The 72,089-nt window shown below is 39.5% G+C and overlaps 1 protein-coding gene and 1 pseudogene across 1 annotated transcript; one reads left to right on the top strand and one right to left on the bottom strand.

Annotated features, from left to right (window-relative positions):
* Nucleotides 1-17,734: 17,734 nt before the first annotated feature.
* Nucleotides 17,735-17,833, top strand: LOC132310684 (small nucleolar RNA R71; annotated as a pseudogene).
* Nucleotides 17,834-28,700: 10,867 nt separating this feature from the next.
* On the bottom strand, nucleotides 28,701-61,557 carry LOC132306074 (uncharacterized). The gene is made up of 4 exons (XM_059803277.1): nucleotides 61,119-61,557; nucleotides 29,938-31,459; nucleotides 29,656-29,822; nucleotides 28,701-29,141 (listed from the first exon to the last, which is right to left on the bottom strand). Exons 1-4 carry the CDS (start codon nucleotides 61,405-61,407, stop codon nucleotides 29,110-29,112), a joined length of 2,010 nt encoding a protein of 669 aa, XP_059659260.1. The 5' UTR covers nucleotides 61,408-61,557; the 3' UTR covers nucleotides 28,701-29,109.
* Nucleotides 61,558-72,089: the final 10,532 nt, after the last annotated feature.

The raw sequence follows: 72,089 nt of genomic DNA, 5'->3' as shown, positions 1-72,089 counted from the left end.
TTGGATAGACGATGAAAAATTAATCAAGTTCAAAAAAAAATTCACTTGAATCGGAGTCCGGACAAAGGAGAAAAGCCCAAAAGAATAATTGACGTCGCGGAGGCTCGACAAGGGGCCATGACAACCCCATGCGCAAGCCCATGCGCGCGCCCATGCACGCCGCGCGCGCGCTGGTGCACACATGGCTGACAGCAGCAGCCCATAAAGCTGCTGTGGGTTTGTTTTTCAGAAAAATCCGGAACAGAGGCTGAATTTGGAGGCCTAGCTGAATTTTTTTGCAAAAACACAAAGAAGAAACCCCCCTCAAAATTAAGTTTTCTACATGAATCACGTGAGAATTCAAAAAAACCGCAATGTAAAATGCCCAAAATTCCCTCCCAAGAAATCTGGCCCAGAGGGTCGAAAAAGCTGCTAAATAGAAAACTGAAAGCTGAATTTCGTACGTGATTTTCGATGCCAAGACGATATTTTCTGGAAAAACACAAAAAAGAAAACCCCTAAAATCATGTTTTCTATTCAACCATGTTGAAAGAAGGAAAAAAACTGAATTAAAAAGTCTAGAATACCCCTAGATCAGAATATGCAACAAAAACGCAAAATGAATTCGTAGGAGGCTCAAAACACAAACGATGAGGTTTTGCCCGGAAATAACTATGCACGCAAACGTAACTTACCTATTTAGACGCGCTACAATGGTCCATGGCGTAAAAATATAGCTGATGCAAAATTCGACCCCCCAACGGGCAAAAAGGCAAAAATGGACTTGGAATGGAAAACATGGAATCCAAAAATGTAAAATGCAGTCAAATGACCATTTGGCCCTTGGCCACACTTCATACAAGATTAATAAGACCCTATGAAAGAATGAGAATGGAATTCCCACACCCAATGCAACCATGGTGAAGAAATGACTTGCGATTTTTCAAGATTTTCACAATATTTCATGAAGTTAAAAAGTACATAGAATACAATACAATGGTCATTGGCCTCCGGCCACATCTCATACATACCAATACATTGAAAGAAGTGTACTTAAGTACACATTACATACATGGAATCAAATATACATATTTTGACATATAAGTCTACAAAATGACATTTCATGCTAACATTTGCATCAAATGGAAACTTGAAAGCTACACGACATCCAAGGAATGCTAGGCATCACGAACCAAGTCTTCGTACCTGAAATATACCCCAGTATCGTAGGGGTGAGTAACATAAAGCTACTCGTAGGAGATGAGCATGCATTGACCTAGCATTTTACAAATTTATCAACTTAAGGTGAAACATGTTAAAGGGGTTCATGCCACCTAACGTTTATGTCGAAATGAGACTCAGGGAGCATCCTAAGCTACCTTAGAGTGTTTCTAGCATAAATCACATCATCCATGCATTTGAACAACATAGGAACCTGTTATACAAAGCAACAAGAATCATGATATAAATACGTGAATGAAACAAATCAAAGTTGGAGTAATCCGATTAATACAACGAGTTTATAGTTACCACGGATCACATTATCAATGTAATTGAACAAAGTCTAGAGGAATCCATACAACATGACAAAGCATATTTGAATACAAGTTAATAAGAATTACATTATCCATGCAATTCAACAACAAAAGAGCATGTTACACAATGCAACAAGGTATAAGTTCTCAAAACCATCAACTTAGAATCTGAAGCACAAAATAACAGTAGTGGTTCATGCCACCCAACGTCTATGTTATAAATGGATCAATAGGATCAATCCTGAGCTTTATTAGAACGTCAAAACACGATTTTCATTATCGACGCAATTTAACCAACATTGGAACTTCCAATACAACGCATAAAGTACAATTTCACAAAGTTAACATCCTGTAACTTAAGATGAAACGACAAATAAGAAACAACAAGTTACAACATCATCTAGTTATCAACTTAAAAATGAAATACAAAATCAAACAAAGTGGATACTCGGACGTTACGCCGGATCAGACCGACAACATAGTTACTTTAGGGTTACTAGCCCATGAGTAACCTCCCTATGTGCGCACTAGACCATATAGAGGGACTATCCCCCGTACTAGAACCACGTCCTAGCCATAGTCAAACAACGACATCCCCAAGTTTTCAAAATCAACAAGTTGTGCAACAACGCATATATCAACAGCAATATACAAGATAATCAACTACCTATAAAGCACAACCAAATTTGGAAACCTATACAATACATACTCTAAATCCACAACTAATATGATATGATAAATGTCAAATCTTCAATGTACGATTCGTTGCACGCTATGCATGAAAGATGTTAAACACGAAGTGTGCAAATCATTACACAAAGCAACAATATATTCAATAAGGAAAACATATTATCAATATAAACATGATTGATAACTTGGAATTGAATGCGAAAACAAATAGTGGAAGACTTGGACATCAGTCAGATAAGACCGATATAGGGCTAATTTGGAGCTACTAACCCCCAGGTAGCCTACCCAACGCGCGAACTTTTCTGGGCTAATTCGGAGCTACTAACCTCCAAGTAGCCTACCCAACACGCGAACTTTTGACTTAGAGGACTCTTGTCCCCATACTAGAGCCAAACCCTAGCCATCATGCAATGTCCCAAGTGGTTCCAAAATAAATAAATAAGTTTACAACTTATATACGTATTAAACAGTACACGAAACTACCTCCATGCACAAATAGGCTGAAACCACAAAACGCATGCTCTAAATCCACAACTACTATAGGATGACAATGTTGAATCTTCAGAGCGCGATTCGTTACGCGCTATAATGACATCACATGTCGAATCTTTAGAGCGCGATTCGTTACGCGCTATAACAATATAATCCAATATTGAAACATAACTCATAAATCCATTATAAGTCAAAAGTCATACTTTAAACATACTATCAATGTCAAATACATGAGTTAATCAATAATACAATAGAAACGGAATTTAATCAATAAACTAATTAAATTCCCTAGGTTTCAAATCTCAATCAAATGGCCTCCAATTAATACATGATAAACAATATAGCATGGTCATTACATACACCACATCAAAACTCGATTAGGCCATAAGAACAATAAAGTGGAATTTAATTAAATATTGATAATCAAATCCCTAACTTCTAAAACAACATCAAATGGTTCCAAATTAACATATGCTAGAACATAAGTCATAGTTATCCCAAATATCAAGTTAAACACTTAATTAGACCAATGGAACCCTTAATTAGATTTTCATTAATCATTTTAATTAAAATCTCTAGATTTTCATACTTGTCCAAATGCTCTCAAATTAAAGTATGTTAAACAACATGCCAAGACATAATTTAAAAGCATATCACAAGTCAATTTTATGCTAGGTACGGCCATGGGATTTAATCTTTCACAAAAGATAAATCTTAAATAAAATATGCAATTCTTATTCAATTAATCCCAATTTAATATATGTTAACAAACATATTAAAACATGATTTTCTAGCATGCCACAATTCCATTCTAAGTTATACACATCCTTGAGAATTAAATTTCGTACACAGAAATAATTTATACTAATTTTCTAGAATCGATACAAGGCATGCAATTAAGTTGTATAATCATGCTAAACACTTAATACAACACACACAAAAGCCTAGAACATCCCCTACCTCAATTTGAGATGCAAATCTCAAAAGCCACTCCGAAATCGCTTCGAATCCGACGAAACTTCTAGGTTTTGTCCGGGACTACACCGTGCACATAACCCCCAAGGAAGCCCCATCAAAATCACAACTTGACTTCAAACCCAAACTCAAAGAATGGTCAGAAATGGGTTCTAATAAGGGTGAAAGAAGCGCGTAGTCAACATGAATACTAAACGCAAAGGCCCTTCTATGTTAGGACGAAGGAATGAAGCTCAAAAGAGGAGAGAGAAGGTGGCAGCCACCCTTGGGCTGCCATGGAAGCTTCAGGTCGTGCAAGAGAGTGGGGAAGATGAAAAAATAAAATATCTCACCCCCCTTTTATAGAAATCTCAAAAAGTGCCCCGAACGGGCCCCGCCGGGTCCGAAAAAGTGAAATTTGAGCAGACGCGCTCAAATGACAAAACTCTGTGAACAAAAAAGATTCAAAATGAGAAAATATGAATAATGAAAGAAACAGCGTCAAGAACCGAGTCTCGAGCAGAAAGTTATCCCCCAAACAAGTTTTGCGCTAACCGTGGCCAGAAACCCTGAAACTGGAAAACATTGACCAGAAGGAATTTCTAAGAGTACATGACTCGACGAAAAGTGAAAAAGAATCCCGTACTAGGATCCAGGCTCAAAACAAGGCATTTAGCAATAACTTTCATTAATTGCACAATGGCCCCTCTAAAAAGTGAAAACTGCACTAATGGCCCAGAATGAAAATATCTTCCAAAAATATTTTCTTAAAAACCCCTAAAATAAAATATCTTCAAAAGATATTTACGAAAAACACCCTAAGAAAAGAAAATAATTTCAAAGAACTTTGCATCCATGCCCCTATGGACACCGGGAGTAACCAGAGTACTTTCTTACAAAAGTAAAGATACGTATTTCATGGAAACCACTCAAGATGGAGATACATGAAGTCAAAAACCAACTTCGAACACAAGAAGTGTGGTTATGCCAACAAAGTGTTAAACAGAGAAAAGACAAAATAGGAAAAAGGATGAAAAGTGAATAGTGTCGAAAAAATGAAAAATGTGGAAACGACTCGGTCCTCAAAAGAAGTTGTCAATCCACAGAAAAGAGTCTCGGAAATCACTCTAGAGCACTCGAGACGACACTAAGCGAAGAGGAACTGAACTAAGAAAGGAAAGACAACGGAAATATATATATATATATATATATATATATATATATATATATATATCCGTGAAAATCCGGGTCATTACAACCTTCCCACCTTAAAGGGATTTCGTCCCCGAAATCCAGCCCCAACCAAAACAAAAAGGCGAAACCAGGATAACTACGGAGTACATCTCCGAGTATCCCACACAACGCGATACAAAAGCAATCCCAAAGCTGAAAGACAACGCACAGACCATTGTCATTCGCACCCATGTGCCAATGACAGCATAACCTCTCAAAAGGAAAGTGACTAAATGGCCACCCAACAAGTCGGTACTCACACACAGAACCCATGGTAAGACAAAGGAACAGAAGACAACAACCGTAAACATCCCTCTAGATGAACCATCATACCGATCCAAAAATGACCAACAAAAGATCTCCAAGATAACCACGTATCATATCAGGGTACCGAACAAGACGATACGGCAGTACGAATAGTGACCAGAACCTGCCCACGACGTACTCAAATGTATGGTAGCAATGACAGTGCCTAGTGCCCGCCCACACTTACTCGTCAGTAAAGTAGCATTGACGGCAACTAGTACTCGCCCATAACACACAACTTTGTACGATAGCATGGCAGTATAAGGCACTAATTCATAACCTACCCCCCACTAGGTCTACCCAAGAAACCTCTCGATACAAATGACATCAATGTCAAAAATGATCATTACCAAAAGCAGTACGGGGACCAACATTTTGTACCAGAGTTGAGATATGGTCCAAAGATGTTCGGCCGGACCATCCTGGCCAATCCCAAAACTCTGACAATAATGCTATAGGTACCGCTATGCTTAAGGCCTTAAATCATCAATACAACAAAACCAACATCTCTAATGTCTCAAAATGCCTCTATTAACAACATTAATCAGGAATCCAAAACCTGACAGATAAATCAACCCCACCATGAATCAAAACGAACCTCAATACAGGACATTTAATCGAAACTCCCACATATCTCCCTGAAATAGATCAACTACAAAATTACACCGAAATTAAACATCAGATCCACATCCTTATCATGGATAACTAAGTCCTCGAAAAACAAGTCCACCACGTGGCATACACATCAAAATTCTAACAACCATGGTCATAAAAACAGAGTTTCTCAAAACCGCGCTTGGCAATACTAGGCTAAATCAAAATTCCTCAATTTCATTCCATACCCAATCACTGGAATTACAATTCCTCAAAACGATGCCTAGCCATAACTAGGACGAGAAAACTTCATAAACAAGCCAAATCCAACTGTGATCCTTCAAAACCTCTCGTAAGGGTTAACCACATCCAAGTCTCCAAAATTGAAACAAGTCTCCAAAAAACATTCTCAAAAGAGCATCGAGCTCACCTCACAAATCAAAAAAAATCCTCAATAATATGGACACAAGTCCTCGTAAAATGATCTCACATAAATCAACCCACCCTGAGCACCATAACTCCGTCAACAAACACGGTAAAAACTCCCCAAGGGAAGACACGAAAGAAAAAAAACCACCAGTCCTAAGAAGGACAACACCACGACTCCACCTCTGAAACAGAAGACAACAAGGTCAAAGACTTCACCCCCTACTTGGAAGTAAGTCGACCAAAATCCACCAAACCCTCACCAAGGACTTAAGACAACCACGGTGACCCGCACGGACCAACCAACCCCAAAACTGTGCACGAGGGGACGAAGAGAAGAGACAACCAAGAAAAAGAGGAGGAACCCTATCCCCCCATGAGTGTTAACACAAAGAACACGAAAATGGAGCGTTCTTCCCACCTTAGGGAAGCAGACAGCTCAAAACAAAACAAATGTGAAAACTCCTCCACAAGGAATCTCACAATGGAACCATTACAAAACCCACATACGCACTAAGTGCGACCGGAGGAAACAAAAGGGAAAACTAAACATGAAAGTCATGCATATGACAAGGAATGCAACTACCAAGTAAGCAAATCTACTCACATAGATAAAATCAAAGGTATATGCAGCATGTCTCCACGTAACACAAAAGCATATTATTAAAGCATAGTAACAACATGGCATCTCTAAGCATGTAAATAAGGTATGCTAATGTCATACAACAAGAAAACAAATGTGGATAGACCTCCACCTACTCATGCATCGCAATAACATAAATCATACTACTAATATGGTAGTAAACGAAACTGTAGAAGATAAGATGATGCAACAATGAACCCTATAGACATCGTGTCCCAGAGTGTCTAGGTAAAAGGAAAACAAGTCCTAGCTATAATCTGACTCGAAACAGATGTGAGACCTTACCACAATGGTAAGACTCTAACAATCTAACTTCAAATCTAAAGGTGACACTACGAGTGACACTAATAGTGCAATGCTCTCACTACCCGAAACATTAATCAATCGACTTGATCCCAAAAGTGTCATCACACAAGAACTCCTCAAGGAAAATGGCAACTATAGCCATACCAATAACAACTAAATCAATCACCACGACTGATCCCCAAAACAACCATCATCATCACTGATCAAAGGACAATGCCTATCAAAACAAAACCAATACTGATTCCATCTAAACTGCGCTTGTAGCTAGCCAGCACGGCAGCATGACAGTGCCATGCACCCGCCCACAAACGTACCCGCCACGAAAATTGCAATCTTAGAGGAATCTTCCTAAACAACCAAGGATCCTAAGAGGTCCACAACTTCATCATGGCCCAAAACCAACAAATCCAGCACTACGGCTGCGCATAATGGCTCACCCATGAGAGCCTAAACAAAAGGTGACCATCCACCTATCCAAAGCCAACGCTAGGTCAACAACGACCTAAACTACCATGAAACCAAACTGACAATTGCTAACAACATCGAAGAAGAGTGCCTAAACAAAACCAAAACACACCAAATATTGCACTGAGTGCAAACTCACCAAATAACCTAACCTCGAGTCAAACATCCGTGACTAATCCCAAGTTCTATCAAATACGCAAAACAATATGCATATACAAATCTAACCTAGCATACATCATATGTCATGCTTCTTATACTAGAATAAAATCATGCTTTAACCAAACGATATACTACATATACCACCTAGGCACATAAACATGTTATCAAACCAAAACATATTATCATAAAGCATATAAACAAATAGAGCATGGCAACACAAGCATGATATGCACCCAAAACCCTTCATCCAAGGTATTTAAACCTAGGAGCTCTGATACCACTTGTGACGACCCAAGTTTTGTAAACCTGGTGCGTCAGTAATGACCAAAAGATAACCCGATAATGGATCCGAAATGCGGAAGCGAAAGGTGAAACAACGGTCTCTAGAGATACAATGCGTCTCTAAGACACTAATGTGACCCTCAATAAGGTCACAAAACCCAAAGGAAACAAATGCAGAAGTGTCGTTTCAAAAACGGACAAAAAGAACCTAGGAGCAAAATGGCCATTTTGCAAAAAGTGGATTCAGGTGCTATCGAGCACACCACTGGAAAGACAATGACAAATGAGTCAAGTTCAAAAAAAAATTTACTCAATTTGGAGTCCGGACGGGGGAGAAAGGTCAAAAACAAAAATGATGTCGTGGCGGCCCGACAAGGACAAATCACCAATAGCCAAAACCACAGTCACAATATAAAAATGATTGATAACTTGGAATTGAATGTGAAAACAAATAGTGGAAGACTTGGACATCAGTCGGATGAGACCGATATAGGGCTAATTTGGAGCTACTAACCCCCAGGTAGCTTACCCAACGCGCGAACTTTTCTGGGCTAATTTGGAGCTACTAACCCCCAAGTAGCCTACCCAACATGCGAACTTTTGGCTTAAAGGACTCTTGTCTCCATACTAGAGCCAAACTGTAGACATCATCATATGTCCCAAGTGGTTCCAAAATAAATAGATAAGTTTACAACTTATATACGTATTGAATAGTACACGAAACTAACTTCATGCATAAATAGGCTGAAACCACACAACGCATGCTCTAAATCCACAACTACTATAGGATGACAATGTCAAATCTTCAGAGTGCGATTCGTTACGCGCTATAATGACATCACATGTCGAATCTTCAGAGCGCGATTCGTTACGCACTATAACAATATAATCCAATATTGAAACATAACTCATAAATCCATTATAAGTCAAAAGTCATGCTTTAATCATACTATCAATGTCAAATACATGAGTTAATCAATAATACAATAGAAACGGAATTTAATCAATAAACTAATTAAATTCCCTAGGTTTCAAATCTCAATCAAATGGCCTCCAATTAATACATGATAAACAATATAGCATGGTCATTACATACACCACATCAAAACTCGATTAGGCCATAAGAACAATAAAGTGGAATTTAATTAAATCATGATAATCAAATCCCTAACTTCTAAAACAACATCAAATGGTTCCAAATTAACATATGCTAGAACATAAGTCATAGTTATCACAAATATCAAGTTAAACACATAATTAGGCCAATGGAACCCTTAATTAGATTTTCATTAATCATTTTAATTAAAATCTCTAGATTTTCATACTTGTTCAAATGCTCTCAAATTAAAGTATGTTAAATAACATGCCTAGACATAATTTAAAAGCATATCATAAGTCAATTTTATGCTAGGTACGGCCATGGGATTTAATCTTTCACAAAAGATAAATCTTAAATAAAATATGCAATTCTTATTCAATTAATCCCAATTTAATATATGTTAACAAACATATTAAAACATGATTTTCTAGCATGCCACAATTCCATTCTAAGTTATACACATCCTTGTGAATTAAATTTCGTACAAAGAAATAATTAATACTAATTTTCTAGAATCGATACAAGGCATGCAATTAAGTTGTATAATCATGCTAAACACTTAATACAACACACACAAAAGCCTAGAACATCCCCTACCTCAATTTGAGATGCAAATCTCAAAAGCCACTCCGAAACCGCTTCGAATCCGACGAAACTTCTAGGTTTTGTCCAGGACTACACCGTGCACATAACCCCCAAGGAAGCCCCATCAAAATCACAACTTAACCTCAAATCCAAACTCAAAGAATGGTCAAAAATGGGTTCTAATAAGGGTGAAAGAAGCGCGTAGTCAACACGAACACTAAACGCAAAGGCCCTTCTATGTTATGACGAAGGAATGAAGCTCAAAAGAGGAGAGAGAAAGTGACAGCCTCCCTTGGGCTGCCATGGAAGCTTCAGGTCGTGCAAGAGAGTGGGGAAGATGAAAAAATAAAATATCTCACCCCCCTTTTATAAAAATCTCAAAAAGTGCCCCGAACGGGCCCCGCCGGGTCCGAAAAAGTGAAATTTGAGCAGACGTGCTCAAATGACAAAACTCTATGAACGAAAAAGATTCAAAATGAGAAAATATGAACAACGGAAGAAACGCCGTCAAAAACTGAGTCCCAAACATAAAGTTATCCCCCAAACAAGTTTGGCGCTAACTGGGGCCAGAAACCCTGAAACTGGAAAACAATGACCAGAAGGAATTTCTAAGAGTACACGACTCAACGAAAAGTGAAAAAGAATCCTGTACAAGGATCCTGGCTCAAAACAAGGCATTTAGCAATAACTTTCATTAATTACACAATGGCCCCTCCAAAAAGTGAAAACTACACTAATGGCCCAGAATGAAAATATCTTCCAAAAATATTTTCTTAAAAACCCCTAAAATAAAATATTTTCAAAAGATATTTACGAAAAACACCCCAAGAAAAGAAAATAATTTCAAATAACTTTGCATCCATGCCCCTATGGACACCAAGAGCAACCAGAGTACTTTCTTGCAAAAGTAAAGATACGTATTTCGTGGAAACCACTCAAGATGGAGATACATGAAGTCAAAAACCAACTTCGAACACAAGAAGTGTGGTTATGCCAACAAAGTGTCAAACGGGGAAAAGACAAAATAGGAAAAAGGACGAAATAGGGAAAAGGACGAAAAGTGAATAGTGTCAAAAAAATGAAAAATGTGGAAACGACTCAGTCCTCAAAAGAAGTTGCCAATCCACAGAAAAGAGTCTCAGAAATCACTCCAGAGCACTCGAGACGACACTAAGCGAAGAGGAACTGAACTCAGAAAGGAAAGACAAGGGAAAAAAAATATATATATCCGTGAAAATCCGGGTCATTACATTATGCATTCAAACACCCCTACGGACTTACAAGCTCAAATCAACTAGGCTACAAATCAAGACAACAACCATCTAATCATTTCCCACTTCTTACCTTTTAGGAAAAGTCCTCACTTTTTATTGCTTTTGCAACTTCTTTCTTTTTTTCATTTTTTCTTTTTTTTTTTTTTAAATTCAATTTTTAACCTAGAGTTTGGGCCCTCCACCTTTCGGCGCGAGAAGTTCAATGCTTAATGAGGCTAGAATCCCGGCTACTTAGTGAAAAGGGGTTGTTATCCACCTTTATCAAGAATGAAAGCTTTCAATGCACTACTAGCCCAATTGGGATATAACCAATTCAATAATCAACAAAGCATGCACCCCACAAATGAATGCTAGTGTGCGCCGATGCTAGTGTAGAATCCTAGAGTGAATCTCAAAGCAATCACAAAATTAAGATGATGTGGACCACAAGTTCAAGCAAGATATCAATCTTTCGAAAAAATTTACTCCTAAATGGCATCCACAAGGTATATAAGGAGTATTGGACTCTCAAGTCAAGCAATTTTTAAATTTTAAGCAATATAGTCCTCAAAAGATCAAAATCATAGCTAGATATGGACCAATCATAGAAATATCCCTTAAATACACAAGTCATACTCAAAATTTTGAAATCTAAAGCTAACACTGTAAAGCACCATTCCCCCCAAACTTAAATGGCACAATGTCCTCAATGTGCAAAGAGATCAAAGGAAAGAGTATACCAGTGCAACTAAGCAAGAATGATTGGGACTGAAGTATCCAAAGTGGGTGGCATAGCCCCCCCAAACTTGGGATTAATTGTAGTCCTGAAAATTGGCACTTGGATAAACTTATTAGATAACAAAATGGGATAATCTGTGTACAGTGGACATGTAAGTGTAAATGGAATAAATAGATGAGAGAGGTATAAGGGTGGTCCTGAAAATTGGGTAGCACTCTCTCACTAAAGTCACTGTGATGCACCTGATGGAGTCAAACATACAGATATGAGAATATAATCATATGACATCCATAGCAAAAACAGATATATATAAAACAGATAAAGTGCATGTACAACGAAAATATCAAAGCTGACAGACCGGCTGTAAAAATAATAATGTACAGTGACAAAAGTAAAGTATCAATAGGAGAGAGGGATCATAAGATAGAAGGAACTGGGAGCTCAGAAGGATGAGGTAGGATGGGCAGGTCGGGCTCCGCGGATAACTCTAGATAGATCTCGGAACATGGTCGCGACATCCGTACGGAAGGCAGCAAAATCAGCTCTATAGGCTGTGAGATCAGCTTGGATGGCAACAACAGCATCCTCAAGAGTCTGCAGGTGTACTCCAAAGTCGGGGGTCAGATCTGGAGCCTCAGACATAGATGAATCAGAAGAAAGCTCCTGAGTCTACTCCTGCTCATGAATGGGTGACCTGGCTGGAGAGTCCTGGTCTGCGTCGTCTGTAGGGCGCTCTAAATCTATATCTAAATGCTCGACAGCTGGATCGACTGGTGCATCGTTCGCTGCAGGATCTGCTGCTACTACCTCTGCCTCTGCATGTGCCTCCTCCTCTTTTAACTCCGCTACAGCCACTACCGCGTGGTCTTGCAGGTGAGTAATGATGGATCGGTAGCTCTTGTCCCAGTCCTTCTTCAGGAAGTGACAGGAACCTCTCTCGGGATGCTCCCGAGGATGGATAGGGTAGCGCTGGTCTATAAAAATCTAGGTGATGAGGTGGCTGAAAGGAAGAGACTTAGCCCGTTCGGGCGTTTCCTTGCTAATGTACTCGTCATAAAGCTTCCTCACCACGCTTCAGATAAGCGCGGGAATGGACACCCAATGCCCGGTGTAGAAGGCGTAGAGGGCTGTCAAATAATCGCCCCTCCTCTGAATCTTGTGCCCCGCCATGTATATATTCTGATAGAGAACGGAATCGGTAAACCAAAGGTCATCTGAAAAGAATGTCCAGGTGGCGAAGGTCTCGCCACTGGCATGGTGACCTGTAAGAAAAACCACCATGTCGAAGTATGAAGGCCTGTATAGCCTCGGGTATGTGTTTTGAAGCTCTGGAGGACATCTGTGTGGGCAGCGGCAAGAGCGGGCTAGCGAGTCCACTATGATGGTGATCGGATGACCATCTACAGAAGTGACTAGCTCTGTTGTGGTACGCGGCGATGGTCGGAGGTTCTGGTAGAACAACCGTACCAGCCGCGGGTAGACCGGCTCTGTGATAGGGGCAAGAATAGTGGCCAGGCCCCTCTGAATGATGTCATGGTAAGCAGATCGGGTCAGCACCGATCTAGAGAAGAAGGCCGTGTCGAATACTAACTCATGGTCGATCGTCATATGCGCATATCGAGGCGCTGGCCTATCACGCTCCAGATGAGCTGGCTGAGCAGTCTGAGCTGGCTAAGGTGAATGCTCAACTCCAATATGTGGTGGCGATGGTAATGGTGTGAATGCAGGATGAGCCGTAGAGGTGAATGGTATGTGGTCATCCTCAGCCTCATGAGATGGTGACTGAGGTGGGGTAGCCTGTGCTGGCTCCTCTTGTGCATAAGAGGGCTCTGCTAGCTCCTCTATCCGTGGTCTAATGTATCAGTGGGGCCCGTGTTTCCTGTTGGCAACGGTCTTCCTCTTAACCATGGCCTGTAAAAAGAAAAAGAAAAACTTGCAATGGGAGTTAGTACCAGAGTAAGAAAGTTTAAGCACAATATAGAAACATGTATGTGAAGTAAAAAGACAAAACAGATATGACATGAATCTATGCAAGTGGCAGGATATGAAACATGCTAAACAACATAAGTATGAAATGCATCCAATGTGGAATATCACAGGCATTGGGCATATATGAGATAGCATGAACGTAAGATATGATGAATGAAGTGTGTGTGTGAGATCTGAGAAGTTCGATCCATCACAAAAAGAAGTGAGATCGATCACAAAAGTTGGATCGATCGAAAATAAGTGAGATCGATCTCACAACTTCGATCGATCGGAGACATGAGTTCGATCGATCTTTCAAGATCGATTTGAGATACAAATTCGATCGATCGAACTGTGCGACGATGAAAACTCAAAGGTCACAGATCTGTGACTTTGGAAGCACGGGGCCCACACGAACGTGTTCGTAGGCCCTTTAACACAACAAATCATCCAATCCCATCACCCAATCATGGCTCATACTCCCAAATTGAATCAAGTCATCAAAAATATATACACATATATACACGTATATATATATATATAGACACAAATGCTTCAAGCTTCAACAATGGAGGATTTTGTCATGTATATAGCATGTATTCAACATATAAAGCATGTATGCACAAGATTGAAGCTTAAATCATGAGGGACATTCTCGGATCTTACCTCAAATGATGAGAGAAGTGGAAGAGTGAAGATGAATCCGAGAAGGGAGAGAGAGATTGATGCTTAGATGCTCGTCGGAAAGTTCACCGGAGGTGGGAGAGGTGATGGCACAATGGCGACGGAGAAGGGGGTTAGGGTTTGCAGAGAGGGTGAGATTGATCTAAGCTATCAATCTAGAAAACCCTCGATTTTATTTTTAAAAACATTCCCAACAGAGTTCGATCGATTGAACTTCAACTGAGATCGATCGAACTTTGATGAACTCTCTTCAAAGTATTTTTGGATTTTTGAAATTTTTGAAAATTGCAAAATTAAAATTAAAAATTGGAATAAAAATTAAAAATTGGAAAATAAAGTAAAATAAAATAAAATATATATATTTTTTTTCCATTGAATAAACAATAACAATTAAAAACTACATAAATTAAAATATTTTTGAATTTTGGAAAAATTTTTGAAAAATAAAATAAAATAGAAATGAAAATATTTTTGGATTTTTGAAATTTGAAAAGTCAAAGCAAAGTCAAAATAATGAAATGAAGAACTGAGATCGATCGAGACAAGAGTTCGATCGATCAGACATAGAGCAAAAATATGCAGGTTTTTGGCTCAGAAAATTGGCTTAGTGTTGGAACTTGAAGATCGATCGAACTTGGAAGTTGGATCGATCGAAAAACTTTCAGATCGATCCTGGAATGTTTCGATCAATGAGACAGAGAGGTGAAATATGCAGGTTGATGCAGGCTCAAAATTTTTCTAAGTGTTGAATCATAAGATCGATTGAACTTGGAAGTTGGATCGATCGAAGGTCTCTTGATCGATCTAAGAATCGGTTCGAACGATGGGACAGAGAGGTGATTTGGATGCAGGTTTCTGCAGGTCGAAAATTTTTCTAAGTGTTGGATGCAAAATGGAGTTCGATCGATCGAACTCAGGTTTGAGATCGATCGAACTATGGAGAATGCTCAATAATGACATGAAAGCTCATGCAATCCTCACCAAAGTTCCTTTCAATGCATATGAACCAAAAACAAGTATCTAGACTTTGTAAGAAATGAAATGAAAGATAGAAATGGGGGAGGAATAGGGTTTTGACACCCTACGACATGTCGTTGCTAGTCTTTAACGTCTCTACCAAGACATTGGGCTCTTTTAGCTCGGATCAAAGATCTTATAATGCATCCCCTCCTTGTTGGGGTGATAGATGCTTTAAACTCTACCCAACAAATGGTTCTTTGAAGAACTTGTTGGATTAAGCTCAAAAGAAACCTTTGGTCCCTTGTCTATGCAATTACAACTTTTGGGCTTCCATGCCCTTTCAAAGCAATAATTTGAAATAAGATTTTGAGAATGCAAGGTTAAAGATGATCTTTTGGAAGTTTTAGTCTTACACAAAAGCTCATTTCCTTGACATTGAAGATCATGACATTTATCTACAACATTAACCTCTCCTTCATATTTGTCAAATGAATTGGGCGTGGGATTAAAGATATTCAACTTCACCTTCATGTGGCCAAATGAGATCTTCATTATCCCATCCTACAATTGATGTTGGCATTAGTGGTTGCCAAGAAAGGACGGCCAAGGATAACAGGAATTTGGCTCTTAGGATTGGGGACCGGTTCTGTGTCTATGACAACGAAATCAACTGAGAAGAAGAATTTATCAATCTTAATCAAAACATCCTTAATTATACCCTTAGGCTTCTTAATGGATCGGTCGGCAAGTTGCAAAACTACCGACGTCGGTTTCAATTCACCTAGGCCCAATTTGACATAAACCGAGTATGGAAGAAGGTTAACACTTGCTCATAAGTCAAGAAGCGCCCGATTAATGATATGATCACCAATAATGCATGATGTAGTGGGTGAACCGGGGTCCTTGAACTTTGGAAGAGTGTTATGTTGCAAAATTGAGCTTACTTGCTCGGTCAAAACCACTTTTCTTGGTGCTTGGCTCTTGTTCTTCCGCTTTTGGGTGCACAAGTCTTTCAAGAATTTGGCATAAGCCGGAATTTGCTTGATTGCATCTAATAGTGGAAGATTAACTTTCACTTGCCTAAACATTTCCATAATTTCATTGGTTTTTGCCTTTTGCTTGTCTTTTGAAATAGATCCTTTTAAGGCATCCAAAAATGGAACTTTTGGTTCAAACAGTTTTTCAGAATTTTCTTTTGAACTCTCTTCAACACAAGAATTTTTCAAATTATTGTGTTCCAAATCATTTTTGAACAAAACCTTTTCAACATCATTTTTCAAAATTTCTTTTTCAAACACATTTTTCAAAACTTTCTCATTTACAAGGTCATGTATATGCAATGAAGGAGGAATGGGATGTGAAACGGGACGGGTGACAACTTGAGGTTACACCGGTTCACTCTCTTCATTGGACATTCCAACTTGATTGTCCACAATCATACCACTCCGCAAGGTAGTCACCGCATTAACATGTTCAATGGTGTGGCCTTCCGATGAGGAATGGGTTTCCACAACACATTGTTGCTTAGGTGGGGCATTTATAGACATCTTTCCCTTCTCTCTTGCATTGAGAGTGCTTGTCATTTGCCCTACTTAGGTTTCTAGCTTCGCAATAGATTGAGAGTGAGAATGAAGCAATTGAGTGTTAGCCTCTAAAATGCCCAAAGCATTCAAAACTTTTTCTTCAAAAGCGGGACTTCTAGTATTTCCTTGGGAATAAGATTGGTTGGGAAAATAAGACTTAGCAAATTGATTCCCTTGTGATTGATAAGGTCTATAACCTTGGGATCCTTGGTTTTGTAGTGGAGGTGGAATGTACTTCCCTTGAAAACCGCCTTGGGAAGGGTTTGAGCCCTCTCATTGGTTTTTCCAAGAGAAATTCGGATAATTCCTCTAACTTGGATTATACTGAGTACCATAAGGATTGTTCCCTTGGTTCACAAAAGCTGCATTGACTTGTTCATTAGGTTTATTTTGCACTTGTCCGTGAGGACAATGAGAAGTACAATGAAGAACACTAGAACAAGTCATACATGTTTCATTTGATGCACGATGAGAATGGTCAGGGAATGAAGATACTTGGTTCGCCGAGTTTTGGTTAATCAAAAATTGATCAAACCTTTAAGATAAAGACTTCATTTTGGTGCCTATTTCATTTGAATGGTCGACTTGATGTAAGCCAACACTCTTCCTACCTTGTGAATTCCTATCATTCTTAGATGATAGTGTTCTATGCAAAGAATTTTCACTCATGCTCTCATCAAGACGCCACACGTCATCCTCATGCCTATCAATGTATGAGCCACCCATGGAAGCATCAACCATACCCTTATAGTTGTCCGATAAGCTTTCAAAGAAGTATTGAACTAATTGCCATTTGGGCATGTCATGATGTGGACACTTCCTAAGCAATTCATTGAAGCGTTCCCATGCCTCATGAAACGTTTCTCCATCCCCATGTGAAAATTCTCGAATTGAGGTTCTCATGGCATTGGTCTTAGAAACCGGATAGTACTTCTTCAAGAACTCTTGTTGTATTTCTGCCCAAGAAGTGATTGAAAAAGGCCTAAGACTTTGCCTTGTCTTTTAAGGTGAATGGAAAAAGTTTGAGTCTTAAAACTTCTTCCGGCATGTCCGTATATTTTACGGTGGAGCATACTTCAAGAAATTCATCCAAATGCTTGTAAGGTTCTTCACTTGGAAGTCCAAGATAGTTAGGAAGCATTTGAATGGTTTGTGGCTTAATTTCATAATGATGTGCTCTAAATAGAGGCAATTAGATGCATGTATGTGCATTATACTCGTGAAGCACATAATGGTCTCTTAAAGCAAGAGGTGGATTAGCTACTTGAGGTGCAACATGAACACCTTGGTTTTGAATTCCTTGATTGATGATGGGAGGTTGTGGAGCATACATTGGCCTTGGCATTCCATATAGAACTTGGCTTTGTTGTGGTGGTTGGTGAATGAATGGCCTAGGCATGCCTAATGGTACTTGTCTGTTCTCATTGTGCACATTGGGATAAAGGTTACCTTGTTGGTCTATGTGACCAAGGTCCTCAACGTGATCATTATTATGGTCATCCAATGATAGATTGGTTCTATTTGAACTTCCTCTTTCCCTAGGATTTTAAACGATGGATTCAAGATGCAAATCAAGAGGGACAAGAGTTGGTCTCAATGAACGACGTTCATGCATGCACAATGCAAAACACAACAAACACAAAGAATGACAAACATTATGCCTTCACAACAATGCAATTAAACTTCTTCCATAAACACTTAATTCATACTCCCATGCTTTAGCAACAATGAAAAGAAGAGTAAATTGCCTCCACGCGGGCTCACGATTTATCTAAGAAATTAAAAATTAGCCTCCACGCTGGCTGACGATTTAACTAAGGGATTGAGTAAAGAAAGTCTGACAAAGGCCCTTTAGCACTTCAACTCCAAATTTAAAGCTTAGCTTAGCAAAAAAAATTTAAATTTTTAGACTTTTACTTTCTTTGCGTGCTTGAATACTCCTTTGCTTGCTTCCTCTCCAACAATGCACCTAGTTAAGTAAGAACAACACAATAAGTATCCAAAAAGAAAAATAAAAGTAAAGTAAAGACACGATCAAAAGAGTACTAATCCTAATCAATTCCACAAATCCGACGTTGCCTAATCAAATCAATCAATCAATCCCCGGCAACGGCGCCAAAAACTGATGTGGTCCTTGAAGAGTGTGTGCATTATAAGGTGAGGGCCAAGAGTTTTACATTTATAGAAGCCACTACTACCTTTCACTATAAATATAGCTAGGGCGAGTAGGGATCGTCCCAAGGGATTGTGAGGATCGAACAAGGTCGTGGAATCGTTATTAGGGCTAGTAGGTCGAGTGATCAAATAATTAGTTGGTTGGTTAATTAGATAACAACTAAATTAAACTAAGTGATAACAAAAAAATGCAATTAAGAGTAAGTAAGAGAGAGAGAGATCTTGGGGTTTAGAGATCACCACCAAGCAATGCATTTCTATACCATTAACAAGTGATTAATTAGGGCAAATGGTGTGTTGCAATATTGGTGTGTGTGTGTGTTTGGTTGATTCAACAAGCAAGGATGACTAGTTAAGCATGTATTATCTAAACATCATATGAAAGGCACAATATATCTAAGCAATGAAACATATATTGTCTAAACAACATGTGAAAGACACAATAGATCAAAACAAGTCATTAATCCTTTCATTAAGCTCACAATCCAAATACAACACAAGGATAGAGACATATGCTACTTGCATTCAAAAGCTTGGATCATTAAACAACAAGTATAGATTGTCTTCCCATTTAACACTACACTACAACTACACTACATCTACACTACTAGCATGAAAATAAACTAGGGGAGAGGCACAATCCATCAAGAAATAAGTATGAACCATCAAGAGAATCACAAGAGCATCCATTTAAGCACTATGTTTTGACAATCATGGTGAGACAATTACTTGACATTTTTCAATATTTTCATAATATTTCATGAAGTTAAAAATACATAAGATACAATATACATGTCTTTGGCCTCCGGCCTTATCTTATACATGTCAAATACATTGCATAGAGTGTCCTTATGTACACTTTACATATATGGAATCAAAGAATACGTGTTTTATACAAAATGCTATGAATTGGTATTTCATGCTAACATTTGCATGAAATAGAAACTGACATGCTAGAAGTCATCCCACTGAACAGTAAGCATCACGAACCAAGTCTTCGTACCTGATCAAATGCCCTAGTAACTTCAGGGTGAGTAAACAAGTTTACTCGTAGAGAATGAGCATGCATCGACTCGATTTCTTTAGAGATTTTTAGGACTAACATGATATAATTCAAAAGGGATCATGCCACCTAACGTTTATGTCAAAGATTAGACTCAGGGATCATCCTAAGCTACCATGGAGTACAAGCAACAAGAATCATGATATATATACATATGTAAAACAAGTCAAAGTTGGGATAATCCAAGAATATGGCAAAGAGGTTACTTGAACATAGATTAATATGAATTGCATTATCAATACAATTAAGCAAGGCTTGGAATAATTCCATACAACACGACAAAAGGATACTAGAACATAGATTAACATGAATTGCATTATCAATACAATTAACATGATTGGAGCATTCCAATTAACACGAAAGGGTTAATACACGAAATCAAGAATAATGCATAATATCTATGCGATTAAACAAGGATGGAACATTCCATGAAACACGAAAGGAGTTATACATGAATCAAGAATAAGGCATAATATCTATGCAATGAAACAAGAAAGGAACATTCCATGAAACACGAAAAAAAATTAAATGTTCAAGGAATGCAACACTTGAAATTTAAAGAGTGAAATCAAACAATGTGGAAACTTGGATATCGCCCGGATTAAAACCGTACTCTTGGGATCACTTTAGGGCTATTAACCCAATGGTACCTTCCCCTAGTCTTGGGATCACTTTAGGGCTATCAACCCAGGGTACCTTCCCCTATTCTTGGGATCACTTTAAGGCTATCAACCCAAGGGTACCTTCCCCTGTTCTTGGGATCACTTTAGAGTTATCAACCCAAGGGTACCTTCCTTTGTTCTTAGGATCACTTTAGGGTTATCAACCCAAGGGTACCTTCCCCTGTTCTTGGGATCACTTTAGGGTTATCAACCCAAGGGTACCTTCCCCTATTCTTGATTGATATCCCAAGTCCCAAAATCAACAAGTTGTGTAAGCCAAGATTGTATTAAAATACAAGAAATGCATTAACCACGTTTCATGCACAACTAAGATTTTGGAACACACAAGTCATGCCCTAAGTTCATCAACTATAATGGCATGTGAAATGTCAAGAAAACATAGTATGCATCTATATAGATTAGAACCAAGATATATAGCATAAAAAATCCATTGAAGTACATATACCACAAGTATAAGACACATGATTCAATTACGTATTTAACAACACATGAGTAACTTAAATCATTCTAAGACAACCATGCTAGTTCATTAACTACCTTAATAAGATCAAGATACAAGGGGTCTAGATACATGATGAAAAGCTAAAAGCTTCATGAAATACAAGTCCAACATCAAGTTACAAGTTCATTTCATACGAGACACGACCATGTGATTTAAATTCCATACAAAGGAAATAAACAAATGTAAGTCTCAAAACTTATTCGATTATTTTCAATTGATACATGTGAAGGAACTTGTCAAGAAAAGCATGAATTCCAATTTAGAAACTTAATCAAGACCAAGAAGCTATTGAATGGATTTTAATTATTCCATTTAATTAAAATCTCTAGGTTTTGAAATTCATCTAAATGATCTCAAATTAATATATGTTATACAACATGTCAAGATTTGATTTAAGGACACGATACGAATACATTCCGTGCAATGAACGGCCATGAGTATTAAACTTTACTACTAGAAAAATAATAAATGAAAAGTTTCAAAACTTAATCAATTATTCTAGATTTAATATATATGAAACTACATGACATGCATATCAAGAATATCAAGTCAAAATTCCAATGGAGTGAATAATACACTCGGAGCAATTTAATTAATCAAATTAATTAAATATTACTAGATTTCAAAACATCTCTGATTACTCTCAAATTCACCTATGTTGAAGAGCATGCTAGGGCGTAATATAATATGCTAACACACATTGATTTCAAACTAGTTAAGGCCACATGACTTAATCTTTTACCTAAGATAAATATTAAATAAAATCTTCGTTACGTGTCTAAATGATCTAGATTTAATATATGTCAATGATCATGTCAAGGGGTAATTTAATATCATGCTACATATTTAAACAAAGATATGAACAACCGGGAAAATTAAATCTTACACAAAGAAATAATTAATTAAAAATTCTAGATTTGACATCCAAGCATGTAAACAAGTAGTACAAGCATCCATAGCATGTAATATAGCAAGAATATAATCTATAACACCCCCTACCTCGATTTGAGATGAAAACCTCAAAGGCCCACCGAAATAAAAGTGCTCCAAATCTGACGATACCGAAGGGTTTTGTCGGGGACAACACGGTGAACAAGAATCCCCAAGAAGCTCCATGAAAATCCAAACTTGAACTTGAAACCCAAACTCAAATGTGGTTAGAAATGGATTCCAATAAGGGTGAAAGGGGCGCGTTGTCAAGACAAGCATTAAACGTTAAGGTCGAAGAGTTTTCACTCGAGGGAAGTGGCCGGAAAAAGAAGAAGAAGCATGGCAGCCCCTTGGCAACCATGGCTGCCGGCCAAGAGAGAGGAGAGAGAGAAGAAAATCTGACTTTTCTTCTTAAGACCCTCTATTTATAGAAAAACCCTAAAAGTGTCCCGAAAAGGCCCCGCTAGGTTTGGAAAAGTGGATTTTGAGCAAACGCGCTCAAATGGTAAAACTCTGTGAATGAAAAAAGATTCTAAATGAGAAAACATGAACAACGGAAGAAACGGCGTCGAAAACCGAGTACCGAGCAGAAAGATATGCTCTGAACAAGTTCGGCGGCAACCGGGGTCAGAAAATCTGAAACTGGAGAAAAATGACCAGAACGGAATTCTAAGAGTACACGACTCGACAAAATACGAAAATGAATCCCGTACGAGGATCCAGGCTCCAGACGAGATATTTTGCAATAACTTTCATTAATTGCACAATGGCCCCTCTAAAAAGGGTTAACTACACTAATGCCCCAGAATGAAAATATCTTCCAAAAATATTTTCTTAGATACCCCTGAAATAAAATATCTTCAAAAGATATTTATGAAAAACACCCCAAAAAAAGAAAATAATTTCAAAGAACTATGCATCCATGCTCCTATGGACACTGGAAGCAACCCGAGTACTTTCTCGCAAAAATAAGGATACGTATTTCGAGAAAACTACTGAAGATGAAGGTACGTGAAGTCAAAAACTAACTCCGAGTACGAAAAGTGAGGTTTTGCCAAACAAGTGACAAACGGAGATAAGACAGAATAGGGAAAATGACGAAATAGCGTATAGTGTCCGAAAAGTGAAAATGCAGAAATGACTCGGTCCTCAAAGGAAGTTGTCAATCCATGGAAAAGAGTCTCAGAAATCATTTCCAAGCACTAGAGACAACACTAAGCGACAAGAAATAGAGTTCAGAAAGGAAAATTAAACGAAAAAAATTCATTCGTAAAATTTCAGGAAAAAAGAAAAGGGAGGTAAATGACCAGGTCGTTACATCAAATGAGTCCTAGTGGAGGTGCTTGTGCACACTTTGCACCACCCAATTTGAAAATGAACCCTTAAAGGCTCGAATTTTCCTATTTTAGCCCAAAAATGCAAAATATGAAACAAGAATGTAAAACATAAAACAAAATGGTGTTTGGCCCTTGGCCACACCTCATACATGGTAAATGAATGCCAAATGATGAATTTCATACACAATGTACGCTCTGGTACAAAAATGACATATTAAAACCCTAATTTTCATACTTTTCTCATTAAAGGCAAAATTCAACATTATGGGTATTCATGGATTTCAAATGAAGTTTGGCCCTTGACCACATATCCTATACATGAAATAAGTGTCAAAAAGTGTGCTTAGGCACACATTACAAGTCCAAGGCAAAAATGACATTTTTGTCTTAACTATGCATGACAACTTTAAAAGGTAAAAATCAAATATGTTAACGCTTACATGTGAACAATAATGCATTTAAATGAACTTCGATCCAATGACATGATCTAGGGATATTGTGCATCCCAAACTAAGGCATCCATACCTGAAAAATCACCCGATAACTTTGGGATGAATAAACAAGTTACTCGTAAGGAATGAGGATGCAAAGACCTAACGTTTTACAAAGTTATTATATTAACTTGAAACCATTCAAAAGGATTATGCCACCTAACGTCTATGTCATAAGCGAGACTCAAGAATCATCCTAAGCTACTTTAAAGCATTCTGATCATAAACTACAACATTTATGCAATTAAACAATATAGAAGCATACTATACAACGCAACTAGATATAGATCATCGAAGTTATCAACTTGAAATCTAAAATACGAAATCAACTAAAATGGCTCATGTCACCTAACGTCTATGTTCCAAATAAGTCTAAGGAATCATCCTAGGCTACATTAGAACAATAAAACACAAATCACAATATTGATGCAATTCAACTAACATTGGAACTTCCAATACAATGCATTAAGCATGATTTCTCAAAGTTAACATCTTGAAACTTAAAATGGGAAATCAAATAAGGAACAAAAAGTTATAACATCATCTAGTTATCAACTTGAAATGAAATGCGAAATCAAACAAGGTGGATACTCGGACATCACGCCAGATCAGACCAATAACGTGGTTACTTTAGGATTACTACCCACGGGTAACTTCCCTATGTGTGCACTAAACTATAGGGGGACAATCCCCCGTACTAGAACCATGCCCCAGCCTTAGTCAAACAACGACATCCTAAGTTTCCAAAATCAACAAGTTGTACAACAACGTATGTATCAATATGTATATACAAGATAATCAATTATCTACCATGCACAACCAAATTTGGAAGCACACACAATACATGCTATAAGTCCACAACTACTATGGCATAAAATATATTAAATACAAAGTGTGCAACTCATTACACAAGACAACAATATATTCAATAAAGGAAACAAGTTCTCCTGAATATAAATATAACAACTATGTTATCCAATGCTCAATACGTAACTAAGTGAATATACAGCAAGTCCAAGTTCATGATTTAAACATAGAAACAACTAGAATTTAATTAAATAAAAATAATTAAATTCTCTAGATTTCAAATCAATTCCAAATAACCTCAAATTAATATATGTTAAATAATATAGCATGGTCATTACATATTTCAAATCAAAAGTACAAAATGAGCAAGGTATCATCACGTAGAATTTAATTAATTTGAATTAATTAAATCTCTAAATCTCAAAAGTTATTCAAATGATCCCAAATTAATATATAATAAGGATTAAGTCATGGTCATGCTATATATCAAGTTTAAAATCGAATACAAAAAAGGTACAATTAAGTAGAATTTAAATCAAATTAAATTTATTAAATTTTTAGATTTGAAAACTCATTTAAATTATCCCAATTAATATACAACAAAGATCAAGTCATGGCTATGCCATATACCAAGTCTAAAGTGAGTTATAGGCAAGCTACAATTAATCATTAATTTCTTAAATTAATAAAAGACATGCATACAACTTATATATCACTACAAAAGCAATTAATTCACTTAGATAATAAACTAGAACACCCACAACCTCACTAGAGAAGTGTCTCTCTAGAATCCAAGGCAAGCAAGCTCAAAATGGTAAACCCTTCTAGGGTTATGTAGAGGAAGGTGATGCAAGGTTTTGTATTCCAAGCTTCATGGTCAAAGGTGAGTGGAAGGGCCTCAAAAGTCAATTTCAAAGCCTAAGCATCGAGCTCCTCTAATGGTGGCTAGGATTTGTGGAGAGGAAGATGAAGAGGAAATGATATGATAAGGTGTGAGTGGAGGAGTTAGAAACCCTCCACTTACTATGTGATCCTACACCATGGTCAACACACACTACTCTTGGTCAATTGAACAAAAACCCTTCTTTAATAACATAATCCCAAAGTAGGTCCCTCCTCTAAATATCTTGCAAACTTAATTGCAAAGTGGTCCTCAAAACAAAAATAATTACTTTATTTAATAACACTAAAACCCTAAAAATCAAAAATGTTTCTAAAAAATCATGCATTCATGCCCTTTTACGAAAAATTAAGCAACTAGCATACTTTTCTATAAAAGTAAAAATACACATAGCATGGAATTTAAATGTCGTGGATGCATGCAAAACCGGAATCAAATCCGAACACGAAAAGTGAGGTTATGCCAACAAAGTGACAAACGGGAAAAAGACGAAAAATGAATAGCGTCCAAAAAGTGAAAATGTGGAAATGACTCGGTCCTTAAGGGAAGTTGTCAATCCAAAGGAAAGAGTCTCGGAAACCATTTCCGAGCACTCAAGACGACAATAAGTGACGAGAAACCAAACGCAAAAAAGAAAAGACAACAGAAAAAAAAAAATTATCCGTAAAATTTGAGGAAAAAGGAAATAAAGGAAAATGACCAGGTCATTACATGCATGACCAACAATGTGTTACTTGAATCATATAACGACATGATAACAAAATATTACAACAATAAGAATTCAGTTTCAACACCACAGTGGAACATTATGTCATGGAAATTTTCTTAATATTATAACATGCTTTCTTGAAGAAATAGTTCTCATAAAATTTACCTCATATCATGCATAACATTCACATGTAACATGTTCAACTTTAACACGTAAGTTCATTCACCACACCTAACACATAAGCACCTTTAGCAATTTCATTAAAACATACACACTTTAGCATGTTTTCCTCTACATACAAAGCTTGCAATCACATTGATAAAATTCAGTAAAAATACAATTTTCCAAGTATACACATCACCACATAAGAAATTTTCAATTTTCAATTTTCATAATGTTACAATATGCTCACATGAAGCTATAATCACACATAAACGTGTCATGTCTATCAAGTCACCTTCAATCTTTGCATTTAAACATGTATTAATTAAGCATGTAGTTCCACCCATCCCATATAATACATAATCATCTTGGACATGCTCAGCAAGTAACAATTTACAAGTATTGCGTCAACACATAAAGAATATATAATTTTTATTTCCTGGAGTAGTCTGCACTAAAGAGGTTATAACTCTCTCCACAAATGGAATCTGTGGCTGGGGTTGGTACCATTGGAAGGATGACTTCGAGCCGGTCAGTTTAGACTCAAGAATGACCCAATTTGAGTCTAAAATTAAGAAGTTATAGTCATTTGAAGTTAAGGTCGCAATACAGAAAATCTGCAAAAACAGGGCTCGAGCCGGATGTTTTGGGCTAGAGCTCTGGAAGCAAAATTCCAAAAATCTGCAGGCAAGGCTCGAGCCGGAGGTTTTGGGCTCGAGCCCTGGGCTCACAGTTTCAGTTTTAAGCATACTTTTTCAACAAAAATCAATAGAAATGATTTCATAAAAGTAAAGGGGGTGAGGTTTAGACAATCCTACCTCAAAGAAGCTCAAACCCTTGAGACAAACACCTCAAAACCACCGAAGGAATGGATCAAAACCACCAAATAAGGAAGAAGTGAAAAGCAAGCTCTTCCTTTGAAGCACAATCAAAACCCCCTCTTTTAAAGAAAAATCTGTAAATCAGTGGTGAAGGAGGGTCTCTAATTTCTACATCAATGAAGAAGCTCACTCTTTTGGAAACATTTTTCATTCTCAAAGCAACTTCAAACTCTCACAAGAAGGTCACAAAAATGGAGCTTAAATAAAAGACAATGGAGGAGGAAGGGAGAGAACAAGTGGAATGTTTGTTTGTCAAGCCTACAAGACACATGCACAAAACCATGCCAAAGGACAAATACATCATTCCTTCATCCCTAAATTCCTCCCATGTCCTTACCATGACAAAGACCATATCCCTCATGAAATGTACAATGACCTATAATAACAATAATCATACTCAGCAATAAAATAAATAAACACAAATGCAAAAAATGCCTGAAAAAAATCAGAAAAGTGAGAAACCTCATAGTCTACCCTCCTTAAGAGATTTCGTCCTCGAAATCTACTCTCCTTAAACGGAAAGGCGTCGTGCCTTCTACAATTATAGAACTTGCCAAGGAAACTCTTAACTAGTGACACAACACAAACTGCGGAGTCCATAGAGTCGCACAAAATGATTACAAAGACTACTTACTGCAAGATCGCCAGGGACCCCAAAATGCAATGTAACCTCAAGTGAAGTAGGAGTGTCTAACTAATGAGTTCCATTGTCCATTTTTCCAAATAAAGGCTCCCATCAATTTTATTAAAAATATTTGAAAAATAAAAAATGGATACAACTAGTAGACTACAATATTTTCTTAAATATAATTCTTTTTATAAAAATATTAACAAACATGGTAAGTCCCTCGCAAAGCTTCACAACAATTCTTTAGAAATGTCAATTAACAAAGAGCAGCTCTCCTCTAGTAGTAGTACAGTATAAATAGAGCAAGGTTAAGTCCCTCGCTACCAAGCATCAAATTCATGCAAGAAAATTAACTCCACAAATTCAAATATATGAAAAGGTAGATTCTTTAATGTCCTTGAACTTATCCTGATACAAATATACATAATTCCCAGTACCAAAATAACCTGAACACACAACTTGGTAAAGTAATAGAACTACTAGCACACAGAAACCATTAAGGAAAATACTTTTCCTGAAAACAAGTTTTTGAATACAAAAGATTCAAACTTCAAAATGTTGGGACAAAGCTTCATTTGCATAGCAGGTTTACATATATCTTCCATGCTCACTAATGTATAGCAAGGTACTATTAATATTTTGTACTTTATTGATCTTGACCACACAAAAACAGTACCCTTCCAGCTCAATCTTGCTGTCATCAACATAAAAGAAGGCTGTCATGGTTACAACATAGTTGCTTCAATCTTTTCCTGCAGACTAGCACCACCATGTAGAATAAATGGACATAACAGAAGCCTTAGTTCAGCATCATCAGACAAATCTCCACAGCTCGTAAACATTACAAATCAGCAACAAAAACATGATGGCTGCATTTTCAGACTGTATATACCTGGAACTAGTCCTTAGAAACATAACTTGCTAGTGAATGTATATGCTGAAAAAAAACACAGATCGTCAACTGTCCCTGCCAATGCACTTCTCTGGTATTCCACAGAGTAAAAGCTACGTTTAGGGCCTATCCCCACCTACCAATACAAAGAACTGAAACATCTAATGGATAACTCGTGGCAGATAGAAACCACATACGCAGATATGCCCTAGATTTGCAATACTGACCTAGGGTGCAGAAAACAGCTTAGACCAGTTCTCCACTCAAAGAAAATAGTGTGATCTTGCCCCAAACAAATGTTCCTCTTCCTTTGCTTACCCACACGTATCCCCAAGTACACAAAAAAGAAAAACAATACACTATCCCTAATTGATTTGCATCTAAAACTTACCTTCTTGAATAGATGTAACACACTGTAATTATAGTATTTTCAACAAGTGACCCACATTCCTTTAACTTTCCCCAAAATCTAATGAACTAACATCATATTATGCAGCCGTAACCAACTTTGGGCCACTTCATCACCATGATTGATTGAATCAAGCACCTATCCCCATACCTGTCTCAGTATTAGTTTCTGCCAGGGTAATAGTAATTGGTTGCCATCCCGACTGATGATGTATAATCCACCTCTTCACAGTGATTATCATGTTTAAGACCTGGAGTGCATTGCCCAAAGCGAGCTCTCTTAAGCATGCATTTTTCAGAATCAAAGCTGCTTCATACCTATATAGCAGATAGAATAACATAAGAAGTGGTTTGCAGCCAACATAAAGTTCCAGAAAATGAAAATAGCCAAAATAAAAAATAAAAAAATAAACAATAACAAAAGAAAATAGACCTGCATTTAGAAGCCATTATTGCTGAACGTCCAGCAGCAGAAGACAGAAATTTCTGAATTCCATTCCATGTTGGCTTCGGGTACTGATTAGGATTACCCCCAAGGAGGTTCACACACTTCCATACTTTCTCATTTTTACCAAGATACAGCTGCACCGCACCTAAGTTTTGTTTAACTATCATATGTTGCTCAATTGCACAATCCAGGGCCTTCCTCACTTCAATATTGCGGTGTTTTGAATCACCATAATGAATGCAATCGGTTATGTTTGCTTCAGTAGGCAAAATCTTTTCAACTCTTAAGGAATTTAGGGCAAGTAAGATAACCCCTATAAGGCCTTGAATATATGGTTGTGGACATCCTTGAGTTCCCCAGAAACCATTACCAGAAACAGGATTAGCAACCATTGAGGATGGCAAAGGGACTGGAAACTCAGGACCACGAGGATACCTATTGTTCATAGTATCATGGTAAAATGGCTGGCCCGGCTGCAGAATATCACTTTTCTGTGGTATATTTTTGTAGGTTAAGTTTGGGGACTCAAATCTTTGATTAAAATTTGGAATATTCTGAGAATAGTTGGGGTATTCGGACATGGTAAGCCTACCAATATCAGACATATTTGCAAGTGGGGCGGACGAAAATCTAAAACCATCAGATTTAGGAGGCATAGGATGGAAAATTTTGTTACGTGAATTTGGTTCAAACCAGTTGTCTGTTGCAAAAGTCAGTCGAGGTTGAGGAAATTGATTTTTTGAAATTTCCGCAAAATTACTGCGATTGTTCCCTGAAGATTCAAGATTGCTAGAAAATAAATTGAGGGCTGGTCGAGGTTGAGGAAATTGATTTTTTGAAATTTCCGCAAAATTACTGCAATTGTTCCCTGAAGACTCAAGATTGACAGAAAATAAATTGGGGGCAGACCTACTTTCAGAGATGACAGGCTTGCTAGCACCAAAAAATTCGTGAGGAGCTTTCTTAAAAATCTTTCCTGGTGCATTATCTGGCAGCTGAGAGCAGTCATCATTCTTAATTCCTTGGATCTCAACTGGGCCACTTGAAGCTGTTTTGCTGGGCTGAGTTGGGTCTTTCAAAATGTATTTCCCTTTATATTTACTTTCACCAACTCTTCCAGGATTACTGAACTTCTGATTTACCAAGTAAAGACTTCCGGAGTTGGAATATGCAGGTTGATCAATTTGATCAGGGTTGGAAGAAGGGTTCCGCAACATTTCATTATTTGTACTAATAGAAAGTTGTGATGATTCAGCACAGGTAAGCGGGGATCCTCCAGCAACTAGGCTCATCCACAGCCATACACTCTTTGCGGCCGCAATGAGAGCGGTAGATGCTTTTAGTGGTTGAGCTAGAAGGATATTATATCTCCTCATGCGCAACTGATGGAGTGCATTAGAGAAATCCCTATCACCAGAAATCAGTAAATAATTTGCAGGGGCAGGATTGTCCACAGCCCAGAACAGCATATCAACTAAAATTTTCTTATCGCTTGCATCTTTAACCCCTGCTCAGAAATTCAACATGTCAACAAAGATAATCCAAATCCGGACACATTGTTTTCTCTCGTTTTTGTGTAATTGGACATTGGGGGAAATAGAAATGGAGTGTGCTCTAGAAAGCCAAACAACCAAGAAAATACAAAGCATGGCTGAGGGAGAGACAGAATAAAGAATAGAAACCCACTTAAGAGAGCTAAAGAGCACTGAAAACCTTATAAAAATGACTGACAGACTTCTCAACAAATTAAACCAGAGAGAAAGTGTGAGATGCAAGACAGCTATGTAAGAATAACAGTAGACACTTGGATCTTAAAGAATTTGTAGATTCTGCCACCGAACTATGTACAGGCTTATTAAAGGAAATAAGCATGCAAACAACATCAAAGCAGCTGACATAATTTAGTTATGTCCGATTGCAAAAGCAAATAAGCATGCAAACATCAAAGGAGTCGTTTCCTACAACTTTTTAAAAATGAATATTCAAATAAAGGCCGGCCATATAATAGTGAATTATGGTCACCATAGACAGATGGTGTAAATTCAATCTTAATCCAAGAACAAAAATAAATAGAGGAAGAGGGATCACAAAAACAAGCACCTGCATTCCATTATTTCAAACTGCTTTTGTATGATTCTGTTTCTTCAGGTTTAAAATTTTTGCATATCAATAAAAAAATATTATGCATATACTGTTGAGCAGAAATTTCATTAGTTGCTTAAGGTTATTATGTGATCGAAGTGTAACTCTAAAATTGAAAATTAAATTGTAATATTGTGTAAAACACTTACTAGACCAATCATATTTTATGGACAGAATATTGAATTAAGATACAACATATTTAAATGAGCGTGCACGGAATGAAAATGTAGTAAAGACTAAATGGAAAGAAAACATAATATTAGAAATGAACACATTAGCCAGATGGTTAAAGTAGCATACATTGGAAATAGAAAGATAGCCTATCAATTAATAGTAATTCGACTATGATCAATGAAAACTATTAACTACATCACTGAAAAAGATAATCACTAATAGTACCACGTAATGATCCGTCACCGCATTAGATATTAAAAATTATTTATAATATGGTCTACTGGAGAAAAAAAAAAAAAAAACATACAAAATGTCTAATCGTGGTCTACAACAAAAGGCGACGAAGATGAATAGCAGCAATGAACATGATGAGAATCTCTCAAGATCAATCACTTATTTACGATTTACGAAATGATAAAGTGAGACATTAGTGAACATAGAGATCTAGGTTGGAATGTCTTACTAACTAGTTGTACACTCCCATGACCTAGGTTTGATCTTTAAATGGCTCAAATTAATGTTTTAGACACAAAAAAAAAAAAGAAATGAGAGAAAAGAAAAGAAATGATCTAAAAAGATGACAATTATCTCATTGCAAAAGGCAACTTTTTTCTTCCTTACAATTAAGGCTATTTTGGTATTTTGAAGTTTCATTAAATGTCTATCCTCTCTCTTCAAATCCTGATAGTAAATATACAATTTGAGGAGTTCATTAATCCCTCATTTTTCTTTTTTTCTCCATCCAATTCCATCAGTCCAAGCAAAGCCAAAGCTCATCAATCGATCAAAAAATTGGTGGATTGATCAAATTTTTGCCAAGAAATTTGTTGGAAAAGCAATGAGATTCGGGTGAAATGTTGATCACTCAAAACTACTCCAGTGCACTTCAACTAATAGGTTGATCATTCAACCTTTCAGGATAAAATGCTTGAAGGTCACTGGAACAAGTTTATTCAATTGATCAATCAATTGAGATTAAACTTATTTGGGAACCGTCCGAAGACAGAATATTAATTGGTTTAACTCTTCTATTTCAGATATAACTCGTATTGGCATAAATATGGGGTTGTAGTCAGTCTAGGGTATCTTTTTAACCTCTAAATATTAGTTATTGATTTTTTAACCTCTAAATATTCGTTATTGATTTTATGTAAGCTTTGAGAATCAATGCAGGGTTTTCATAAGACTCATATTACATATGAGAGAGAATTAAAGCAACAGTACATCAAAAATTATTCTCCAACCGAGTGATTTTGCAAATAACACAAATCTGTACAACCATTGAGAGCAAACTTGGGGGTCATCAAGCTTGTTGATTGGCAGTAGCATAGTCCAAGGAGGATCATTTAGTGTGAGTCTGGGTAAAGATGAAACTAGGGGATTCTTGGGTTAGTTGGTAACCTTTTTTTTTCCTTTTTAAGTAAGATTTCATAAAAGACGCTCAAGAGGGGGGCGCTCCCAAAGGAACACAAAAGACACCTAAGGAGACACAAAATTCAAGCTATTAACTAAGTCCAAAAGATGCCCCAAAGATTTACAATTTGTCCCATTCACCCAAAAGAATAAAGTAGAAAGAATGTTGTATTTGAGAGACCAAATAGGGGGATCCTCTCCATCAAAGGATCTTCTATTACTTTCACCCCTCTCCAAGCTTCTAATATGTCAACCATGGACATAGGAAATACCCAAACCACGCCAAATTTAACCAAGAACATAGACCACACATCCCTCGCCACCAGGCAATGAAGAAGGAGGTGGTTCAGTGACTCTTCCATCTTCTTGCACATGCAACACCACTCCACGACTATATGTCGTCTCCTTTTAAGGTAGTCGAGAGTAAGAATGCTTCCGACAACAGTTGTCCAAGTGAAAAAAGCCACCTTCAAGGGGACTTTCGTTCTCCAAATTGCCTTCCAAGGGAAGTTTAGCCTGGGGTCTCCTCCAAGCTCTTGCAGAAGGACCTAACCCCAAAAATCCCTCCAGGGGTACCCATCCACACCATCTCATCCATAACCCTCAACCTCCACCACCTGGGTGTAGAGGAGCGCAAAGAACTCATAAACCTCTGACAGTTCCCAATCATGCACCTCTCCTCGAAACAAAACATCCCAAGTCGTCTGCCCATTATCAAGCCAATAATGGTCAGCCACCATAGCATGCATATTTGTCAAGATCCTCAAAAAGCCGAGGGAACCTTCGAGCCAATAGTCCTCCCAAAACCTGACGTGCCTCCCACTCCTTACTCTGAACCGAATTCGTTTGGAGAACTCATCCCAACCCTCCTGGATAAGCTTCCAAATACCCACACTCGCTGGAGACTGCACCTCCCTAGACAACCAGCCTCCATCCCCCTCCCCGCATCGACAAGCAATGACCCTCCTCCATAATCTGGATCTCTCGCTTCCAAATCTCCAAAGCCATTTGCCCAGCAAAGCCTTGTTGAATAGGCAGAACCTTCGAATCCCCAAACCTCCCTTTTTGACAGGAACCAAGTGGTATTTAAATTCACCATCCATACCACCCCACAAAAACTTCTTCTGAATCTCATCTAATCTTTGAACCCGGGAAAAGGGACATGAAGTAGGCAGGAAGATTCTCTACATTGAATTGTTCATGCCTGGACCAAGTAACCTATGGTTTTTTCCTTTACAGGGTTTTCTATGCAAAAGTTATCTTTATTTTACATTATTTTTACCATTCTATGTGTTTCAATATTTGTCATCGAGACACATGGATAACTAATTAAACTGAAAATTGGACAACAATTAACTGAAATTTGACTTTTAAAAAAAAACAATTAACTGAAATTTGAAAAGCTAGTTATTTGGAAAAAGTATCCATAAAACCTGCTCACTCCCCTGAACCCCTCTAAGTCTAGTTTGAACTGTTTGTATTCAGAAATATCAGAGCCTTCAGTGTTAATCCATTCCTCCAGGATATGTGATTGTTGGAAAATAAGGATTTATCAAAAGTCCAGACATTTTGTGTGTGGGTATGTGACGGGGTCTGTAATAGCATATGCTCGAATTATAGCTGAGAGTTGAACGATCAATCACCAATTGTCCGCAAAATAAAATTACCACTTGGGGTTTGTGGGAGGAATGCCTTCAGCTGAAATAACACCTTCCGGGGTCACATGAAGCATGTAAGGAGTTGGTCGTGTTGATGGAAAGAACAATTTTGATTAGAGGGGGAAAAAAAAGTCCCAGTTGGACAAAAACGGTTTTTTTAAGCAAACTAAATGGTACTGTTTTATTAGGGCTGATAGTATGAAAATCTACTTTGTTATTCAAATTTCAAAGTTGTATAATTTTTTTTTTTTTTTTTGGATAAATAAAAGAATATTATTAAAAGACGCTCAAGAGGGGAGCGAAACCCAAGGAAAACAAAAGAGCACAAAGGACTCAAGCCTTCATAGAGGCCAAAAAATCAACAATTTCCCCCAACGATCTATGATCTCTCCCTGAAACCCAACAAAAAAGAGTTGAAATAATCGAGAATTTAAGCACCGAAATCGACATCGCCTTTCCTTCAAAGTATCTCCTATTCCTTTCAAGCCAAATACACCACCACCACACACAAAGCGGCGTAGCTCTCCACGCATCCTGCCTGAGAGCCCCCACATGGCAACCTCTCCACATCTCAATCAACTCTCTAGTAGATCCTGGCATAACCTAATAAAACCCAAATAAGCCAAGCATCAAATCCCAACACTCTCTAGCCAAAGAGCAATGAATAAGAAGGTGATCCACAGATTCCTCATCCCGAAGACACATATAACAACGATTGACCACCACCTGGCTTCTCCTTCTCAAATTATCTTGGGTTAAGATCCTACCCAGAACCGAAGTCCACACAAAGAAAGCCACTTTGAGAGGAGCCTTAGAACGCCAAACAGACTTCCAAGGAAAACGAACTCCAGGATCAAAAGAGAGGCACTTGAAGAAAGACCTCACCTCAAAACGCCCCTTGGAGTTTGCGACCCAATACCAACAATCCAAATCCTCCACCACAATCCTCTGGCGATATAACAACTCCAAGAGACGAATTGCCTCATCAATCTCCCAATCCTGAAAGGAACGCCTGAATCGAACATCCCAAACCAGTCTCCCATTATCAAGATGATAACAGTTAACCACCAAGGCCTCCGAAGCAATCCTGTAAAGCTGAGGAAAGGCAAGAGCAAGAGGAGCATCACCACACCACACATCCTCCCAAAAACAAATCCTCCTCCCATCTCTAAGACGAAACCGAATGTGCTTGGAAAAATCATCCCAACCCTTCCGAATAAATTTCCAAACTCCCACCCCCCGAGGATTTCTAACTTCCAATGAGCTCCACCCTCCTCTCATCTCTCCAAAACGACAAGCCACAACCCTCCTCAAAAGCCAATGTCTCTCCACACCAAACCTCCACAACCATTTTCCAAGAAGGGCCTTATTGAAGGGCACCAATGTACGAAGACCCAGCCCACCATTCCGAATAGGCCTGCATACCTGATCCCATCTCACCAAATGGAACTTAAACTCTTCACCTCTGCCCCCCCACAGAAAATTACACTGCAACCTGTCAATCCTCTCCGCAACTGAAGATGGAATCTGAAAGAGAGAGATAAAATAAGTGGGAAGGCTAGAGAGGATACTCTTAATCAGAATAACCCTGCCGCCCTTGGAAAGATACTGCTTCCAACCTGCCAACCTTCTCTCAAATCTATCCACAACTGGATCCCAAATCCCCACACACCTCGAAGGAGCTCCTAGAGGCAAACCTAAGTAAGAAATGGGAAAAGCACCAGTGCGACATCCAAGGATGTCAGCAAAAGTCTCAATCTCAGGAACCTCCCCAACTAGCACCAAAACGCTCTTGCCCACATTCACCTTAAGGCCGGAGACGACTTAGAACCAGATCAAGACACATCTCAGATATCTAATCTGGGACACATTCGCATCACAAAGAACCAGAGTGTCATCAGCAAACATCAAATGAGAGATCTCCAACTGAGAAGCAGCATCCCTGCCTACCCGAAAGCCTCTCACAAGACCCAAATCAGCAGCCCTTCGCATCAATCTACTAAGGGCCTCCATCACAAGCAAGAACAAGAAGGGGGAGAGAGGATCCCCCTGTCTCAAGCCCCTTGAGCTAGAGAAAAAACCGGTAGGAGCACCATTAATAAGGACCGAAAAGCGAGCACTGGAAATACAAAACTGAATCCATCTCCTCCACCTAACACCGAACCCCATCCTCTCCATCAAGTACAGAAGAAAGCTCCAACTCACATGGTCATATGCTTTCTCAATGTCCAACTTACAAAGAACACCCGGGACCCCACTACGCAATCTGTGGTCCACACTCTCACTAGCAATAAGAACTGAATCCAAAATCTGACGACCTCCTACAAAAGCATTTTGAGAGTTCGAAATGATACCATCCAAAACTTTCCTCAATCTAAAAGCGAGCACTTTGGCAATCAACTTGTAGATACAACCCACCAAACTAATAGGGCGAAAATCCCTCACATCCAATGCCCCCCCCCCCCCCCCCCCCCCCCCCCTTTTTTCGGAATGAAAGCAATGAACGTGGCATTCAAGCTTTTTTCAAAAAATCCCCGAGAATGGAAAGCATGGAAAGTGCCCATCACCTCTCCTTTAACCACCTCCCAGCAATCAAGAAGAAACCTCATGGTGAAACCATCTGGACCTGAGGCCTTATCCCCATTGTAGCTCTTCAAAGCAATCAACACTTTCTCCTCAAAAAAAGGCACCTCCAAACCCAAGCACTCCTCAGAAATAGAGGCAAACTGCAACCCTTCAAGCAAAGGTCTCCACTCAACAGTCTCAAAGAACAACTTCTCAAAGAACTCTGAAATTCCTTTGCAGATGTCCTCCTTACAAAGAGTAACCCCCTCAACCCGAATCCTCCCTATGTGATTTCCTCTTCTATGAGCATTGGCCAATCTGTGGAAGAATTTCGTGTTTCTATCCCCCTCCTTGAGCCATAAGGCTCGAGATTTTTGCCTCCACGAGATCTCCTCCATGATAGCAATCTCAGAAAACTCGGCCTTGCACTCTGCCCTCCTAAGCTTCAAAGCTTCCACCAAATCCCCTTGACCCTCCATACGGTCAATAGCCGCAATCTCTGTAAGAACCCGATTTTTTCTCCATTCCAGATTTCCAAAGACCTCTTTATTCCAAGTCTTAAGATTCTCCTTTAAAAGACGCAATTTGCCTACAAGTAGATGACTAGGGGTACCCACCACACCATACCCCTCCCACCAAAGACGAACCCGCTCAAGAAAGCCCTCAGCCCGCAACCACATATTCTCAAATCTGAAAGGAGATCGTCTACTGCACAACCCGCCACAATCCAACAACAACGGAACATGGTCAGAGATAGGACGAGGCAACGATGCTTGAACAACTTCCGAGAACCTCTCCTCCCACTCCCCCCGACACAAGGAATCTGTCAATCCGGGAAAGGGTAGGAGGGGAACGGCCACTGGACCAAGTAAACGGCCCTCCAACCAAAGGCAAATCAACCAACCCGAATTCATCAATAAACTCCGAGAAAGCCACCATATCAGACATCCACCTACCACCCGTCGACCTCTCAAAAGGAGAGCGAACCACATTGAAGTCCCCACCAATACACCAAGGCAAACACCATCGACTTCTAATCTCCCCCAACTCCTCCCAAAGCAAGTGGTGCACACCATCCTCCGAAGGACCATAAACACCCGAAAAGACCCAATTAAAACCATCCTCAACCAAAGCAAGAACACAAGAAACAGAGAAGCGCCCCACCTGAGCCTCCACTTTAGACACCTCTTTGTTATCCCACATGATCAAGATGCCCCCCGAGGAACCAATAGCATCCAAAGCAATCCACTCCACAAATCTCCCACCCCAAAGACTCCTCACAATCCTATCAGACATCGAAGAAAGTTTAGTCTCTTGGAGACACACCACATGACCCCGACCTTTACGAATAACCGACTTCACCACTTTCCTCCTAACCAGATCATTGAGACCCCGGACATTCCATGAAAGAATTTGTAACTTCATAGGGAAACACTTTAGAAAGCAAACCCTCCCTTCCTTCCACCACCTCTCCCTCCTGATCTGGACCCCCTATTTCTCCTTTCATACGTGATAAAATCATTGGGGCTTTGCAACACTGTCTCCCCTCTCTCCTCCTGCAACCTCATCTCACCACCTGCTTTTTCCTGAAAATGAGAATTGAGGACATCATTAAACAAACACAGTGCCTCATCCACTCTACCCTCAAAAGAAACCCCCAGCAAAGGACCCACTTCCAATCCCTTCTCCCTTACCCACTCCTCCTCAAGATCATTCACTCCACCAACATTCGAGTTGCTAACCCAATTACCCCCAGGCGGAACAACGGCCAAAGGAACAGCCAAATTCACTGCTTATTCCAAGTCTTCCCATGGAAGCATGCTCGAGTCACCATCCAGAGAAGAACCTGCAGCTCCCTCCCAATCATCAAGAATAGAAGAGGAATGCGAGCAAAACTGTGAAACAGGCTCCTCCTCTGTCAAAACTCCTCCTGAAGCACCAAGAAAGCCTTTCGACACCAAATGGTCCCGTATCTCCTTCAACAGAAAGGCAGCCGTATCATCATCAAGCTTCACCTTCACATCCCGACCAACACAAACTGTAACTCCCTCGCATGAACCTTCACCTCGCCGAGAGAAACCATGTCTAAACCCAGAATCACCATCCTGTCTGTCCACAAGAACGGAGTCCCTCTCACCCTCCAATTCTTTAGAGAACGAAGCAGAAGCTGTCCCACCCTTCACCCGTTCCAAAGACATTGTCGACTCCCCCAAAAAAGGAGAAGAAGAAGAAGAAGAGAAACACAGTTTAATAGGAGAAGAACCAAAAGGAACTGACAACATACCCGATTCAAAACCGGATTGCGAAGATACCACCCATTTTTGCATATTCTTTCGTGACCATTTCTTACGAAAAGCGGGAAGGATCACCTTTTTCTTTGGCAACCGACGTCTCAGGACCGGAACCTTCACTCGCCGATCAACATTCGATCTCGTTTTCATCGACCCAGCAACACAAGGAACTCTATCATCACGCAAGGAGGGTAAGGGCTCAAACCTGTTAGACACCAGCCCAGATCCATAACTCGGCCCACCTTTTAATCCCGCAGACCCGTCAACATTAACTTCTTTAGAAGACTGGACGCTCGGCCCACCAACCACAGCACAAGGAACATGCACATCACATTCAGATCCCAAAGAAACAAAACTAGGCCTCTTAGAAACTGAAATAGGCCTTTCAGGCCCAACTAGCGGCCCAACAGACTTAGGCCCACCATTGTAAGAGATAGTAGCCTCGACACCAAGCCTTCCAACAAGCCCAACTGAATGGGAAGCCAAATTTGAAGTGAAATTTGAATTGACCGTGGGGACAGCTGGTCTCCATTGGGAATGGACAAATCCTGAGCGCCAACCATGTGGACGCTCTGAAAACCTCTCTCTCCCACATGCCTGATGTGCGGGGAAGCCACCTCTTCGTCTTGATTGATCCCGTTGCTGCACAAAAGTCCGACGACCAAATCCGGCGACACCTCCGCCCCACTGCATCATTCGAAGCCCACCATTCCGACGGCGATTCTGCAAAAAAGGAAGCCCTTCCTTCCGCTTCTGATTGAAGATCCGTTTAAAGCACTCCGAATTACGAATCCAAAGTGTGTCCCTCCATTCTTTCCATACCTGGAATTCTGCCATTCCTTTTTTCCCCATAGATTCCCACCGCAGCCATTCTTTCTCCTTAAGCAAGTGCGAACCATCACCCCCTTCCAAGCTATCTGTCGTTGGAACAAGCTCGGGAGGCTTCTCCTCCCAAATAAACACCTTATAGCAAAACTGATCATCGTTAATGAACACTAACGGAGGGCAAACCCGACCATCAGCGACTGTAATACGAACTCTTTCAGCGTCCAAAGCTTCATCAGCTTCCACCCAAATAAACCCACCACAAAGATCACCAACTGTCACAAACAAAGCATGACACCAGAGATGGAGAGGAAGACTGTACAGCGTCACCTTCTTCAGCCCCTTCTCTTTCAACACTTCCGAGCACCCAACCCTAAAGCTCCAAGCCTCCAAACAAAGAGATGCCGTACCCCAGTCACGGCGACCCCCTTTAAGAACACGAGAGGCTTCCGTCGATGAGGGAAACCGGAAAAGCAACAAAGAATCCGGCAGAGTTGAGACCGTCATTCCTGCGGAGATCTTCCAAGTACGCTCGGCCCAAGCTGCAATCTGAGCCCCGTCACCTACTTCCTTATCAAATTTCCCAACCAGACACGATCGAAGATCTTCTCTTCTTCTTCATACCGAATCATCATCCAGGAAAATCGATGGGCCTCTATACGGATTTGCAGATCTAGCAGATCCACCTTGGAACAACCGAGGCAATCTAGCTACCTCCAAGAAAGATCGTATGACTCACATGAAATCCTATTTTTCACTGGTAGTTTTGCTACAAAAGTTTGGAAAAAAAAGTTGTATAAATTTTAACATAGAGTTTCATAATGGGCTTTTCAAGCTTGCCCATTCCCTAACATTTTTTTCAAATAAATTGTACAAGCAAAGCATGGTTGAGCTAGGCTAGTAGGCTTTGTTGTACTCGTAGTTTAGCTTTAGAAATTAGGAATAAGATCACAGGAAGTCACAATATTCATTCTAAATGTATAAATATAGCTTTGAATATTTAAAGCTAGAATTATTTAATATAGAGAATTTTCGTGCATTTCATTCTATTTATTTACAGATGCTTGTTGGTTGAGATTGTGATTAACACGTCTATCAGATTGGAACAGTTTAAAAAAAAAATATGACAGTACTTCGAGATAAGGCAAGTTGGAACTGTTAGCTAAGATATATAAATTAATTCTCGCAAAATTTTAAACTTCTTGAATTATGTATTATTTTTAATGAATTACGCAGTTCAACCTACTGCTGCAAATTTTCAACATACACCATTCAGGTTTATGAATGTGACAATTTATCTATTGTTTCAGTTCTGACAAACATTGGAAAATGACGATACTAATATTTATGAAGTCTATTGTAAGGAAAAGTTGTGTTTTACATAAATTTGTGTGAGATTATATTTGATATTTTGATGTGAATTTTGTATTGCAGTTGTTTTTATTATCGTGAACACAAAGAACCTAGTGTTGTGCTAGTGGAAGGTCAGATACCACTTCGTTGTGACGAATCACAAATCAGGTCTCGAATGAATATGTGATAAGATGCACCAAGAACAGAATTGCAATATAGTGCTTGTTGATGATACATCTTATTGGATCAGAACTTGTTGAATACTGACAAACACTCTCCCCTTCTCTCTCACATGATCACCCCAATCGTATCACTAGACTCTCACTGCTCATAGGCCTGATTGTTTCAAGATAGCCCCGATCGCTGCAAGTTCACCACTTCACCCTGATCATGTCACTGACGAAAAGACCACGCATCTAGTCTCAATGTCGCCTCCTCCCAATCTCTTTTCCCCTCCGCCAAAACCCTCATTGCTTCCTGGTGCTATGCTGGCCGGAACAACAACTAGGGCTGCAAATGAGCCGAGGTGTTCATGAACAGCTCGGGCTCGGCTCGGGCTCGTTCATTAAGTGAACGAGCCGAGCTCGAGCCCAATTTTTAGGCTTGCTTAGTAAACGAGCCGAGCCCTAACAACGTTAGGCTCGGCTCGCATGGGCTCGTATAAGGCTCGTTTAGGCTCGTTTGGGCTCATGAACAAAGCTCGTTTATTAGCCATTTATAAGTTTTTGATCCAGCCCATATGTGTGAGTCCATTCAATTATACATGGTAAGCCCATTTGAAAACCATTAATATTATCTAAGCCCAAACAAAAATGGCCCATATTCATTTTAAAAACCCAACCCATTTATGTTACCAAACAAACCATATTTTCTAGTTCATTCTTTACCACAGAATAAGCATCGGCGGCCACTCTCATCTTCCCCATTCACTTCTTTTCTTCTCTGCAACCATTCTTCCTTCACTGGCCGCCCTTCAATATTTCATATTATGAAGACAACAATGGAAGAGTAATGAAAATAATTGCTAGCTGTAAATGATTTCAGACAACCTAAAGGTATGTATGTGCATATATATATATATATATATATATTTGATAAGTAAGAGTTAGGGTTCATAAAATTCACTTTTCAAACACCATCACCGCCTCGATCTCAACCTCCAGGCCCCGATGAGGAAGTGGTCGATACCTCGTGTACCGTTTCTCTCATGCATTCTCTTTCTCTTTCCAGATTGAGGTACCTTAGGGCTTTCTCTCCCTACTGGCATACATGTGTTCCATATATGGACTTGTATTAGAGTAAAGTTCACATTCTGATTCTTAAGATTGATGTGCTTATTGACGCAAATTGATAGATATATAGCTCCACAAATTGATATATATATGATATAATTGTGTTATATATACTTGTAAATATGTTTGCTGGATATCTATAGGTGTTGTGTATCTCTGTGTGCGCTGTATCTACAGATGAGCCCGAACCGAGCCGAGCCCGAGCTCGTCGATTTTCTGACAAGCCGAGCTTGAGCTTGGCTATTCTAGGCTCGCCCGAGCCCGAGCCGAGCCCGAGCACCTCCCTGATTGTGGCGAGCCGAGCCCGAGCATGCCAAAGCTCGGCTCGGCTCGGCTCCGCTCATTTGCAGCCCTAACAACAACAAAGAGTCCAGCAGAGGAGACACACCAACACCACACGCCACTTTCCAAACCTTCAACGCCCAAATTCCAATATGTCCTAGAGAGCCCACCTCTCTGCCGAATTTTCCCACAGGGCATGTTTGAAGCACCACCCTTCTCCAAATGTCCTGATCTTCAATCTTGAAGTTATGCCCTCTCATGGACAGCAAAATTCTGACGTCCTTGTCGGTGGGAAGCCACGGCAACCTTGCAACCTCTAGAAAAGAGCACTCTTACACCTCACCTCAATATTAATTAACCATCTTGGGCTTTAGAATAATGAACTTTCGAGGTTCGAGCCATAACATAAAGCCCTAAGAATGGAAAGGCAAAAACTAAATGGTCTTGCAATTCTATATTATTATGGTATTGTTAGCTCAGTACCATAATAAAATGACCCTCTCAGAGTTCAAACTCCACATGAGGATCCATTGGTAATTAGGTTGATGGTATCAAAATACCTAGTCAAAAAAGTTCTAATAGATCCAGGAAGTAGTGCCAACATCATAACAAAGGTGGCATTCGAACAATTGATTATAGACCCAAAGCAGGTCCGACCCACAGGGAACCCTCTGGTGGGGTTTGATGGAAAGAGGGTGGAGCTCATTGGAGTTGTGGAACTACTAGTTTGAGCCGCACGAAGAAATCTGAAAGAAATTTTTTTTGTAGTGGATGTTCACCCTTCTTATAACCTCTTAATAGGGCGAGGGTAGATCCACCGAGTCCAACGCGTCCCATCCACTTTGCACTAAGTCATGAGGTGTCTAAGTCCAGAAGGGAATAAGGCAATCGATATCCATGGGACCAGGTGGCGGCCAAGGAATGTTACGTGGTGACACTCAAATCCAGCAAGAAGGGCAAGGCGGTTGCTTACCCTGTAAGCCCAAAATAGCAATTACCGAGCTCTACGCCTGGCAGAGAGAAGGTTAAGCCCGAGGCAGAGGTGCCGATCCTCACGAACAAACTGCAAGAAGATGTGCATATCAACCCCCTCATGCCTGCGAAGACAACGAGGATAGGATCAATGCAAAGTGTAGAGGAGAAACTACAGCTAATTGAAACTCTTGACCAAAAACTCAAACATATTTGCTTGGAGGCACTTAGACATGCTAGGAGTCGACCCATCCCTTTCCTGTCATTGCCTGAACGTTGATCCAAACTTCAAACCTGTCCGTTAGAGGCTAAGGAGGTTCGCACCAGAGTGGAAAACGATTATAGCAGAAGAGGTTGACAAATTGCCAGAAGCATGATTCATAAGAGAAGTGCATTACCCCTAATGGCTATCTAACGTAGTTGTCGTACAGAAGAAGAACGATAAATGGAGGGTCTGCATTGATTTCACAAATTTGAACAAAGCATGCCCCAAAGACAGTTTCCCCCTCCCAAAGATTGATCAAATGGAGGATGCAACCACTGGGTATGAGCGTTTGACTTTCTTAGATGCATATTCAGGTTACAATCAGACCCCATGCACCCAAACGACGAGGAAAAGACTTCCTTCGTGATGGAACGGGGAACCTATTGTTACAAGGTGATGCCATTCGGTCTAAAGAATGCGGGGGCCACATACTAGAGGTTAATTAACACGGTTTTTAAGGACCAGATGGGAAAAACAGTGGAGGCCTACATTGATGATATGGTGGTAAAAAGCAAGAGAAACGAAGATCACATCGCGCACTTGCAAGAGGTGTTCGGCACACTCTAGAGGCACGTCATGAGATTAAATCCATCCAAATGTTCATTCGGGGTTGGCTCTGGGCAATTTTTGGGTCATATTGTCAATAGCCAAGGCATCGAAGTGAGCCCTGCATAGGCCAAGGCACTAATACAAAGCGAGGAACCAAAGACCCTTAAGGATGTCCAGACTCTCACAGGAAGAATAGCGCTTTCAACAAATTCATCTCGAGGTTATTAAACAAATGCAAACCATTCTTTGATACAATCAAAACTAATGGGAGGCAGACTTGGGGGATTGAGCAACAGCAAGCTTTATCCAAATTGAAAGAATACATACAGTGATCGCTGATCCTATCAACCTCAACTCAGCACGAACGTTTGTATCTTTATCTTGCAATATTCAAATCCGCAACAAGTGTCGCCTTAATCAGAGAGAGAGCGGAGGCAGTATCCCATATTTCACAAGCAAAACAATGGCAGACACCGAGAAAAGATATTCAAAGGCAAAGCAAGTGATACTGGCATTGGTGCATGCCAAATGGAAGCTCCGACACTATTTTGAATCCCATCCAATCGTTGTCCCTACGACTTATCCAATCAAAATCATTGTGCACAAGCCTGACCTGTCAGGTCGAATAACGAAATGGGCGATCGAATTAAGTTCCTTCAACATTATATACGAGCCCCGGACGGCCGTAAAAGGCCAAGCGGTGGTGGATTTCCTACTGGAATGTGATGCAAAAGATGTAGAAGAGGTCATAGAGGAACCGCAATGGAAACTTTACGTGGACGGGTTGTCTAACCAAAAGGGAGCAGGCATAGGGGTCAAACTTCAGACCCTGAGAACATAAGCCTGCGCCAGGCAATAAAGCTCGAATTTGAGGCCATAAACAACGAAGCCGAGTATGAAGCATTGCTGGCAGGGCTAAGGCTAGCTAAAGAGCTCAAGGTTAAGAATCTATGTGTCTTCAGTAACTCAGAGCTGACAGTAAAACAAGTGTTAACGGGAATATAGCACCAAGAACAGCATGATGGAAGCCTACCGTTCGGCTGTCGAATGAGAAGCCAAAGGGTTCGATCAGATCAAACTCATGCAGAAACCAAGGAAAGAGAACCTCGAAGTAAATCGGCTCGCTTACAATGCATCCGACTCGGGCGAAACATTAACCAGGGTAATACCAATAGACACGCTGCACCAACCGTCCATTCTAGCAGAGGCATCCAACTCTGACCATATGCAAGTGTGCGTAATACCGTATAAGCGTAGCTGAATCAACCCGATCATGTCATATTAAGAGACGGCATATTACCCGAGTAAAGTATGCAATCCTTCATCACCAACTTTATCGAAGATCCTTCTCAGGCCCATACCTAAAGTGTTTCACTCATCTTAAGCCAAACAAGTCCTGTGCACAATTCATGAAGCAGTGTGGGCCAATCACACAGGGGGCAGGTCCCTGCCCCACAAGGCAATGACTAAAGGCTATTTCTGGCCACATATGTCACGAGAAGCAAAAGATTGCTCCAAAAGATGTGATAAAAGCCAAAGGTTCAGACCACTAATACACCAACCACATGAGAACCTGCACGTAATGGCCAACCCATGGCCTTACGCGCAGTGGGGGATGGATGTGGTTGGGCCACTGCCAAAGACGAGATTGCAAAACAAGTATGTCCTGCTCGCTACAGATTATTTCACCAAATGGGTGGAGGGGAAAGCCTATCCTAGCGTAAAGCATACGCAGGTGAGGCGCTTCATATGAAACAACATTATTTGTCGCTTTGGAGTTCCCAGATCGATCGTCATGGACAACGGCACAAATCCAGACAACTGACATGTGGGGAAGTTGCTCGACGAGCATAGGATCAATCAGAAACTAGTCGTAGTAAGCCATCCACAGGGAAATGGACAAGCCGAAATTAAGGACAAGTTTCGATTGTATAAAGAAAAAGTTGGAGGATAAGAAAGGCAAATGGCTAGACGAGCTCCCGAATGTCCTGTGGGCATATCGGACGACACCAAGAAGACCAACTGGAAAGAGTCCCCGTTCGCCATGGCCTATTGAACGGAAGCCGTAATACCAACTGAACAAGCGGTGCCAACCGCGCGGAGTTTGGTATGGAATAAACAGGAGAACGATGAAATGCTAGAATTTAATCTCGATCTAATAGAGGAAAAAATGGATTTGGCAGCAATCAGACTCACTTCATATCAACAAACACTCATAAACAATCACAACAAAAAGGTAAGGCGCAGAAACTTTACCCTCAAGAGACTTGGTACTGAATAGGGTAGTGGGTATCATCCCTAAAACGAAATCCCCATGGGAAGGGCCTTGCAGAGTTGTAGAAGTCGTGGGGAAGGGGGCATACAAGTTGGAGACATTAGCCGGCAGGCAAGTTGACAAACCATGGAATGCAACCTATTTGAAGAGGTATTACCAATACAACAACATTATCTCTTATTTTTTATTTACTTTTCCTCGTGTTTAGATCTATATGAATGTACAGAGGACCAGTTGAAAGCTATAAAAAAGTAACATTGTTGAAGAAGAGAGGCTTATTGAACTATTTGTGCATAATATTAAAGTGAAGTGGCAAATGGCAGAATGGCCGACCGCCAAACACTTAGAGAAATTTCACAAAATAAAAGTGAAGTGTCAAATGGCAGAATGGCCGATCACCAAACACTTTAGAGAAATTTCATAAAATTAAAGTGAAGTGGCCAAATGGCAGAATGGTCGACCGCTAAACACTTAGAGAAATTTCACAAAATTAAAGTGAAGTGGCAAATAGCAGAATGGCCGATTGCCAAACACTTTCACAAAATAAAAGTGAAGTGGCAAATGGCAGAATGGCCGACCGCCAAACAAGAAATTTCACAAAATTAAAGTGAAGTGGAAAATGGCAGAATGGCCGATCGCCAAACACTTACAGAAATTTCACAAAATTAAAGAAAAGTGGCAAAATGGTAGAATGGCCTATCGCCAAACACTTAGAGAAATTTCACAAAATTAAAGTTGGCATACTGAATGGCCCTAATCCGGGAAATCCGTTCGTGTATAGCCTTCTTCCCGATTTCCACCCTACCACTAAGCTCCAGGAGACATTGGCCGATCATCTCTATAAGCTCACTTTCGGCAGTAGCACACTTCTCCTCGGCTGCCTTTGCCCGAGCCTCAACACTCTGCAAATCTTCCTCGGCCTTTTTTCACCTTGGAGCAGAGCTTGACAATCCTCCTGTGGCCCTGCACGACTGTCCTCTGCATAGCAGCAATCCCAAAGAGAGTCTGCAAGACCAACAAAGGCATCTAAGAAGTCAAGTGAATAAGTGTCGAGCTAATCTTTAAGAAAAAGTACACAAATAAGAAAGAAAATAATATATATATATATATATATATATATATATATATATATATAATACCTCAACAGCACCTATTGGGATGCGGCAAAACATCTCCTCCCTACTAAGTCTGGCCTGAGCTTCCACGTCCTTGGGGTCCATATGTTTTTGTAATAAGCCAAGGCAGTGGGCGCATCCTTAAACATGGTGTCCTCCATGGACACAACAGTCCCATCATCCCTCAAAAAGAGAGGCCTCCAAGGGGCAAGAGGAGCAGCAGAGGTCCAGAGGCACTAGCATCCGAAGAAGAATCAATCGCCTGAAGATTCCTTATCACGACCCCCTGGTTCCTTTGGACAGGAGTCGCCCTACGCCTCAAAGCATGAGGCTCTTCACCCTCTTCATCCCTGTTCGCCGCCCTTTTCTCCCGGGATTTATCCGAGGCAGAGGGAGATGGCGAAGTGGTGGAAACGAGAGGAGGGTCCAAACGAGCCTGACCATCCACAAAAGCCAGAGCAGCAGCCTAGGCAGTCCTCCTTGACCTCCCAAAAGTAGGAATCTGAGTGTCCTCCATGGCTGAAGCTTTAATAGCAATATTCCCCAAGGTTTCTTCGGTTAAAAAAGAAGGGACGGAAGGGCTATCGTTCCAAACGTTCTCCCTCAAGACCCTAAGCCTCACACTGCACACGCTCTGTACAGCAAAAGTCAAATAGGTCTGCAGAAAGCCCCAAATGGTGAGCAAGAACACCACAGAAAAAAGGAAGACAAGTGGGACATATACACTCGTATTTGTGACGTTTATAGGGAGAGTAAATGGGTAAAGTACAAATCCCAAACTTTCTAGGGATGTTAAGCCGAATGGACTGAGGGGACTTCCAATTGCCCTCTATTGTGATAAGATGCTTTTTCCAATTTTTGTCCGAGTCAAGATTGTCATTACAAATTTTTTGATCAACAATAGTGTGGAAATGATACCAAACGACAGTCTTACTAATCCTAACCACCTTGTAACAGAACAAAAGATCAAACACTCCAAGCTCTAATCCTCTTGTTTGATTCACAATGATCAAAGTGGACACTATCCTATAAAAATTTGGGTTCACTTGTAAAGTGGCAAGTCCTAATTTTGTAAAGACAGCATTAAACATAGGGTGGAGAGGAAACCTAAGTACGCATAACTGGGACGCGATGAAAAAGACATCACCATCGGCAAGGCCCCTACCGGAACTAGCACCTTCCTCGTCTAAATAAAGATGCGTGGTGGCATCGCCGGGAATATTACAATGAACGCGGAAAGCGTCGAGGTCGAACACCATGGTTGGAGAGAAAATACAAAGGCCGGAAAAGAAAAATGAAGACTGGGAGATGAAAACAAAAGAAAAAGAGAAAGCTTTTTGGAAAGAGAAGAAAAAGTGTGGAACTAACCTTTAGAGAAGCGGAGAAGAAAGGGCATGAAACAGAAGAGATCACCGCTAGAAATCACAAACTCTCACCGAAAGGAAGCTTGTTAACTAAATGCAGAAAAAGAAGAGACGCGAGAGGAAAAAGAACTCGGAGTCACATCAAGTTTATAAAGAAGAGATCACGTGGGTAGATCAGAAGTCGAAGTAATCATGACGACACAAGACCCGGAGCATATGTGCGTGCGCCAACCGTTCACGCTCCCCCACACCATCACATCCAACCGCAATCCTTGTCACCATCATTATTCCTTAATTTCACCCTAATGATTACGGCGAAATTAGGGGGCAGATGAAATTGGAAATATCAATGGGCCGAAAATGGCTAGGTCTAGCCCTGTTGAAATATCTGTATTATTTTTTTTTTTTTTTTTTAATTAGTTGTTTTCAGCCTTTTATTAGGTATTTTATGTAAGATTTCTATTAGCATGAGATCACGTAGATAAAATCCCCATAATCATGGGATTACATAGATAAGATCCCCATAATCATGGGATCACATAGATTTTGGCATATTTCATGCTTTTCTTTGATTTGGTTTCCGTTCTTTGTACCCTATTCTTGTATATAAATATAGCATTTAGTTCTCAGTTTGAGTACGCCAAAACCCAAAACTTCTTCTTTTTGGTATCAGAGCAAAATAAAAACCTTCGCCTCCCCATCTTCCTCCTCGACGCCGTCACCTTCTCTCTCCCTCTCTCCATTTTCCCTCACCTCCATCTCCTCCCAGCCCTTGCGTCGGACCCCTCGGGTAACCCTCTATTTTTTACTCCTTTTTTAGAAGAATTCCTTTATGTTGCGTTTGGTATGCAGGAATGGAATGCCATTCTAACCATTCTTTTGTTTGGTATGCAATTTAAAATGAGAATGGTTTGGAATGAAAATCCATTCCACAACTAAACCAATGGAATGGTGGGAATGGTTATTCCATTGGAATGAAAATCCATTCCATGACTAAACCAATGGAATGGTGAATGAATATCCATTCCACAACTAAACCAATGGAATGGCCATTCCATTCCCAAGTAAATTTTTTTAAAAAATCAACTTCCCAAAAAACTCTCATGTTTCATGTCCAAAAATCACCACCGCCTTCCACCACAGCCACCTCCGTCTTTCACCACCACCACCATTACCACCGCCTTCCATCACCGCCACCGACTTTCACCACCACCCACCGCTTTCCACTACCGCCACCGCCACCCCCTTTCACCACCGACACCTCCTTCCCTTGCCCCAACCACCGCCGCCACCGCCTTTCACCACCGCTACCGCCACCACCGCCACCGCTACCACCACCGCCGCCGCCATCACCTTTCAACACCTTCCACCGCCACCACCTTTCACCACAGCCACTGCCTTCAACCACCACTCTCGCCACCGCCGCCGCTGCCTTCCACCACCGTCGCCGCCGCTGTCACCACCACCACCATCACCTTCCACTGCCGCCGCCACTGCCTTTCACCACCTTCCACCACTACCGCCTTTCACCAACACCGCCACCTTCCACCATTGCCGTCGCCGCCGCCGCATTCCAACACCACCACTACCGCTTTCCACCTCCACCACCATCATCACCACCATCCACCACCGCCACTACCACCATTTATTTTTAAAAAATTATAGAAGAATGTCATTTTGTTAATTTAAATTAGTTTTTACTAACAGGGATATTTTAGAGAACTCAATTTGAAATTTATTCAATTCTAAATTTAAAATTGGTCCAACCGAACACTAAAATGGTTAGTATCATTCCACTCCTACACATTTCATATTTACAACCAAACAATAGAATAAGAATGGTAATTCCATTCCAATTCCCATTCTCATTCCATTCCAGCACACCAAACGCAGTATTAGGTTTTTTATGACCTAAGGGTCCTTCTAGTGTTTTTTTTCACTGTTGGGTTGCCTGTGTTTGTTCGGCAGCAGATTTGGAGGAAAGTTCCAAATTTTTTGGCCTTTTTTTTTTTTTTCCCTCTTTCCTCCTGCTTTGACGTGTGGACCAACCTTATTTTGGTACTATAATTGATTCTAGTAGCCAAAAGGACACTTTATTCTCGCTCCAACAGACTTTATCTTCGGCACATCATACTCCGGCACAGTGGGTTACTAATGTTCTCTTGAATGGGCGCAACTTCGTATCTTAGTCCTGTTCTCTTCAAATCTATATTGGAAGGGAAAGGGAAAACTGGTTGGCTTTTGGGTCTAGTCAAGGAACCGGAAAAGACGGATACTAAATATATTGCATGGGACATGGACAGGTGCACCATTCTGGGTTGGATCTTCAACTCAATGGAGGAGCGTATCTATAATATGTTCATGTTTCACACTTCTGTTTTTCATCTGTGGCAAGCCCTTAACAAGATGTGTGCCCATTCCCGCAATGACACTCATATCTTTGAACTCTATCAAGAGATTACTCATGCATCTCAAGAGACACTCAGGCTGTCAGTATCAGAGTATTTTGGGTACCTCCAGTCTAGGTGGGAAGAATTAGCACAGTTTGAACCTCTCTCCGATTTCTCTGAAGAAGCTGCCACTCTTTTGGTCAAGAGACTGGACAGCCAGCATACCTACCAGTTTTTTATGGGTTTACGATCTGAGTATGATGCTCTTAGAACTCAGATCATAAACACCTCTTCTATGCCTAATTTATATGATGCCTTCACTACTGTTGACCATGAGAAGCGTAGACGTCAGATCTCTCAGCCAGTAACTTTACTAGAGACTCCAGTTGATCAGATGGCTCTTACTGTTAATTCTAGACTTTCAGAGGGAAAGGTTATTTGTCAACATTGTGGAGCCACGGGTCATGTAAAGAATCGTTGCTTTAAGTTTCATCCCGAGCTAAACCAGAAATTTTCTCGCAATCGTCCTTCTGGCAGTGACTACACTGCCGCAGTAGCCGATACTATTGGTGGGTATACTACTCCACACATTGTTATCCCTCCTGCTTCAACTCCTCCTAAACCATCTTTTCAGGACTTCAATCAGTTACAATCAGTTTAGAGCTTTATCTACCAGGGTTGGCTCTTCTATTCCCACTGCTACTATAGCTACAGGCACTTCTTCTGCTTTTCATGTTAAAGCAGGAAAACCTACTTGGGTTCTAGATTCTGGAGCTAATGATCACATGACTGGTGAGTTATCATTATTTTCTACTCCCGTTACCCCTGTTAATCAAGCTGTTAGTCTAGACGATGGGTTAACCACCATTATTCGTAGTAAAGGAGATGTTCATCTATCCCCTGAAATTATTTTGCAATCTGTTCTTCATGTTCCTAATTTTGTATTTAATCTTCTATCTGTTAGCAAACTTGGCAAATCACTAAATTGTGTAGTGATTTTCTTTCCTCATTACTATGTTTTACAGGACCTACGTTCGAAGACAATTTTTTGCAGGGATCCTCCACCGACACCTCCTCCACTTGCTTTAAGCCTTCAAGCATTTGTCCTTCCAGTTTCTATATCTTACGATTTTTCTTTTCAGACTTTAAATTTATGGCATTCTCGCCTTGGGCATGTAAACTTTCAGTATTTATGCCTGTTTTTCCCTTCATTAATAACAACTTGTAAGGATAATAAGTTTCAATGTGAGATTTGAGAGCTTTCTAAACATACTAGAACTAGTTATATTTCTCATATGCATCGTGCACCTAGTATGTTTGATCTCATACATTCTGATGTGTGGGGTCCTTCTCCTGTTAATGCTTTTTCGGGGCATCGTTTTTATGTCATATTCATTGATGATTATTCCCGCTGCACATGGGTATATTTAAATTTGAAGTTTTTCCCTTATTCACTCAATTCCTCCAAATGATCAAAACTCAATATAAAATTGTTGTTAGGAATATTGCGTCTGACAATGGTCGTGAATATGTTTCCAATGAGTTTCGGTCTCAACTTAACCAATAGAGTATTCTTCATCAACTTACTTGTCCATATTCCCCTAAACAAAATGGTGTGGCAAGCGTAAAAACTGCCAGCTAATGTCAGTTGTTCGATGTCTTTTAAGTGGTATGAATGTGCCAAAGTCATACCGGCACATGGCAGTTCTTACAGCTATTTTTCTCATTAATCGTACCCCTAGTAGAGTATTAAATGGTAAGGCCCCCTTATAAGTGCTTTAACCTGATATTACTCTTGTTTCCATCATGCCTTGGGTGTTTGGATGTACATGTTTTGTTCAGAATCGTGGCCCTTCTCGTACTAAACTTGATGACAAGGCCAATAAATGTATCTTTTTAGGATGCTCTTCAATGTCAAAAGGTTACCGGTGTTATGATCCTGTACACAAACACATGTATCACTCTCTTGATGTCACCTTTCATGAGCATACCCTTTTTATGGTTTTAACACTATCTTGCAGGTAACTTCTACTCCCAATCAAGAGGTTTCTCCTCTTGCTCGTCCTCTTCCTATTTTTCAAGAAGAGTCTTCTCTTGTGGTTTCCTCACCCCCTTTGCATGTCTATTCTCTCCGCCCTCATGCTCTGCCTCCACTGCCTTCATCCTCCTCAGATACTGGTTCAAGTACATCTCCTCTCTCTCCTTTACATTTCCCTAACCCTATTTCTAAGTCTCGGCATCCCACTCGAGACCGCAAACCCCCTGATTTGGATTCGCTTGTAGTGCTGATCATCCTATTTTGCAGTATATTTCTTATGATGGTCTTTCAGGGGCTTATCGAGCCTTTCTAGAAAAACTTGATTCCATTTCCATTTCCATTCCCATAAATGTCTCTGAGGCTCTCCGGAATCCCAATTAGATGTCTGCTATAATGGTAGAAATGGATGCTCTGCAGTAAAATGAAACATGGGAGCTTATATATCTCCCTCCTGGTGAAAAGACTGTTGGTTTCAAATGGGTATTCAATGTTAAATATCTAGCCAATGGCTCTATTGATTGGTATAAAGCCCATTTGGTGGCCAAAGGGTTTACTCAGATTCCTGGTAAAGACTTTAATGATACCTTCACTCCAGTGGCTAAATTGACCTCAGTTCGTTTGCTTTGTCGCCCAGGCTGCCTCTCACAATTGGCCTCTTCATCAGCTTGATGTGAAGAATGCTTTCCTTAATGGTGATCTTCTTGAGACTATTTATATGGATCTTCCACCCGGTTTTCAAGCTGAGGGGGAGTATGCTGGAAAGGTCTGTTGATTGCAGAAGTCTTTGTATGGATTAAAACAATCTCCCAGAGCTTGGTTCAGCCGCTTCAGTGATGTAATTCTATCCATGGAGTTTGTTAGATGCCATTCTGACCATACATGTCTTATCCACCATTCCTCCTAGTCGATGTATCATTCTTCTTATCTAATGATATCATCATTACTAGCAATGACATCCCTGGGATTGCTCAAGTAAAGCTTCAATTGGCTAAAGCTTTTGATATGAAAAACCTTAGGCAGCTCAAATATTTCTTGGGAATTGAGGTTACTAGATCTAAGCAGGGTATCTCTTTATCGCAAAGGAAGTATGTCCTAGATCTTCTTCAAGACACAGGTGTGCTTGGGTGTAAACCTGTTTCCACTCCAATGGATCCTAATATGAAGATCTCGGCTGAGTTTGGAGATCTCCCTTCTGATCCCTCGCAGTATCAGCGTTTGGTAGGAAGATTAATTTATCTTACCAACACCCATCCTGATTTAGCTTTTGCTATTAATGTTGTGAGTCAGTTTATGTATGCTCCTCGTACAGCTCATATAGATGCAGTATATCATATTCTTCGATATCTTAAGTCCTGTCCTGGACTTGGATTATTCTATTTTTCTAGCAAGCAGATTGGGTTATCCTGTTTCAGTGATGCAGACTATGCTGAGTCCAAGACTGACACATTCCACATCTGGCTTATGTACTTTCTATGGAGATTGTCTTATATCCTGGAAAAGTAAGAAGTAACTTGTAGTTTCGAGATCTTCAACAGAGGCTGAGTATCGTGCCATGGGCCAGGGTACTTGTGAGATTCTTTGGCTTCGATCTTTCTTGGAGGAACTAGGGCTAAGTGAAAAACAGTCCTACTTGTTTTGTGATAATAAGTCAGCCATCATGCTTGCTTCAGATTATGTTCTTCATGAGACGACTAAACATATAAAGGTGGACATTCATTTTATTAGAGAGAAGGTTCGTTCGGGGTATCAAGTCATGCTTTATTCGGTCCTCGAATCAGTCGGCAGATGTGTTCACCAAATCCATTGGTCCATCTTCGCTTCATTCCTCAATTACCAAGCTGGGCCTGATTGATATCTTCACTCCAGCTTGAAGGGGAGTGTTGAAATATCTGTATTATTATTATTTTTATTTTTATTAGCTGTTTACAGCCTTTTATTAGGTGTTTTATGTAAGATCCCTGTTATCATGGGATCACGTAGATAAGATCCCCGTAATCATGGGATCACGTACATTTTGGCATATTTCCTATTTTTCTTTGATTTGGTTTCCTTTCTTTGTACTCTATTCTTCTATATAAATATAGCTGTTGGGTCTCGGTTTTGCATACGCTAAGACCCAAAACTTCTTCTTTTGTGCGTCCGATCCTTCGCTAACCCTTAGGCCCAAAGGTCAAGCCTAACAAATGTAGAGTGTAAAGAAAGAAGGTTGGATCTCCAATTAGGCCAATCCGTACAAACGGACCGCCCCACAGAAGAATAAGGCCCATCAACCTCCAGTTTGGAAGCCAAAATAGGAAATTAGGGCAAGAAAGAATGTACTATAAATAGAAGTAAGAAAGAAGGAAAGGGGAGATTGTTTTGGAGTGTAAGAAAAACTTTCAAATAATAAAAGAGAAGATTTCTTGCATCTTCAGGTTGATAGTATGAAAATCTACTTTGTTGTTCAAAGATGTATAAATATTAACGTAGAGTGTCATAATGGGCTTTTCAAGCTCACACATTCCGTAACATTTTTTTCAAATAAATCGAACAAGCAAAATATGTCTAAGCTTAGGCTAGTAGGCTTTGTTGTAGTCATAGTTTAGCTTTATAAATTATGAATAAGATCATACGAAGTCACAATATTCATTTTCAATTTAATAAATATGGCTTTGAATATTTACATCTAGAATTATTTACTATAGAGAATTTCCGTCCATTTCATTAAATATATATATATATATATATATATATATATATATATATATATATATATATTTTTGATAAGTACCATTTCATTAAATTTATTTACATATGCTAGTTGGTTGAGATTGTGATTAACATGTATGTGAGATTGGAACAGTAAATATATATATATATATATGACAGTATTTTGAGGTGAGACAAGTTGGAACTATTAGCTAAGATATAGAAATTAATTCTTGTAAAATTTCAAACTTTTTGAACTATGTATTACTTTTAATGAATTGTGCAGTTCAACCTAGTGCTGCAAATTTTCAGCATACACCATTCAAGTTTAAGAATGTGACAATTTTTCTATTGTTTCGGTTCTGACAAATTGTGGAAAAATGACGATACCAATATTTATGAAGTCTACTGTAAGGAAAAGTTATATTTACACAGAGTTGTTTTCGAGTGAATTCCACCTACCACCCCTGATCTTTGCCATAATTCCACTCACAGCCCCTCTACGTTTCATAATTCCACCTACACCCCCTGTCAGTAACCGTCTAGTTTACTAACAGAAATATGTGATTTTACTTTTTTGCCCATGAATTATATATTAAAATTTATAACTTAAATGAAAAGACTTAAACACCCTCTATTTCTCTCTCTCTCTCCACACAGACACATGATGATGGAAGGTTGAAACCGACGACGTTGACCCCGATCAGTGAAGCTCGCAATAAGAACCCGTGTCGGCCGTGGCTGCACCTTATTGATCCCAAAACCGGTGATGACAAGGCAACACAATAGGAAGCTCCGATGACGATGACGACGACTCCTACGATGCTGACTCTTGTCGTAACTCCACCGACCTCTTCGACCAAACCCAGTTCAGTCCGGCGAGCAGCGATTCAGTCATACTCCGAGAAGTTTTGTTCAGTCCGACCAAGCTACAAGCTTCCTCAACCCACCTTGGTGAAACCCAATTCAAAACGGCCATAGACACGCCAGAGCTCTGTAGAAGAATCCGGCCTAGCTCTATAACTTCGTCACCATTGTCGAAACTACAAGCTTCACCAACTTTGCATCCTGGTGTTGTCGACGACGCAGACGGTGATATTGGTGAAACCCAATTCAAAACGGCCATAAACACGCCAGAGCTCTGTAGAAGAATCCGGCCTAGCTCTGTAACTTCGTCACCATTGTCGAAACTACAAGCTTCACCAACTTTGCATCCTGGTGTTGTCGACGACGTAGACGGTGATGTTCTCCCATTTGTTGATATCGGTGGCAAGGTGTGTCACCGTCAGGTACAGATGCGTTCAACGAAGGCCGTGGGGCAAGCCCTGGACGAAGATCCGTGATCCCAAACGCCAAGGGTCTAGAGTTTGGCTCAGGAAGTAAGGCGATTCTGAACTTCCCTCTCGAGGCCGAAAAGTCGTATGACACGACGGTGTAGTGGGATCGCCGACGTGAAGTTTGTTGGGATCGCCGGTGGTGAGCAAGGAAGACGACGAATTAGGTGTAGAGATTTTTGCCAACGGTGATGAAGTTCGATGGGACGTCACGCATCACCACTAGCTCCTCCTACCACCTTCTTCTTCTTTAACGGCCACCACTATCTCAAAAGGCCACTGCCATTGCCTTTCTCAACCTCCTTCTATGACCCAGCAGCGTGCTTCAGTTCGGTGACGCTACAAGCGTGCTCCAGTACGGCCAAACAACGACCCAACAACGTGCTTCAGTACGGTGGCGCTACAAGAGTCCTCAACCCACCTCGGTGAAACCCAGTTCAAGATGACCATGGACTCGCCGAAGCTCTGTAGAAGAATCCGGTCTAACTCTGTAACTTCGTCAGGATTGTTAGAACTACAAGCTTCAGCGCCGGTAAGATGTTGCCCTTGTCAACCATTCAAAGTTCAGAGCATCGTCGTTCTCCTTGTCTATCGGCTTAGTTACAGTCAGCCTCACACCAGATATTTCATTCCCACCAAACAGTCTTGTCGGCGTCCTCCATTGAAGCATCGCGACATTCATGGTCCGCCTCATGCCAAACATTTCATTCCCACCGAACAGTCCCGCCACTAGCAGATGTTGCAACAGCAGCAATAGTTGCATCAGTTTCAGAGGCGGTGGAGAAGAATCGAAGACGAGTGTTGGCAGTGATCGGTTAAGGGTAATTTTGTAAATTTACATTGGTCAATGAGGCTAAAAATGTCATTTCAAGTATTCAAAGGGCAAAATTAACCTTACACCTATTTGTTCATGCTGACACCGTCAGCTGCTTAACGGCAGGGGTAATTTGCTATATAAGCCAAAACCTCGGAGGTAGGTGAAATATTGAAACATAGAGGGAGTGTAAGTGAAATATAAGCGAACGTCAGGAGGTGTAGGTGGAATTTACCCTTATTTTTATTATCGTGAACACAACGAACCTAGTGTTGTGCTAGTGGAAGGTCAGATACCACTTTGTTGTGACGAATCACAGATTACTTCTTGAATGAACACAAGATAAGATGCACCAAGAACAGAATTGCAATATAGTGCTTGTTGATACATCTTATTGGATCAGACCTTGTTGAATACTGACAAACTCTCTCCCCTTCTCTCTCTCACGATCACCCCAATCGTAACAGCGGGCTCTTACTGCTCATAGGCCTGATCGTTTCAAGACTGCCCCAATCACTGCAAGTTCACCACTTCAACCTGATCATCTCACTGATGAGAAGACCACACATCTAGTCTCAATGTCGCCTCCTCCCAATCTCTTTTCCCCTCCATTGAAACCCTCATTGCCTCCTGGTGCAATGCTAGCCGGACCAACAACAAAGTGTCCAGCAGAGGAGACACACCAACGCCACACGCCACCTTCCAAACCTTCAACGCCCAAATTCCAATATGTCCCAGAGAGCCCACCTCTCTGTCGAATTTGTCCACTTGCATGTTTGAAGCACCTCCCTTCTCCAAATGTCTAGATCTTCAGCCTTGAATCTATGCAGCAAAATTTTGACGTCCCCATCAGTGGGAAGCCACGGCAACCTTGCAACCTCTAGAAAAGAGCGCTCTTACACCTCACCTCAATATTAATTAACCATCTTGGGCTTTAGAATAAAGAACTTTCAAGGTTCACGCCATGACATAAAGCCCTAAGGAGGGAAAGAAGAAAACTAGTTGGATTGAGATTATAACCCAGGTAGCAGACCCTAAATATATATGTGAGGGAAAAGCGTTTGTTGAGTTGATTACTAATCTCAGAAATTAAAGATCAACTCAACAAACTCTTGAGGAGTAGATAGTCATGTAATGATTACTGACTTTCTATAATGTAGAGACATTAAAACCCTAGTTACATTTTACACATGCAGAGAACAGAATAGACAAAATCAGATGATCCGTAGATAATCAAGAATAGAGACTGGTGTTGAAAAATTAACAAGCAGATATAAATCTAACGGCAATTATAATTATAATAAATAATAAAAATGAAATCAACTTCAAGATACCAAATAGAGAACAAGAATAGTAATAGTACGAACCGGCGGGGACGTGATTGAGGGCTATGCCGGTGCTGGAGAGCGCTTGCTGTACGGAGGAGGGGATGCGATGGGTGTCGCCGTAGGCAGAGATGGAGACGGGACCGCAGTAGTTCATCTTCACCAGGGCTGAGTTTATGTTCTGCGCCAAGGCGTGGGGGTCGAAGTTCTTGGGGACTTGGCAGTTCTCGATGTCCCACCAAACCGATGTCTTCGCCGCCGCGTATTGTGCCTCCGCTCTCGCTCCTCCACCGCCGGAGGAGGCCGCCTCGGCCGCTCCATCTTCACCCATGGCCCACTGTAGCAGTAACTAGGCGCACTATAGCATTCCTTTTTCGACTGAGATTTTATCTTCTTTTGTCTTCACTTTATTTATTATTTTTTTTTTCCCAAGTACAATCGTCTCTCTCTATCTGTGTCTGTTTGATGTTATTGACATTAAGACCCAGTTTCAGTTTAGTTGAAAACATAAATAAATAATTGGAAAAGGTTGTAACAGGAATTAATTCTTATTTTTACTGTCAATTTCTAAAATAAGAAATTAAAATTAGGAATAATGTTCAATAAAGTAATTTTACTTTTTTATTTTGGGAAAGTAAAATTTGATATTTTTTTTAATTTCTCCACTATAGATAGAAATTACTTTATTCACGGTAGCATATTTATCCCACCAAAGCCATCTTTCTTCCTCTAACCCATCCTCCTTTGGTAAGACTCGTATCACCAAGACCTAGAAAACCGACGCCACAGCCACTACAAATTTGGGTTCGGGCGATCAGTGACCGGCGATCGGTGACGGAGAGGACACCAACTCCTTTATCTTCTTCTCTCTACCACCACTAACTACTACCAAACGCCGCCGATCATCCATTGAAGACTGAAACCCCTTCCTCTTCCTATTGTTGACCTATCATCTCATCACGCTGGCTCACACCACTACAAGCTTAGAATCGGCCAATGGCAAGTAGTTACCGGCAACGGAGAGGACGTCAAAGTCATAACGCATGAGTGAGCTCACAATAACCCTATCAGAGTCGTAGCGTAGAGTCTTACTGCTTGATTTTAACGTCATCATTGCCGGTGAAGAAGTGAGCTCACAACAAACCCAAGAAGTCTTCATGGTGGCGGGATCACAGTATTTTTTTTTTTTTTCTGACACCGTGATTAGAGCAATTGCAATTATAGTGGGTTTTGTAAGACATTTAATTTTATGTTGATCGAAATAGGTTTGTGGTGAGATTGTTGATGTTTGAAAGCTATGATAGGAGGTGGTGGTGGATGTGAACTTGAATATGAACTAGGATGGTGGGATTGGGTAGATGATAGAACTGGATATACAGGTGATGATTAAAAACAAAAGCAAAATCATAATTATTAAACTTTATTTTGTTATTTTACTTTCAAAATTTTAATGAATTTGAGATATTACCAAACATGATTTCACTTTCTATTTCAGTTCAAGAAATTAAAAGTATGATTTTACTTTTGAAGAAAGTAAAAATAAGAAAGTGAAAGCGTTAGTAAACGGGCCCTATATGGGTTGTTTTCTCCTAGAACAACCTTGCCTTTCATCCCCTTTCCTTTCCTATTTATACACCTTTTCACTCTAATTTCCTATGCTTCGGGCATAAGTTGGGATATCTTGGGCCTAGGCCCCTTCTTCTCATTCTATTCATTCTTGGGCTCCCTCAACCAGGTGATCGGCTCGTATAGTTATTCCCAACCTCATTTGCCTCACGTTGACCCTTATGGGATCGAGCCTATACTTGCTACGGATTGTTCCTCTCAACACGTGACACACTATGATTGGTGGCATGCCTTAGTCGAGTGTTGAATTTTGATTGGTGGACGTTTCCACCCCAACACATTGCCCCAAATCTCGTTTTCACGATAGTGAAAGGGAAATTAAATGTCTTTAGGGAACGATTCACTTTCTTACCTAGAGCCAAACGTAATCATTATTTCCCTCTCGGAGCACGTGACCTTGGATAGCATGCAGGCTCTTATATATTCCCATCGTGTCTAATGCGTTCTCATAATCAATGAATATAGATGTGTATAATATGACAATTGAGAAACACCAATTTTAAATTTATAAAGCCACTACACAACTATATTTAAAGTATAGTGAGTAGGGATCGAACACAGGGACTATAGGCTTTGATTGAAACTAACATTAATGAGTGTGAGATTGAAAAGATGGTGATTGGTTTTTTTAAACAATTAATGTAATTACACTAAGTAAAAATTGCAATTAAGGCAATATGAAACTGAAATTGGATTAAGATAATAATGAGAGGGACTTAGGGTATGGATTTCACCACTAAACCTATGTAATTGCACCAAATGCTTTCAATTAATGGAGAAAACAAGTTGTAATAAGGATGTGGCTACAACCACACAACAATAAGCAAGCAAATATAACAATTGCAATGAATAATCATGAATTATCAAATTCAAGTATGAATTATCTACCTAACTACAATTACTCTAAGATGTAGAACAACCCATCAAGATTAAGCATAATTCATCAAATTAAGAATAACTGTGTCCAATGAAAACAATGCATGGCCATCATTGAATACAATTACTAAAAGTACTCTGTGACAACCCTGGTTTTTGTAGGCCAGCGTGTCCTGTGATGAACCGAACATAGATCCGATAACGAATCCAGAATGCGAAAACAAGACAACAGTCTCCCAAGGCACAACACACCTCTAAGACACTTTGATGACCTTCCATGAGGTCATAGAACTCAATGAGAACTAACGCGGAAGCAAAAGATAGGAAAACTAACAATTGAGCCCCCAAGGGCAAAATAGTCATTTCTGAAAATATGAATTCGGGTGCCACTGAGCATACCATTGGAAAAACAACGAAAAATTAATCAAGATGGACTCAAGAATCACTTGATTTGGAGTTCAGACGAAGGAGAAACGGCATGACGAAGAAAAATGAGCACTTAAGGCTAAAAGGGTAAACTGGTAATATTTTAGGAAGATCTGGGTGCAACTGAGCACAATGTTGGAAAGACAGTGAAAAATTAGTCAAGTTCAAAAAAAGTTCACTCGATTTGAAGTCCAGACGAAGAAGAACGAGCGAAAACAAGAATCGACAACACGTCGTTGAGATGAGCACCCCACGAGCATCTTGATATGTTAGGGGAAGAAAAAAGGCATAGCCAGAACTGAGAGCCCAAATGAGGTCCGGAATGACTTTTTTCTGGAAAAACATAAATAAGAAACCCCCACTAAAATTGAGTTTTCTACCGGACAACGAGGAAGAAAATGAAAAAAAATTCACTGTGAAATACCTAAAATGCCCCTAGATCATAAGAGGTCAATAGGGCCAAAAAGAACTGCTACAGTAACTGTCCATATCTGAGAGAAGAAACAGGCTATCAAACGAATTTTTCTAAAAAAAACACGAAGAAGAAACCCCACCTGAAATCAAATTTTCTACCCGGCTACGTAAGAGAAAATGAAAAAAATACACTGTAAAATGACTAAAATGCCCCTAGATCAGAAAAAGCTTAAAAACTTAAAAAATGCAACTTTGCACCAAGTATGCATTTGACCCTAAATGCATTTCTAGGTTGAAACGAATGTGCACGCAAGTGTAATAAATGATTCTAAGCGTGTGGGAATGGTCCGCGACTCCCGAGAAGCCCTGACTCAAAATCTGACCCCCCAACGGCCAAATATGAGAAAAATGGACTTGAAATGGAATATTTGAAATCCAAAAATATGAAATGGAGTCAAATTACCGTTTGGCCCTTGGTCACACTTCATACATGATTAATGAGACCCTATGAAATAATAAAAATGGAATTCCCACACCCGATGCAAAAGTAATGAAGTAATGACTTACGAATTTTTAATATTTTCATAACATTTCATCAAATCAAGAATTACATAAGATGCGATATAAATGTCATTGGCCTCTGGCCTCATCTCACACAAGTCAAATATATCGTAAAAGGTGTACTTATGTACACATTACATATATGGAATCAAAGATACAAGTTTAGACATTTAAGGCTACAAAATGACATTTCATGCTAACATTTGCATGAAATGGAAACTTAAAAGTTACAAGTCATCCAAAGTATGATGAGCATCACAAACCAAGTCTTCGTACCTAAAAAATGCCTCCATAACTTTGGGGCAAGTAACATAAAGCTACTAGTAGAAGATAAGCATGCATAAACCTAGCATTTTACAATATTATCACCTTAAGGTGAAACAATTCAAGAGGACTCATGCCACCTAGCGTTTATGTCAAAGTGAGACTAAGGGATCATCCTAAGCTACTTTAAAGCATTCTAAGCATACACTACAATATTTGCACAATTAAACCATATAAAAGCATATTATACAGCGCAACAAGATATAAATTCTCAAAGTTATAAACTTGAAATCTGAAATGCGAAATCAACTAAAATGGTCCATACTACCTAACGTCTATGTTCCAAATGAATCTATAGGATCATTCCTAAGCTACCTTTGAACATCAAAACACAAATCACAATATCGATGCCATTTAATTAACATTGGAACTTCCCATACAATGCATAAAGCATAAAGCATGATTTCTCAAAGTAAACATCTTAAAACTTATAATGAGAAATCAAATAAGGAACAACAAGTTACGATATCATCTAGTTATCAACTTTAAATGAAATGCGAAATTAAACAAAGTGGATACTCGGACATCACGCTGAATCAGACCGACACCATAGTTACTTTAGGGTTACTAGCCTACGGATAACCTCCCTATGTGCGCACTAGACTTATAGAGGGACAATCCCCCGTACTAAAACCATGTCCTAGCCGTAGTTATACAACGACATCCCCAAGTTTCCAAAATCAACAAGTTGTGCAACAATGTATATATCAATATGTATATACAAGATAATCAACTATCTACTACGCACAACCAAATTTGGAAACACATACAATACATGCTCTAAGTCTACAACAACTATGGCATGACAAATGTCGAATCTTCAGTATGCAATTCGTTACACGCTATAACAATGTTACTCAATATTAAAAATGTAAACTCATGAATCTAAATATAACAACAATGTTATCCAATACTCAAAATGTAATCAAGTGAATGTACAACAAGTCCAAGTCCATGATTTAAATATAGAAACAACTTCCAAAACACAATTAAATCTATGGTGCAATTAGATAGAATTTAATTAAATAAAAATAATTAAATTCTCTAGATTCCAAACAACCTCAAATCAATACATGTTAAAGGACATAGCACGGTCATCACCGATATCTATTAAAAAACTTAATTAGGTTATTGGAACAATAAAGCAAAATTTAATTAAATCATGCTAATTTAAATCCTAAGGTTGTAAAGCAATTTCAAATGATCCCAAATTAATATATGCCAGTAAACAAGTCTTAGTCATTACGAATATCAAGTTAGAAACTTAATTAAATCAATTGAACCATTAAATAGATTTTAATTAATTCCTTTAATTAAAATCTCTAAATTTTTAAACTCACCCAAATGCTCTCAAATTAAAGTATGTTATAAAATATACCAAGACTTGATTTAATAGCCTAATACAAGTAATTTCCATGCAAGCTATAACCATGATAATTAACCCTTCATACAAGAAAAATAATAAATGAAAGGTTTCAAAATCTAATCAAATATTCCCGATATAATATATGTAAAAGTATATGGCATACACATCAATAATATTAAGTCAAAATTCCAATGAAGTGAATAGTGCACTTGGAAAAAATTAATTAATTATCTCTAAATTTTAAAATATCTTCAAATACTCTCAAATTTACATATATTGAAGAGCATGCTAGGGCCTAATATAATATGACATCATACATTAATTTCAAGCTAGATAAGGCCACATGAATTAAATTTTCATTCTAGAAAAAACATTAAATACAAACTTCAATACTTGTCCAAATGCTTTCAATTTAATATATGTCAATGAACATATCAAGGTGTAATATAATATCATGCCACATGTTTAAACCAAGCTCTAACCAACCGGGAGAATTAAATCTCATACAAGAAAATAAATAAATAAAGTTTCTAGATTTAATACATAGACATGTAAATGAGTTGTATAAGCATCAATAACATATAATATATCAACAATATAAACTATAACATCCCGTACCTCAATTTGGGATGAAAATCTCAAATCCCCACCCAAAAAAAAGTGTTCCAAATCCGACGATACTCCTGGGTTATGTCGGGGACAATGAGGGAAACAACTTTAACCTTTGAGGTACCATGAGAATCCAAACTTGAACTTGAATCCCGAACTTAAAAATGGTCAGAAATCGATTCTAATAAGGGGGAAAGGTAGAGCATGATGAGGCCTACGATAAACATTAAGATGAAAGACTTTTTACAAAGGAAATCAGGTGGAGAAGAAAAAAGAGTGGTGGTAGCCCCTTGGGCTCCCATGGCTGTCGGCCAAGAGGAGGAAGAAGGGCTGAAATGTTGTCTTAAAAAATTAGGGCAACCTATTTATAGAAATCTCAAAAACTGCCTCGAATGAGCCCTGACGGGTCTAGAAAAGTGAAATTTGAGCAGACGCGCTCAAATGGAAAAACTCTATTAACAAAAAGAACCAAAATGAGAAAATATGAACAACAGAAGAAACGGCGTCAAAAACTGAGTCCCGAGCGGAGAGATATGCTCCGAACAAGTTCGGCGGCAACTAAGGTCAGAAATCCCTAAAACTGGGAAAAACGACTAGGAGGAAATTCTAAGAATACATGACTCAACGAAATGTGAAAATGAATCCCGTACGAAGATCCAGGCTTAAAACAGCGTATTTTGCAATAAATTTTGTTAATTGCACAATGGCTCTCCAAAAAGGGTTAACTGCACTACTGACTTAGAATGAAAATATCTTCCAAAATTATTTTCTTAAAAACCCTTGAAACAAAATATCTTCAAAATATATTTATGAAAAACACCCCAAGAATAAAAAAAAAAATTTCTGAAGAACTGTGCATCCATGTCCCTATGGACACCGGGAGCAACCAGAGTACTTTTCTACAAAGGTAAAAATACATATTTTATGGAAACCACTTAGGATGAAGGTACGCGAAGTTAAAAACCAACTCCGAGCTCGAAAAGTGAGGTTGTGCCAAAAAGTGACAAATGGGGAAACGACAAAATAGGGAAAATGACTTGGTCCTTAAAGGAAGTTGTCAATCTGAATAAAAGAGTCTCAGAAACCATTTCCAAGCACTCGAGACGAAACCCAGTGACGAGAAACAAAACTCGAAAAAGAAAATTAAACGGAAAAAATTTATCTGTAAAATTTGAGAAAAATGAAAGAAAGGAAAATGACCGGGTCATTACAACCTACCCTCCTTAAAGGAATTTCGTCCCCGAAATTAGGAACATACTGGAAAAGAAAAGAACAAGGACCGAACAAAAGGTCAAACCAAATAATAGCTCATAAAGCACTAAAGGACAACTCCAGAAGTCTCAAGATCAACTGAAGGAATGCGAAACCACGAACCTAGACAACACCCCATACGAATTGGCACGTTAACTCAACGTCAACCATTGAGAGAATCCCAAGACAACGAAACGTTAAAACACGATAAAAGCAGAGAGTGACAAAGCAGTACGAACAGCGACCAGAACCCGCCCACACTTACTCGTCAGTAAGGTAGCATGACAGTATAAGGCACTAGTTCATAACATGCCCCCAACAGGTAAACCCAGAAGGAAATTTTTCGATATGGATGGCATCAATGCCGAAAAAGATCATTACCAAAAGCACTACGGGAACCAGGCATCTGCGAGAGTTGGAGTAGCTAATCCTAAAACTCTGACAACAATGTCACAGGCACCGCTATACTTAAGGCCTTAAATCCTCAATGCAAGTAAAGCCAGCAGCTCCTACATTGCAAAACACCCATGAAGCCATGAAGGAAAAGGAAATGAAATGGTGCCTCCCTGGCGTGCGTCTCATTCCACCAGACAAGGACTGTGATTCTACACTCACATGAGCCTTACTCATATCAACTGTCAGATTAAGGTCTCGAAATGTCCAACCAACAAAACAGGCAAGTAGGTTCCCGACATGGGTCCTTACGGAATGAATTTCTCCTATTCAAGGAAGAAACTAGTAAAACAAGAATGCATCCAAAGGATGTGGCAAACCCAAGTGACAATGTCAAAACCAAACATAAAAGGAAACAACTAGCATGCAACATAGCAACAGACTATCTACTCACACAAGTAGTAATATCACATAAAGCATGTCAGTTTATATAGGGGAAAAAACATAAAGCATGACAATGTGCTGCATATAATCATGTCAAGATGAACAAGCGTATACAATGTACTTAAGTAGACAAGAAAATACTATATGCTAAGATAACAAGCAGGTACAATGTACTAAGGTAAACGAGTATACATCATATGCTAAGACAGTTAAGGTAAGCTTCTAAACAAGTTGCCACATAAGCAAACATACATGTTATCAAGTCAAAACATGTTATCAAGAAGCACGTAAGTACATGGTACGACAATACACGTGAATGAAAAACGTAAGGTATGCCGACATACGTCGCATACGGTCATGCTAACATAAGCAAGCAGACATGATATCATACCATGACATGATAGTAACCCAGACCATGTTATCAGGAAGCATATATATACACATAAAGCATGCTTAATAAATAATAGATGTCTCAAAACACCTGAGCATGTGAACATGTTATCATACAAATGACATATCAAAGCAAAACAACGTGAGCATGATATGCACACAAAACCCGTCGTCCAAGATATTCATCGTCCATGATATACCACTTGTGACAGCCTTGGTTTTTGTAGGCCAGTGCGTTCTGTGATGAACCGAACGTAGATCCGATAACGAATCCATAATGCAGAAGCAAGAAACAAGACAACAGTCTCCCAAGGCACAACACACCTCTAAGACACTTTAATGACCTTTCATGAGGTCATGGAACTCAATGAGAACTGACGTGGAAGCAAAAGATCAGAAAAATAACAATTAAGTCCCCAAGGGCAAAATAGTCATTTCTAAAAATATGAATTCGGGTGTCACCAAGCAGACCGCTGGAAAGACAACAAAAAACTAATCAAGATGGACTCAAGAATCACATGATTCGGAGTTCAGATGAAGGAGAAATGAAATGACGAAGAAAAACGAGCACTTAAGGCTAAAAGGGTAAACTGGTAATTTTCTAGGAAGATCCGGGTGCAACCAAGCAACCGTTGGAAAGACAGCAAAAAATTAGTCAAGTTTAAAAAAAAGTTCACTCAATTTAGAGTCCGGACAAAGGAGAACGAGCAAAAACAAGAATCGACGTCACGACGTCGAGACGAGCACCCCACTAGCATCCTGACATGCTAGGGGAAGAAAAAAGGCTCAGCCAAAACTGAGAACTGAAACGAGGTCCGAAACGACTTTTTTTGGAAAAACACAAAGAAGAAACCCTTACTAAAATCGAGTTTACTACCCGACTAAGTAGAAGAAAACAAAAAAAAAAAAAAACTCACTATGAAATACCTAAAATGCCCCTAGATCATAAGAGGTCAAGAGGGCCAAAAAGAACTGCTACAGTAACTGTCCACATTTGAGAGAAGAAACAGGCTATCAAACGAATTTTTTTTGAAAAAACACGAAGAAGAAACTCCTCCCAAAATCAAATTTTCTATCCTGTAATGCTAGAGAAAATGAAAAAAATACACTGTCAAATGGCCAAAATGCCCCTAGATCAGAAAAGGCTTAAAAACTCAAAAAATGCAACTTTGCACCAAGTATGCATTTGACCCTAAATGCATTTCTAGGTTGAAACAAATGTGTACACAAGTGTAATAAATGATTCTAAGTGCGCGGGAATGGTCCGCGACTCCCGAGAAGCCCTAACTCAAAATCTGACCCCCCAACGGTCAAATATGAGAAAAATGGACTTGAAATGGAATATTTGAAATCCAAAAATATAAAATGGAGTCAAATTACCGTTTGGCCCTTGGTCACACTTCATACATGATTAATGAGACCCTATGAAACAATAAAAATGGAATTCCCACACCCGATGCAAAAGTAATGAAGTAATGACTTATGAATTTTTAATTTTTCATAACATTTCATGAAATCAAGAATTACATAAGATGCAATATAAATGTCATTGGCCTTTGGCCTCATCTCACACAAGTCAAATATATCGTAAAAGGTGTACTTATGTACACATTACATATATGGAATCAAAGATACAAGTTTAGATATTTAAGGCTACAAAATGACATTTCATGCTAACATTTGCATGAAATTGAAACTTAAAAGTTACAAGTCATCCAAAGTATGATGAGCATCACAAACCAAGTCTTCGTACCTGAAAAATGCCTCCATAACTTTGGGGCGAGTAACATAAAGCTACTAGTAGAAGATGAGCATGCATGAACCTAGCAGTTTACAATATTATCACCTTAAGGTGAAACAATTCAAGAGGGCTCATGCCACCTAACGTCTATGTCAAAGCGAGACTCAGGGATCATCCTAAGCTACTTTAAAGCATTCTAAGCATACACTACAATATTTGCACAATTAAACCATATAGAAGCATACTATACAACGCAACAAGATATAGATTCTCAAAGTTATAAACTTGAAATCTGAAATGCGAAATCAACTAAAATGGTTCATGCTATCTAACGTCTATTTTCCAAATGAATCTATAGGATCATTCCTAAGCTACATTTGAACATCAAAACACAAATCACAATATCAATGCCATTTAACCAACATTAGAACTTCTAATACAACGCATAAAACATGATTTCTTAAAGTAAACATCTTGAAACTTAAAATGGAAAACCAAATAAGGAACAATAAGTTACAATATCATTTAGTTATCAACTTGAAATGAAATGTGAAATCAAATAAGGTGGATACTTGGACATCACGCCGGATCA

The sequence above is a fragment of the Cornus florida genome, unplaced genomic scaffold (genome assembly GCF_030987335.1).
Source record: "Cornus florida cultivar Cherokee Brave unplaced genomic scaffold, ASM3098733v1 CherokeeBrave_3.0.0_Hap2_Chr05, whole genome shotgun sequence".
Classification (NCBI taxonomy): Eukaryota; Viridiplantae; Streptophyta; class Magnoliopsida; order Cornales; family Cornaceae; genus Cornus; species Cornus florida.
Note: the sequence above shows the minus strand (reverse complement) of the source record. Positions and strands in the feature narration are given on the sequence as shown.

Bases quoted from the DNA above. Each gene is read 5' to 3' on its own strand.
- LOC132306074 (XM_059803277.1), bottom strand. From the start codon at position 61,407: ATGGGTGAAGATGGAGCGGCCGAGGCGGCCTCCTCCGGCGGTGGAGGA. The intron at 31,460-61,118 runs GTTCGTACTATT...ATTTCTGAGCAG, and splicing joins CCTCAATCACGTCCCCGCCG to GGGTTAAAGATGCAAGCGAT. The intron at 29,142-29,655 runs GTATGGGGATAG...GTTTTTTTTCAG, and splicing joins AGAAACTAATACTGAGACAG to CATATACATTCACTAGCAAG.